The 64524-nt window shown below is 42.1% G+C and overlaps 1 protein-coding gene across 3 annotated transcripts; it reads left to right on the forward strand.

Moving 5' to 3' along the window:
* The first annotated feature begins 23234 nt into the window (after window positions 1–23234).
* SOCS2 (suppressor of cytokine signaling 2) lies at window positions 23235–48191 on the forward strand. 3 transcript variants are annotated; one of them, XM_075276324.1, is made up of 3 exons: window positions 23235–23424; window positions 24087–24376; window positions 47526–48191. In XM_075276324.1, the coding sequence occupies exons 2-3, from the start codon at window positions 24229–24231 to the stop codon at window positions 47981–47983; spliced, it is 606 nt and encodes a 201-aa protein (XP_075132425.1). In that variant the 5' UTR covers window positions 23235–23424; window positions 24087–24228; the 3' UTR covers window positions 47984–48191. The 3 variants fall into 3 exon arrangements, with proteins under 3 accessions (XP_075132425.1, XP_075132426.1, XP_075132427.1); XM_075276325.1 differs by having other exon boundaries at window positions 23235–23420; XM_075276326.1 differs by having other exon boundaries at window positions 23235–23397.
* Window positions 48192–64524: the final 16333 nt, after the last annotated feature.

A 64524-nucleotide genomic window follows, 5' to 3' on the forward strand; every position in this document is an offset into this window, starting at 1 on the left:
GGCAGCCAATGACTTTTTCCAATTTTTTTCAATGCCCCCGGTGTCGTAGTTCCTGTCCCACCTCCCCTGCGCTGTTATTGGTGCAAAAAAGGCGCCAGGGAAGGTGGGAGGGGAATCGAATTTTGGCGCACTTTACCACGCGGTGTTCGATTCGATTCGAACATGGCGAACACCCTGATATCCGATCGAACATGTGTTCGATAGAACACTGTTCGCTCATCTCTAGTAACGTTAACTTTTCCGTTCTCTTTCTCATCCTGTGTGTTCTGTCCTACATTCAAATCTTTTGTACATTTGTTATTTCCTTATATCATAATTTGCTTTCTATTGTCTTTTTTTGGTGTGGGTCTCTCCAGTGGTTTAAGGATAAATTCACACGAGGCCTCAAAATCCTGACCAAAAAGATGGCTCCCTTTGAAATCAATGGGAGCCGGTCAGTTCTTTTTTTCTGGGAGCCGTTTATTGCACTTTGCGGAAAAAAATGGCAGCATGGACACGCTGCGATTTCCAAAACCGTTGCAGTTTTGAAAATCGTAGCATGTCAATTATATCCACGGAAACGCCGGCGGCTTACCCGTACATATAACCTTTAGGCCGGGGCCCCACGGGACGTAAATTCCGCGATTTGCCTGCAGCGGAGACTCTGTGGGAAAAATCGCGGTGTTTTACAGTGCAAGCGAAGAGGATGGGATTCATGTGAATCCCATGCCCACTTTGCGGAAAAAAACGCTGCGCGAACACGCTGTGATTTGCAAAGCCGTTGCGGCTTTGCAAATCGCAGCATGTCAATTATATCTACGGAAACGCCGGCAGAAAGTCTGTGGAGGAAAACTCTGTGAACTTTCTCTTCAAAGCGCTGCGGGAAGAACCACAATGCGTTCACGCCGCGGTTTTTCCCGCAGTGCTTTAGCGCTGCAAATCGTCCTGTGGGGCCTTAGCCTAAAAGTCGCAAAGCAGAGATTTGCAACTTTTTAAGTTCATTTGCCCAAAATATGTTTGACTTTTTCATTCCTGCAGCACTCAAAAGTGGGTGAGAAAGTGGGCATAGGAGCCTGTCTAACATAAGGCCCCACGATGCAGAACCACAACTTTTTTTTTTTTTGCAGAGTTTATTGCGTTTTTTTTAAGCCAAAACCAAGTATGGCTACAAAAGTAATGGAAAATATATAGGAAGTTCTTATACTTCTATCTTCTGCTCAATCCACTTCTGGCTTTGGCTCAAAAAAAACAAAACGTGCAACAAGTAGAATGCATTTTTGCAATGCACATATCACTTTGAAAGCAATAGGTAAAAAAGCCTCTCATTGATTTCAATGGGTAGCACGCGTATGCTGGCACCCATAGAAATCAATGGGATCTGTTTTAACGCCGCTCATTCTGAACAAGTTTACGGGCTCAGAATGAGCGGAACGTAAACTCTGTGTGAAGGCTCCCTAAGACCAGGGCCCTTATTGCAAAAATGCTGAATTTTGGCCATGGCGTAAACATTGTGGCACAAAAACGATGCATTTTACAGTACCTGCAAAGTGGATGGAATTCTGACTAATCTGCAGCGGAAAATATCTCCACCAGATTGCATTACTTCCTTTGCCTATCCGGTCTACAGAATTATCATCAATCATTTATGGGACCAATTGGGATGGCAGCTTCGGTACCCTAGGAGTGTACAGGATCGACAGGCACAGCTGCGGACAAATGTGTTGCAGGATAACATACAATAGGTGAATGCCTTCATGCCCAAATGTATATCATCTTGTATCCAGGCTATGGGCTAGCCAACACAATACTAGAGCTGCTTTTCATTTGTACAGTTTTCCCACATAAACGTATCCTTTTGCACTAATATTGTAATCTATTACATATATCATCATTATATAGAAACATGTAAAGTTTAATTAGATTCTAACAACTTCTTCTTGGTGCATTACTTTATCAATGAGTGTGCTTTGTTTCTAAGACCAAAAACAGACTAAGGTTTTAGGGGTTAAAAATACAGTAGCTATCAAAATCAAAAAAAGGTTTTTCCCTAACAATCCCAAATTCGCTGAATTTCTTTGACCCAATGATTATCCCAGTTTCTTGGAATTTTTGTTGTGTTTGCCTAAAAGGTCAAACATGTTCTCAGAATTTCTACTAACACTTCTACTAGCACTCCCATTTTCTTGGAAACAACCTATTGATGTAATGGTAAAAGCGCGGCTATACAGTGCGTATCACTACCTAGAAATGCTTCACTTTATACTATATTCTCTCATCGCTGCAAGCTTTAAGTCATTCTGTTAAAATGCAGTGAAAAAACAAAGTTTCCCATACATTTTCCATTTACTGTTTTAAATTTGATGTTCGGTGATATTTCAGACTATGTAATGTATTAGTGTTAGGATACTTATTCATTTTTTAAGATGATAAATGTATACCTGGTATGTTAGTGTATACACCATTAACACAACAGTAATACATGTATTCAAAATAACATAAATGTGAATAAATATTGTTAACACGGAATAATATCAGGATGCAATCAAATGAAGAAACCAGAGAAAATCACATAGTAAAACCGGTCACATGTATTACGGAAAAGTTGACCAAACCTGCAAACTACGATGTACAGCACTCAGCTATCTATGGCACTCCTATAGAAGTGAATGGAGAGGGGATGCATCTGGTCTAGCAGAACCCTTGGTTCTCAGGATTGGTGTGTGTCTCAGTGGTCAAACCCCCACCAAAAAGCTATTTAAACTCTATCCCAAGATTCAACCACTTAAAAAAAAAAAAAGTAAAGTACTATTTGTGTCATGCAATAAGTGTAAGTGACATGAAAGTCATATAATGCAAACCAATTACTATATTCAACTTCTATTTCAATGTGATCCCTCCCTGGTGATAGGATTGGATTTTGGCTGAGCGAAGGATAAGGGAGCTTTCACACGATGTAACGCTGCGCTCATTCTGTTCGTAAAACCACGTTCAGAATGAGCACGTAAAAAGCAGCTCCGATTGACTTGAATGGGAGCCGGCATATGTGTGCTCCCCATTGAGATCAATGGGAGGCTTTTTTCCCTATGCTTTCAATGTGATACGCGTGTATCTTGTAGTGTTCAGCAGATCACATCATTCTGCCTCATCTTTTCGGTGTCCTATTGAAAGCAGAGAAAGGGGAAAGATGCAATAAAGTAAATATGATTACAGAATCAAAATACATATAAGCTTTGTTTTAGGGTTTGTTCACAACAGGTAGGATCATTCTCATTTGTATCATTTTTATTGTAAGGGCATTACAGGAATAAAAAGTGATTGCAAATGTGCCCATACCATTTAAAGAGAGTCTATCAGCAGTTTCAATCTCTTCAAACTGAACCTGATGACAAATATCCATGGCAGCATTCAAGAATTTTGACAAAATATGTTTCATTTTATTGTTCTACACAATCAGCATGATTTTACATGATCTTATCATGATGTAAGTCCAAGGGCGTAGCTAGGGGTTTAGAACAGTGCAGCAAACACATTTGTGTGGGCCCTCTACCCAGATATACCAATATTATCACTGTACAGTCAGCATATAGTGGTAGATACCGTATCTGCAATCAATTTAAGTGAATACAGCACAGGAAACATTTACAGGTAACATGTATGACTGTATTATATATGTATCATTCGCATTTCCTGCCTGTTTCATATGAACTGTGATGACCACTTCTTCCAGACATGACTTGTCTCTAAAGTTTGTAACACAGCCATCACTTTACATAAAGTCCCAATCCTGCTACCCCAATTATATAAAATTTCCTGGAAATTAATAATACCCCCATCTGCATCCTTTAATTAAAAATGCCCCTGTATGCCACCTGTCTTCTCCCTATTAATAATACGGCTATTTAAAGGGGTTTCAGTTTTTATTTATTGATGACTTATCCTCAGGAACATAAAGGATCACTGGAAGTTTGGCTCCAGGGTTGTGGCGCTCATGCAAGCACCGTGACAACTATCCTGTTTGCATTGAACATGGTCTTTTTCATAGCAGCCATACAATGTACTTACAGCCTTGCCCAATAGAAGTGAATGTGGTGAGGCTGAAATGCATAGCACGGCTACTATTAAATAAACAGTGTGCAATGTAAACAGTGAATGGGCTGCAGCCTTCACATGAGCACCACAGACCTTTTAAACAACTGATAAGTGGGGATCACAGATGCTTAATTTCCCACAGGTTAATAACCCCAATGTCACATTATATTATACCAGTGTTTCCTTACCTTTTGAAACTCAGGCCACCCCCAGTGCTCCCCAGCGGTCCCCAGTCATACAGTATAAGGCTCCGTTCCAACGGAGTAACGCGCTGCGCATTCAGACACGTATATATGTGTCAGAGTGTGAGCACTCAAAACTGATCCCATTCACTTCAATGTGTGCTGGCTTACGGGCGCTATATATGCTATATATGCCGTGTTATTTAGGGCTGCATTCTAAAAGAGGCTGTCATTTTGAGGCAACCACTTTAAGTTTTAAATATGTTGTACTGTCTTAATTTTAGTGGGGTTTTTTGTTGTTATTAAAGTGTAACTAAACTTTCACACAACTTTTGATTCTCTGGCAAATTTTTCCTCTATTCTGTGAAATCCTGTATTTTTATACTTTTTCTATTGCTTCTCTATTGAGAGCTGTTCCCTGCTTCTCACTGTGTATGGAGTAAGGACTGTGTGAAAGGGAAGGAAAATGAGGTTGAGGAGGGTCACTTCAAATGGCTAAGTCTCAGACATTATAAAACAGAGACTGAAAGAGGAGTTACTCATCCCACTAATATTAGAAATGTGAAAGTTTGTGTTTTTGTGGGTTTGTGTGTTTGTTACTCTTTCACGCAAAAACGGCTAAATGGATTTGGATGAAATTTGGCACATAGATAGTTTGTAACCTCAATTAACACAGAAGCTACTTTTTATCTTGGTAAATAACATGGCTTCATGACTGTTATGAATTTATATTCATATACTACATTAAATTGCTCTTGGCAGCAGCACTATTTCAGCTAATTGAAGGTTACAGATAAAGTCCGGTGTGTTATCTCTCTATGTAAACACACAGATAACCATGAGTCCATTCTGTACATGCATTTGCATATTATCTGTTCTGCTCCAGGCAGTGCTCACACACTGGATGGGAAAACACCTTTAATCCAAATTGGCAGTTTGCCAATTTTAAACATGCCAACAACATGCAGATGAAGTCGCGGGCAGAGGCTAGTTTTTCATATAATATATATCCTATACAAATCACAATCGTAACTGTGTTTTCAACCAGCGCTATCTCTGGAAATCGTACAAGTAGAATGTCATCCTTAGTGTTGTATGAAAGAGGAGACTATCTTTTTGAATGATTTTAGTAACACAGTCAGAAACCTCTTGTATTTATATCCTGGTAATCCGGCTAAATCAAGAAATTAGATAAAATATTAAATTGCCGTTTTAATCTTGGCTTGTATGAGAAACTGTAGCTAGAAGGTCGTTGTAATGTTACTTCCTGCTGGTTAACATTTTTGTAATGTGCTTTAGTTTAATTTCTTGAGCAGAGGCCAAATAAGACAGGGACAGCCCTGAGTGCCATGTAGCTATTTTAATACTGTACTCTGGTACAAAATAATAAAGAAGAAAGAGGGGACACACAGTGGCCACGGATGAGAAGCAAAAACAGATACATGCATCTATTCCTCTGGGCCATTTTGATACATTTGTCCTTGAAACTTCTGAAGGCTTTTTATCATGGTAATGTCCTGACATACATTTGCTGAAGGTGCTCATAGTCTATAACAAGTAAAAAATGTCAATACACATTGTTATATCTTTAAGTGTATTGAAAAGGTTAGTCAACTGTCCACTTGTTGGTTGTGTTTGACAATGGTACTTCATTGGAGGAGCCATACGACTACATGTGTCTGTGCTGTATGCTCGATGTATACAGTAAGTGGGGCGATTTTGCAATCTGTCATGTAAATATAGCCCATGATGTAAAATCTGCGCTGTTTTATGTAGCATGCTTAGAAAACAAAATATTGGTCCAAGGTGCACATACATTAATGATTTTCTGTCATTATGTTATATGATTCTACAGCCTGTATCACATAAATATTATATATATATATATATATATATATATATATATATATATATATATATATATGTGTGTGTGTGTGTGTGTGTGTGTGTGTATAGGCCATGTGGATTTTGCTGTGCTGTGTTTTTGGAGTCAAAGCCAGGAATGAATTTAGCAGGGAGAAGTGTAAGTACTTGCCATATAGTTCCCATTATTGGCCATTCACATCATGTTTTTTCTTTCAGTTGAGAAGACTCGTTTTGATACAGAAAATGCTCCATAGACTTCAGTTGGTAAAACATATATCAAAGTGTATACTTTTGACTTCTTGAGTTTTACTTCTACTACATTATAATCCATTGTGGTTAACAGACAGAAAATTGTGCCATCATCCTGGGACTGAAAGAGACCGCAAGGAACAGGGAATTGCCAGACACCCAGGGGAGGTGAGGCAAGGTGAGTATAGCTGTTTATTATTATTACTCATCTCTCCTGTGCCTATCCGTATTATACTCTGGGGTCTGAGGACAGAATATAATAATAACCCTCCTGGAAACTAACCTTGTGAGGTTCGCCCATCTCTACATACCAGTATTCATGGCCCAGTACAACCATAGGATCTGTTTTTTATGTAAAACAGATGCATATTTGCATTTATTTTTACTATTAAAGAAACAGATCCGCTAAATGGATCTGCTGAACACACAGCAGAACTTTGATATGATAATATTATATTATATATAATAAGAAAGGTGTATGTAACCACATTGTAGAATATGACATGGTCCTTGTTTTGCTGGGATTAAAAATATAATAGCAGCTCCTACAAGAACAGTCATATACACATGTGCTGTCATCCATTGCCAGGGAGCTTTGTATCGATGATATGACATCAGTATGACAGTCTTGCGTAACTATTAAGCTCTATGACTTATATAATGCCCATTAGAATGCATAGTGAGCGATTTCTGAATTTCCATTGGAAATAATGATCAGCTTAAAACATAGCAAATAAAAGTATTGGAGGGTATGAAGCGCCTTTTTCTATTTATTAGTGATAATTACAAAGAACGGAAGCAAAATCAATATTCCTGCTAAGTTCCAAGTACTAGAATGCAGTACAAAAGGTTCTATTTATGTTTTCCTTTAAAGATTTACACAATGTTGACCTTGCTAATTCTGTTTCACGTTGTTATGAGCCTAGTGCCAAACACACGTCTGTTAACCGTTTACAAGATAAAATCTGATGATGCGAGTGAAAGGGAAAGACACTAAATAAACATGTGAGCAGGATACATATTGAATAAGATGATTGTCCATACACAATGGATTGCTGTAGTAGTTACCTCTTGACTCTTCGCAATGCTGGACCTGTTATTAACACTATAATATAAGTGTGTTTGTATTCACTTAGAGCAAGAATAAGGATATGAGCAATTCTAAGAAGGGCCACATTGGGGCCAGTGGATGATTTGGTCACATCATCTCCAAACCAGCAATTTTTGTTCAGTGTTCTTATTTTTCTCATTCAGGGTTTGGTAATTACCAAAAGTGGTCCAAGGACTTACAAGTATTAAACTGGTGGCTTGGATGCCCAAGACTCATATATGTGTACTATATCTGTACCAAAGTAGTACTATAGTACAGATGACTGAAAAAGTTTCTATCACAGAGAAGTATCAGAATATACGATGCATTGTAATTTGCTGCCTATTGAGAAGCATAGCTGCAGACCAGTCAGAGTGCTTATGCTGCAGGTGACGGCTCATACAGCTTTATTTATGTGTGTAATTAAAGTAACCGTTATTATAAAAACTGTTTCTCCACTGTATAAGCAAAGCTACCTCTGATGCCGCCCCCGCAACCTCCTGTGTCACCCCCTCTACCTCATAGATTGTAGGTTCTTGCAAGAGAGGCCACACTCCTATTGTGTGAATTAATACTCTGTATTGTTTTGTTGTACTTTAACTCTATGATTTGTGAAGCACTGCTGAACGTTGGCGCTATGTAAATAAAATGTATTATTCAGTGGTATAACTAGGAATGCCCGGGCCCCGAGGTGAACATTTGTCTTGGGCCCCCTCCCCTGACCACCCCAGCCCACCCACACACACACACAAACCACATTCCTGCATGCACTATTATGCGCCAAAGTGGCCCCTGCACACAGTATTATGCCCAATAGTGGCCCCTTCACACAGTATTATGTCCCATTGTGGAGCACCCATGAACAATTATTATACTCTGGGGTCTTTAGAGACACCAGAGTATAATGACCAGAAACCCAGGATAAGATATAAACATGAAAAACAATGCTACTTACCTCTCCCTGGCTCCGGCACACTCCCTGCAACTTTTGGTCATCTTCAATGTTGGACCAGATGTCACGTGAGCCAGGCCGGCATCTGGGACGTCACCAAACAGGCCCGCAGACTGCCGGAGCAAAGGAGAGGTAAGTAACAGTGTTTTTTATGTTCACTCATCTACCCTGGGAATCAGATAGCAGTGTTGATTGGGGTTCACAGGCCCTCAGGGACCACAGCCTTGCTTACAAATCCCTGCTCCTGATCACAGCCCTTCCACTTCCGCAGAAGGAAAAGTACAGGCGTCTGCAAGCAGGAACAGGGATCTGTAAGTAAATAGGGCCCGTTATCTTCTGAAGTTACTCCACGGTCCAGGTACCCTAAGGCCCCGGGCCCTGTGGCAGCTGCTACCACTGCTACCCTGTTATTTATGCCATTGTTATTATTATTATAAAACTCCTTGCACCTCTTTAAATACCCATTTTTTAAATATTAAAGTGGATGGCCTTCAAACAACATTTATCATGTATTTGCAGTATAAGTGATAAATGTATGGTCACCGAGAGTCAATCTGCTGTGACAAGAGTGGGTGGATTTGACTTAATATGCATACAATTACTGAAATAGTAAATTTTAATGAAGCTCAGACAGTCTTTCTGGTATAAGGATATAGGAAAACACATTCAGCATGATGCCTGTTTCTTTGTTGTCCTTTTGCTATTTTAGTTCCTTGATAATAGATGCCTGGCTCTGTTTGGTGCCTCCTACTGAGATTTATCCCTTCTAAATTTCTTCCTAGAACTGATTAATGCAGCATGGATTTCACAGAGTCTACTGTTCTGGGGTTACTAATGATAGCTGCTTAATGAGACCAAATCCTTCAGAAAGAGAATAAATCTCAGCCAATCTTTTCCTAGAAATATAAAAGATATAAGAATCCATGGGAAATTACTGTACGGAATGTCTAAGTACACTTTAGTACAACTGATGTACGTGTATGCTTTATACACACAACTAGACAATACAGGCATGGGTGCACAGAAAAATATATATGTACTATATATATATAATCATACAAATCTCTTCCATTACACACATAAGTTGTACTGGTAAAGGTGCATTAATGGATCTGTTAAAACCAGATGCAAAGGGATGCCAATGGAAGGGCATCTCTTTTCATAGGATTCAAGTTCAGTATATATGTTAGGGAATTGCCAGTTGAACAGTTCCCCAGTGCTGCTGCTGAAACACGGAAGAAGGGAAAGACAGAGACAGTGAGTCCTAAACTCGACCCAGCCACTGTCCCTACCTACTTGCCTCACTGTCCTAATGACAGGGACAACTGGGCAACAGTCCCTTCTCTAGATAAGTGTACACTTAAAACGCAGACAAGACAATAAATCACAGAAGAGAAGTCAGCAAACCAAGGGTCAAATCCAGAGAGACAGAGCAGTACCAAATCATAATCCAAAAGAGTAGTCACAAGAAAAGCCAAAGGTCAGAAGTCAGTAAATACAAAACAATAGCAAAAACAACCGCTAAGCAAGGACAGAGTCACAATAGCCAGCAAACAAGTGTGGGTTGATGATCTGTATATAGGAAGTCCAGAACCTGCCCCAGGCTTGATTGGCAGATAGGCGCTCAATCACAAAGGTAAGGCTAGGATTAACTATTTGAGGAACAGAGGGAAACATAGGTGTAAGAGATTGGTGAGGTGGAAAATAAATTACAGAGATGAGGGAATAGAGCAGTGTTCAGACAGAGCAACAAGAACCTAAAGCAAAGAATCATAACTGAACCTGCCATCTGCGCTGGAGCGTGCGAGAAGAGGGTGGCGCAGAGACCCAAACAGGCAATAGATGTCTGTGAAAAACTTAATTTGCCAAGTTGGATTTTTTTGATAGCTATACTGTGCCATCACTTAAAAGTAGTTCATGACAGACAACAGATCTACATTCTATAAACGGAAGCCCAGACCAGTGACTTGTCAAGGCAAAAATCCATTTTAACAACTGGCAAAGCAAAAACAACAACCTTCATAGACTAATTATGAATGCTAAGATTATCAAATCAATCGAAATCTTAATGTATGGCTTTCTCTAGTCTTGATAGCAATGCTATCCAAAATGAACTGTGATACTGGAGTTACTTGCAGTCAAATACATAATTTAATTTGTTCATCTACCGGAGGCATTGTGACATCCCAACATGATGTAACACTGTCTTCATATATGAAATGGAAAAAAATTTCATGCCAAGGTAAGAATGATATAGACTTTAGGAAAAGGATAAAGGTAACAATTTTTCAATCCCAGCCCTGTCTATATCCCAATCCAATCATTTAACAGAGCTGTGCTCAAGCAATGGGAGAAAGACATAACAGCTTTCCTGGGGAAGACACTTATGATGAAAAAAATAAATAAATAAAAAAAGAAACTGAATGGTAAGAAAAGAAGAAGGATATCAAGGAAGGAAGTTATTAAGCCATCCTTTTGTTTAATTCCCAAATATCTGTTTAATATACGAACCATTCTAATTTTCTGGTAAAAAAAGAGGTCTTTATAAAATAGCAGATGTTGACTTTTGTAGGTTCTGCCTCATTGTAAAATCTAAGAAAAAGAACCAGGAACACATAATATACAGGCTGTATAAATCTGCCAAATATAATGTCCTTTAATGATTATATAAAACTGGCAATTATCCAGCCTCAGCATATGAGTAGAAGTGTTTCCAGGAAATTAACGCCTTCATATTTCTATAAAAATCCGAACAAGGCATATGTTATAATACAATTCACGTAAGCAAAGCTTGCTAAAAAATGAGCTGTTCTTATCATGCCAGAAATATGTTTTGTTAATCTATTATGTCTTAACAATAAGTAAAGACATACATTGAACTACACTGTGATCCCAGGAATCTCCTCATAGGTTATTCAAAGAAATTCTCAAAGTATTCCCTGAATTCTGTCCGGTTGTCTTGATAAAGTCAAGGGTTGATTTTTTATCATTTGGTTTACCGTGCCCTGTTGCATGAATTACGTGCAGTTCAATAATGATAGCAATCATATTAAAGAGGACCTTTCATGGTTTGGGGCACAGGTAGTTCTATATACTGCTGGAAAGCTGACAGTGCGCCGAACTCAGCACACTGTCGGCTTTCGCAATCTGTGCCCCAGGTGAAGAGATATCGGTCCCGGTACCATAGCTCTTTACAGTCAGAAGGGCGTTTCTGACACTCTGTCAGGACCGTCCTTCTGTACAAGCAGCTCCTATAGCGCTGTGCTCTGAGACCGGGGAGGAACGTCCCCACCCCTCCTCATAATACTCGTCTATGGATAAGCACTGTGAGCAGAGGGAGGGGGTGTTCTTCCCCGCTCACACAGTACAGCGCTATTGGCACTACTTGTACAGAAGAACGTTCCTGACAGAGTTATAGAAACGCCCTTCTGACTGTAAAGAGCTGCGGTACCGGGACCGTTAGCTCATTATCCAGGGCACAGATCGGGAAAGCCGACAGTGCACTGAATTCAGCGCACTGTTGGCGTTCCAGCAGTATATAGAACTGCCTGTGCCCAAACCATGAAAGGTTCTCTTTAAAGGAGTTGTGTAGGGAGGAAAAATGTCTGGTTTTGTACATACTGCACCAGAAGTGGCAATTTACTAATACAGATCTGACCGCCTGGATCTTTTGGTGCATAAGCAGTGGGGTACAGCAGATTTATATAATGTTAAATGGTGGTGTAAACCAGTTGGCAAGAAACCCAGTTTCACTGATCACCAGTATAAGAACATATAACAATCTACTGAAAAATGCTAGATCATAATTTCAATAGCCCTTTTAATATCAAATAAGCCATTTGTTGAACCTGTCCTATGATTGTTGTGTTATTTGCTGAACAGAGAAATGACAGTGAATTTAGAGGAATTATTCATCTGTCCAATACTTTAGCTTTGGATTTGTGTGTCCTATTACCAACTAGGGCAATATTTAGAAGAGCTTTGCATGCCTCTTTTAATCCTAGTGAAGTCATTCTAGTTTGCTGTCCAGCTAGAGGTGCCCATTTTCCTATGTAATGGGGGCTACTGTGTTTGTGTGCACACTTGTATGTGATATAAAATGGAGGTTTTAATCTCAACATGGACAATGGTAGTTGCAGAATGAATACATTCTCGGTATAGTGCCAAAGAAAATAATGTACAAATGAACCCATGTAAACCACAGGAAAGGGATCTTGTGATGCTACAAATATATATAGATGGCCATGGAGACATTTTTAGTCCTTGATACAAATGATAGATTGTTCACAGGAAATAAGGAGGGGACATTCCCTGAATCAACACAGGCTGCATTTACAATAAGCTATATTTGTATATGTTTCTGCTTGACTAGCTGTGCCATTGAAAATTGTTACTGAAATATAAAATGAGGAGGTCACATGATAAGTATAACTCTAAAATATGGCGCAATTTACTTCATGCCAATGTGATGAATTGATGAGTCTTTTTGTACCGTTATTCATATGTCTTCTGGGAACTTAAGTGGAAAAAATATTCCATGCCCTCTTACTACTACTTATTACTGTTTTCATTTATCTACATTTTTGACATGTCATCTAAAGATAACAAGAAATAGCATTGATGAGGAGGATCTGTGTGCAGAAGGGTTGGTGGCTGTGCACTATGCAGACCACTTTAATCTTTGATAAGTCTATATGTGCTAGACACTTTGAAATATAAACACTCTTCTAAATATAATCAACTGACTAAGCCCAAATGCACATAGCCATACTCTATTTTGCATGGAGCCATAACAGAGTCTTTACTTACTAGAGATGAGCAAATCTTCTAAGATTTGTTGCAATTCACTCGATGTGGGTGTCTTATTGATTTGCACCAAATAAGTTCAGGCCAGTTGGAGGTGCTCTAGTTATCCTGAAAAGTAGTCCGTGGCAGAGTTACCTAAACCACATGGTCTAAAGTTTATAAATGAACGTAAAGCAACAATAGCCAATGATAGCTGTTGGTAGCTCAATGAACTTGAGTAACCCAGACCACATTAAGCGATAACCAATGACATATGGAAGTAGGTCAATGATGATGTGCAGTGATGACCATAGCTGACTGAATCTGGACCACAGTTCTGGTTTGTCACTGACTGGTTTAGAATATATATGGCCCTATGTATGGAAATAAATAGCTTCCTACATAGAGCACCTGACAGAACACGTACTGTACGTAAAACTCAGTTTTCATTTTCTTCACAATAACTTATCACTTCTACACTGTTGTGTTGGCAAAAATGAATTATAAACACTGTCAAAATGAAAAGGAGTAAACCATAACTGTGCAACGTCCAGAAACATATTCTAACAATCTGGAGACATTTCAATCCTGTTCAGAAAGTAGTAACACTAATCTCTTGGCAGCCATACTAATATCATCCCTAGAAAGAAGCTTCAGAGTGTCTTATTGCAAGCACTAAGAATTGTAATGAACTCAGATTCAAGAATTAGAATTTATTAGTTCACTTGTACATGGCCATATGGTACAGCCAAGGTCTTCAAAACAATCTGAGCCTTTCTCTTTGTCCTTGAAAAGATGCTTAATGCTTTCATTTGCACGCTCGTTTGATTTTCTTCCAACATAAACACCATCCCCTTTAACATGGGGAATGTGAGAATTGTGGATTTGAACAATATTTACAATGGCATTCAATGAGAAGATGGAAAGCTTGTTTCTAATTTAGCCATGTGTATTTGTCTCCTGTACATCATTTTTATTTACTAAAGCAACAATTATAGGAGAATCTTCTCAAGAATCAGTCTGCTAAGTATTTTTGTAAGTCAGGAGAAAGGGACTCGTTGCATCATTGTGATTTATGATGCTGGGAGTCCCTGCCTACTGTATATCCTGTGTATAGACAGTACTAGAGATTTGGGAATCTTTCACTATTTGTTTTGAGTTCAGGTGGCTCTGGTCCAAGATTTGTTTCGGGTTGAACAAGTTCGGTACAACCAACTTCAAACATAGCGTAGAACACTCTCAGGTCTTCTAGAAATCTACCTATCCAATTTCTAGCTCTCTAAGGCAAACACAACTGAAATTATGTCAAAGTGAAAGTAACATTATTATAATCTGGGGTCTCTTGAGACCAAAGGAAAGTTCTAAACAATAAAAACACAATTCATACTCACAATCCGTTACCTTTTGAGCTTCCTCATGGCATCTGTCGCTCTCTCTCTGCCTCCTTGATAACATCTTTGCCTGGGGTCACATCTGAGGGCTGTGATTGGGCATCACCAGTGACAGGGACATACTGAATGCTATCACATCATTACTGGTGGCCCATTCACAGGCCTCAACAGTGACCCCGAGTGCATTACATCACCAGGAGAGCATCGGATGCCACAAGGAGGCCCAAAGGAGGTAACGGAAGGGGAGTATGAATTTGTTTTTTCATTTTTGTCACCTCCTTTGGGCCTCCACTGATTATACTCTAGAGTCTAAAGAGACCCTAAAGTATAATGATGGAGCTATTTTTGTTCACCTGAGACAAATCTCCATTGGATCAGTTTTGTAAAACCATTAAAAAAAACCATACATGCTCAGCCAAATGTTATCTAAGGTTTATGGGCAGCTAATGCCTCCACAACTATGGTAGTAAGTTAGCAGAAACCAGGGCATCAGGCTATAATACTGGGTTTGCTTCTAGTCAGTATCCATGGTGTAGCTGCCTCACATAGATCTGCATGGGGGCTGCATACACAAAACGGTGGAATATTTTTAATCCAGATTAATTTAAACTGCAAGTCCATTGGGATAAAAATAAAAACGCTTAGTGTAATGCGCTAATTATCTTCCAGGGTTTTGTGAATGTTCATCAAATTACACGTACATACAATCTGCTTACGTAACATTCCATTTCTCTCATCCTATAATTTCTACCACAGTGCCTACAGTATATCTTAGAAGTACGTTTATGCTTTTCGTTTATTTCAGACTTTTCTGTTCGATCAATAGTCAAATATATTGCCAATATGACTCTAGTAAAAGTGCCAGTCTCCCCTTTAAAGAAAATAAAGTAAATTCATTACAATTTTTTATTCTAAAGGTCTACCCACTCATTTTATGATGAAATTCCAATTTCATGTTTACATGGTAGTGTGTATCATTATTACACCTGACCAAAAGAAGAGTCTCTTACTTAAACAGGACTATGACTCCAGACGTCATTCTTGTATGATAAAAATCAACTGAGCATTCCAAAAGGGAACAATCTGCTAATCTATATCTCAGGCTTCCATACCTGAACAGAACAAGTTCTTTCCAAGAACAAAACATTCTACTGCGCTGGTTATAAATGGCCACGTATTCCATTGCTATACAGTGACAAAAGTCTAGATAAAAATAAATGGTAAACATTTGGTCAGCTATTTAGCGTACTATACCCTGGCATGGGTAGCTAGAACTGCTTTGTCGCTTGATCTTGAGTGCAAATGTGTTATTATATCAAAAATACCTATTCACACAATCCATCTGATAGTCTTAAACAATAAAGGCAAGTATGAATAAATCAAAACCTGGATGTTACCCCTCCCATTTGTCAATACAGGGCCTACTTAGCCTGACAATTCCATCTTTTTTTAGACAGTGTTAGCACTCATGTACACGACTGTGGGCATTTTCACAGCTAGCACACAGATCTATTTATATCTATGGCCCCATATGCCCAAACATGTATTTTCTGAATGTATTTATGGTCTGATGTAAGTGGCCATGAGTAAAGTTCAGGACAGGACAGGTTCAGGACAGTGAGGAATACCTCACTGACTTCAGTGAATGGGGCCAGAGGAACACGCACGTCTTGGTCATGTGCATGTCATCTTAGATTGTGTAAGGACGTTTTCCATTGATGAGAGAAATAGTAGTGCCAAGTTCTCAATATATTAATACATTTCCACATGGTTTGTCACAGGAATACAAGTACTAAAACAGATATACATTGTAACTGGTAATTCCCCAAGATGGTGACATTTAGGCCGGGGCCCCACGGGAAGGAAATGCCACAATTTGCTTGCGGCGGAAACACCGCAGGAAGAATCGCAACATTTTACAGTTAGTGCAAAGTGGATGGGATTCTAGAGAATCCCATGCCCACTTTGCGGTAAAAACCATGGTGCGGACATACTGCGATTTCCAAAACCGGCGTGGTTGTGGAAATCGCAGTATGTCAGTTATATCTACAGAAATGCAGGCGGTTTCTCCATAGATATAATTGTAACAGGAAGTCTGCAAAATTTCTGTTTAGAGCGCTGCAGGAAGAACCGCGATACATTGCCACCATGGTTTTTCCCGCAGCACTTTTTGGCTACGGGACATCTTGTGGGGCCTTACTCTTAAAAGGGGTTGTCCAGGAAAAAATGTTTTTTTTTCTTTGGAGGCTGGAGAAGGTAAAAAAAAAAACATACTCACCTGTCCCCGCTGTCCAAGGCCTCAGGGACCTAAGGAAAGGACCAGGATCGTCACCTGTGATCTTTCCTTAGGCCACTGAGTCCAATCTCTTGCAGTGAGGACTTCCGCCAGAACACACCACTGGGTTCCGTGTAAGGGGGAATTCACACGGAGTAAAGTGGAGCGCAATCTGGCACGTATACGGCATGTCAGAGTTTGCGCGCTCAAAAATATCCCATTGATTTTAATGGGAGTTATGAGCGTATACGCCGAGTAATTTTGCGGCCGCAAAATTACGGGCGCAAAATTACGCGGTGTATACGCTCATAACTCCCATTGAAATCAATGGGATCTTTTTGAGCGCGCAAACTGTTGACACGCGTATACGTGCCAGATTGCGCTCCACTTTACTACGTGTGAATCCCCCCTAACTGGACAGCAGCCTGGGACACCGGACAGCCAGGGATAGGTACATTTTTTTTAACCTTCCCTAGCCTTCAGAGAAATAAACATTTTTTTGCCTGGACAACGCCTTTACGTTTTCCCCTCCCCCAGGGGGATGTGGGGTTTGAAATGTGGGGAGTCAAAAACAAAAATCAAAAAATTCCTCCGGTGGGCAGGGGTTAAATGATGAGACAAATTAAATATCATAAGAACAGCAAGCGGAGCGAGGAACAAAATCAGGGGTTAATACTTGCTAAGTAACACAAAAGTGAAAAAAAAAAATAGGGGAAAAAAATCAACAGTCCAAAATACTCAGTGATCAATGTTTATTACTTAGTATTTGCCTAGGTTAAGCTAAGGTTTCTAGGATTGTACCAAAATTACACGAAAAACTGAAAATAGGTAAAAAAAACCAAAACCTTTTACTTTTAACCTAATTTAAACGGGTTGTCCACTTTGATGTGTTTTCACTCTGCTACTCTATGCTCTTTTAACATTGTATACTTATAGATAACAGACTACCAGTAACCAGTACACAGAAAGAGGCAATATACAAGCAGTCCTACTGAAGATAAGGAGAACAACTTAATAAGTGGTGAAGGAAACAGAGCTCTTTAATAAAATATATTCCAAAGTTTCTTATATTCACTTATATTTTATTATTTATAATTTTGGTGCATGTTGTACATAATAACCCCCAATAGTTCTCACTAACTACCCTACCTGTTTTCATTGATGCGATATATGCTATAATAATAATAATATATGCTATTTATATGTGAGCCACTGTGCATGGATAGCTGACTTCACATACCTTGATGTAATGTAATGTGATCATTTGCTCACAGCATATCAGTCTCATAGGTGCCATTTTTATGGTTTTCACCTTGTTAAATAAAGCATCACCTTTTTCAAAGCTATATTTACCAGTAAAGAACATTTTTGTATCACAAGCACTGCAAACAGCATGACTGTGCTTACGCCCAGAGATTATAAAAAGACAGACGTTAAACCAGCAGTCAATTCAATGACATCAGGAGAGACGGATACTATTTTTATAAGCAATAACACAGTTCTGAAGCAGAGGACAGACTTACAGTCAGCAACGCAGTAAAACAATCTGTCACTTACAAAGAGAAAGTGGAAAGGATTTGGATTCTGCAGAAAATAGATATGAAAGAAGCAAAGGATTTACCCATTGAAGCATTACAAAATCTATATTGTAGTGCACGACACCCCAGTCAATCATTCTGGAATTCTAGTTCTGATTTAGTGGCAATTTCAAAGGTAAGTTTAAGGCTAAAGCCCCACAGGCCGTAATTGCAGCACTAAAGCTCTGCGGAAAGAACCACTGCGTGAACGCATTGCGGTTCTTTCCGCAGTACTTTTAAGAGAAAGTTCACAGAGTTTTCCTCTGCGGACTTTCTCTTAACAATATATCTAAGAGAAAGGCGTTGGTGTTTCCGTAGATATAATTGACACGCTGCGATTTGCAAAGCCGCAACGGCTTTTCAAATCGCAGTGTGTTCGCGCAGCGTTTTTTTCCTCATGAATCCCATCCCCTTTGCTTGCACTGTAAAACACCGCAATTTTTCCGACAGCGTCTCAGTTGCGGGCAAATCGCGGCGTTTACGTCCCGTGGGGCCCCGGCCTAAAGGTTATCCTTTCACCAGAGGGAGGGGTGGACCATAATCTGGGCTTTCAGGCATTGTCAGAAGGTCTTCAGGCAAATTCTGCAAACATTAAAGGGGTTGTGCCATTAAGGACTATTATCACCTATCTGGACTATTAAGGACTATTATCTACCCTATCCCCTCCTGGCCTTGGCTCAAAAAACCGCAACAAAATCTGCTACAAAATCTGCATGGGACTTTAGCCTAAAATACACTGGTTTTGAAGAATCCCCCCTATTATCTACTACATGTATAACTTGCTGTGTTGTGCCAAACTAGCATTTGTTTTAGTGTAAGCTATAATAAACAAACACTTTTTTGTCTAAATATTTATAAAAAAATTTACCAAAACTATTTGTATCTGACTATGGACTCCTGAAGCGTGTTAAAATAGAAATTCTGATAAAATTAACAAAAAAAAACCCATACAGAAATCCAATAATATATAATACACATTAAACAGTGCGTATTCCAAGCAATGAGCCCTTAATACGTGCACAGGGTCTTCTTCCAATGATTATGGAAATTACTAATGAAAAACAGCTCATCACTTTGGCAACTATTGGGCTCTACTTATGGCTTTGTTTACATGGCACAGTTTTTAATTGCAGTAATGAGTAGCATATGTTACTTTACATATGGACTAGGTTCAAAACTGGGTCTAAAATCGTTGAAGAAAAGAGTCCCGCATGGAAGACTTTTCTCTCCGCTGGATTTATACTGAAATCCGACGGACTTCAAGTGGACCCCATTATAGTCTATGGGTCTGTGGGAAACCACTTATTTAGCATGTGGACCTGAATGATGGATAGAAAAAAAGCTATTGTGAACCTAACGTTACTTTGGGTCCATTCACACAGAGAAAAATGGTGAGGAATTTGGTGTGGAATTTCATTGCTGAAAAAAAAAAGCCTCCCCATTGACTTTCAAACCCATTGAAGTCAATGGGAGGCTTTTTTTTCAGCGCTGAAATTCCACACCAAATTCCTCACCATTTTCCTCCAAGTAAATGCACCTATACAGAGTTTTTTGACAAGGATTTTGGCAAGGAAAAAATCCGCTTCAGGAATTAGGAAATGTTTTTTTCCTCCATCACCAGTGTATGGACCTTGAAAAAACCGCTAGCGGCTTTTCCACGTGGTTTTTGCCAATTCCATGTGGATTTTCCACCTCCCATTGTCTGTGTTAGTTTTTTGCAGGCAAAATCCACCTGAAGGAAGTTTTTTTTCCGCCAGTAGAAAAAAAATCCACTTGCAGAAAAAAAAAGCTAGCAGAACCCATAGAACTCTATAGGGAGGCTTTTTTCCACGTGGATTTTGACATGGATTCAGTGCCAAAATCCTCGCCAAAAACTCAGTGTGAATGGACCCTGAGGGTCTATTCACATAGAGGAAAATGGTGAGGAATTTGGTGTGGAATTTCAGCGCTGAAAAAATAATCTCCCATTTTTCGGCGGTGAATTTGGTGTTGAGTCGGCCTCAGATTTAGCGCTGAAAAAAAGGCCTCCCTTTGACTTCAATGGGTTCCTTCTTCTGCTAGCGGAAAAAGGAACCCATTGAAGTCAATGGCAGGCTTTTTTTCCACATGGATTTTCAGCTCCAAAATCCTCACCAAAAAAACTCAGTGTGAATGGACCCTGAGCTGAGTTCACGCGGAGTTTTTTGGTCAGGAAAAATCCGCTAAGTAAAATTCCTGTGGCGTTGTTTGACACGTTTTTTCAGGCATTTTTTGAATGTGGCCATGAATTAGTTTTGAAAAACTCCTCGTGGTTTCTGAGGCGTTTTTTGTCAATGCCGCGTTGAAAACCACGTCGAAAAAATACACAAGGCGGATTTTCTACCTCCTATTGACTTGCATTGATTTTTTCAGGCAGAATTCGCCTGAAGAATGGACATGTCGCGTCTTTTTTCTGCTAGTGGAAAAAAATTACAAGCGGATTACATAGGACTGAATGGTAAGGCGTTTTTGGAAGAGGATTCTGAGGCTGTTTCCGCCTCAAAATCCTGACCAAAAGACTCCGCATGAACTCAGCCTTTGGGTGCATTCATACGGAGGAAAAATGGTGCTGAATTTGGTGTGGAATCCACATCAGATTTAGCGCTGAAAAAAAAGCCTCCCATTGTGAATCTGACGCGGATTCCACACCAAATTCAGTGCCATTTTCCTCTGTGAGAAAGCACCCTAAGGGTGCATTCACACTACGTAACGGCAGCGTGTATCACAGCCGTACACGCCGGCGCTACAGCAGGGCTGCCGAACACTTCCCATTCATTTCTATGGGAGCCGGCATGCGAGCGCTCCCCATAGAAATGAATGGACTGCTTTTTTCCATTCATTTCTATGGAGCGCTCGCATGCCGGCTCCAATAGAAATGAATGGGAAGTGTTCGGCAGCCCTGCTGTAGCGCCAGCGTGTACGGCTGTGATACACGCTGCCGTTACGTAGTGTGAATGCACCCTTAGGGTGACCTGGCACGTATACGGCGTGTGAGACTTTGGCTACCAAAAATTTAAAAAAAACGCAGTAAAATCTGCAACAGAAAAGAACAGCTTTTCCACAACATGGGGCCTTAGGGGGAGTTCGCACGGAGTAACGGGCCGTGTGACCTGGCACGTATACGGCGTGTGAGACTTTGAGCGCCGTAAAAGCTCCCATTGATTTCAATGAGAGCCTGGATCGTATGCGCCGCGTTATTTTGCGGCCGTGATTTTGTCAATGTCAGTTCGCAAGTTAGACGGGATCCGAGGACATCGCTGGAAGAGGAGGCGTGGCTGAAGAAGACGGCGGACCCTGAATGCCTGCCTACCATGCACGATGGGTAAGTTGATCATATTCTGTTTTAGGGTTTTATTTTAAAACTGGGGGGTAGTTTAATATAACTTTAGCGGTGCCTGAATAGCCTTTTTAAAGGCTATTCACGCATATATGGGACTCTATCAGCATAATTTTGCTGATAGAGCCCCTTTAAGTCTCCTCCTTCTCCTCTTCTCCTCACACTTAGATTCTTTGTGAGGAGAAGAGAAGAAGAAGAGAGATCTTAGAGCAGCAGCTGTCACAAACCACTAATACATTGTTTCAACTGCCCAAAAACCCATCGATTATCCCATCCACTGCCCAAAAACCCCTAATTCCCACCCCAAGTATATCATCTTATACATAGATCATATATCATATATATATCTGTATATCAGATAGGGAGTTATATATATACCTGCCATAAAGGTGTATATATATATATATATATATATATATATATATATATATATATAATATATATATATATCTGTCACTTGTATAGCGCTAACATATTCTGCGGCGCTTTACAGACATTGTCAGCCACTGTACCAAAGAGGCCTCGCAATAATCAGCTCTCTAGCTAAATATATATATATATATATATATATATATATCTACCGTATAAGATATAGATACGGTAGAGCGACCGTCGTGTTCAGGAGAAATTGTGTAACAAAATGTGGGGTGCATTTCCTCTTTTAACCCTTAATAAATGTGTAAATTCTAGGACTAAATGAATATATTAGTGATAGAAATTGAAAAATGGAAATTTGACCTCCATGTGGTTTTAATTGCTGTGAAATGCTGAAAGGGTTAAGAAACTTTCTAACTGCTGTTTTGGATTCTTTCAGGAGTGCAGTTTTTAGAATGGGGTGACTTATGGGGGGTTTATTAGAGAGGCCTTTCAAGTTCCCTTCAGAACTGAACTGGTCCCTTGAAAAATGTGTTTTGGAAATATTCTTGAAAATTTGGAAAATTACTACTTGACTTGTAATTCTTATAATATCTGAACAAAATGAAAGGGTGATTAAAATTTGATTGCTACATAAATCAGAGACATGGCTAATTATATTTATGAAAAAATTTGGGTAGTATGACTTTTTATTTGAAAGGGCCCGGTCCTTAACCAGTTAATGGCCACTAGCATACAGGTGACATGTAGAGAAACATGTGCTGCTTATTACTGCAATTACACTGCAAGCAGTTGTCCCATAAGAAATCGCCATATAAACCCTGCAAGTACTCTGCTGGTGCAGCTGCTTATAAAGGGCAGATCGGTACAGGACTGCTGTCTGCACGGCACAGGTATGCATGCCAGTCCTGCAGCAGCTGTACAGTACAGCCACACTACTGTACTGCAGCCACAGGAAACACTCGCTGGGGGCAGCAGAGAGCAGCGCTCGGAGACACGGGTCACGTGGGCCAATTCCTGGAAAGTTCCTGGAAAGCAGCCTTTGCATTTACCAGATATGGGGAGGGAGAGACAGTGGAGATCACAGACGGGGGAGGGAGGGAGGGTTGCGCACAAACTGGGACTGGCAATAAGGAGGTGGAATCACAACTAGCACACAAACAAAGCCACGTTACTGCTGCACAGATCAGCGAGCGGATGGACGTGCTTGTGCGGTGGAGCCCGGGCAGTGAGTGACGAGTGGCCCGCGTGCTGTGTATGTCTATATGTATGTATATACATGTCTAGTGCTGTGACCTCAGCCGCACTGTGCTGGGGGCGCCCTTGTCCACACGTCTAACCTGTGCTGGGGGGTAGTGAGGGCTGGAGACAGCTGGGGTTGTGTGAGGACTCAGCCGCCGCCTGCTTCCTAGACAGCCCGAGGATGCTGCTCCTGCCGGGCTCTGTCACATGTCCTGGGCTCACTAGATACAGTCCTGAGCAGACGTGCAGCGTTTCCTCACCTGCAGGCGCGGTTATTACCTTGTGAATGCTATAAACCGCACCATGTGACTTTGCGCCATTATGCAGGGTTTTAGGGCGACCTGTGCAAGAATTCGGCTAAATGACTTGTGGATTAACAAGAACTGGAAATCCTTCAGGTATCTGTATTGGGGCTGAGACAGTAAATGGTGTTTCTAATACATATTAGTGACTGAGCTGTCTCCACACACCTGTCTATGTAAGGATTGGGAGGGGGCTGATATTGGGGACCCCCGCCCTATGGGTAGGTGCAGAGTCTCGTCTATGACGGCTCTATATATTCTGGCTGCTGGAGATGTATGTATTATATATATGTAATAGGACATGGAGGATGTGCACGTCTAGTCATAAATCACATGGCAATGTAATGGGGTTTCTCACAATAATCCCTCATTTTTAGGATTAGGCTGCTGCCGAGAAGACGCAGTTCCCGATCTTCCAGCTGCCACTCTATAGGGGGCCACAACAGACAGTGACATGCGGTGTAACACTCTGGGATAAAACTGCGGCACAGGACCGGGAAAAAAGCGGAGCTACTGCGAATGACTCTGAGGTCGCCTGACACGGCTGACAGCACCGGTACCATAGATAACGGAGCCGGGCACCCGAGTACCCCGCCTGGGGACACTCAGCGGAGCACGGACAGGGACGAGCACATCGCCATGTCTATGAGAGAGCTGCGCCGGTCAGGTAAGTGTATGGTGTGTGGCTACCTGCTGAAGCTCGTAATGGATTGTTAGAACATATACAGCACTTTGTCATATGGGATGCAAAAAATCATCCGGCAGTGTCAGCGAGTGAAGGGTATACAGTATATACTGGGTGCTTACTTACTGGTGTGAGGTCGGTCAGGTTGTGCGGAGAAGTGACCCTGTCAGCGCGCGGGAAAGTGATAGGTTTACCTCACAAACTTGTGTGCAGATGTGAGGAGCTCTGTGCAGAAACTGTATTGTAATGGCGCTCTTGTTTATCACACAAGTAACTGTTTTATTAACACTGGCACTGAGCACAATATTAAAGTGTCACCTGGCCCTCCATTAATGTCTCCTATGATACATTTAGTGTCACATGCATTACCATGGACATGCTACTATAATACAGAACAGGCTGGACTAAAGGGGGGGGGGGAACCCTTAGCAGGGAGACCTACATGACTGGGCTATGCAGGAGAGGGGATAGGAATGGGTTAACTTGGCCATTGGGATGCAGCAGTGTTGCTAAGGGGAGGGGGGGAAGGAGGGGGAAAAGTGGGGGGAGGATATATATAGTAAAGGCTTGGCACCAGTCCAGAGGGAGATAAGAAAGTGTCACAGCCTGTCACTCTACTGTCTTACCTGTCTCCCAGGATGGCCGACATTGAGGCTATGATTTCTCAGCTCCGTGCTGAGGCTGCCTCCCGTATGGCTTCAGCAGCAGCTGTCTGGTGTGCTGCAGGCAGTGGCGGATCCGGGCTTTGCGGGGCCCTGGGCAATTGACTTTGGTGGGGCCCCACCTACCTGGGGTCCCCCCCCCAGGATTTAAAAAAAAAAAAAAAAAGCCCTAAAAATGTTTTTGAGGGTTTAACTAGTTAGCGGTGTTTGACCAACTTATAAAACTGATCTTATTTGTGTACTATTATAGTAGTTTCTAATGTACTAAATTAGCAGCCTGAAAATTTGATGCGTTGGCACTATAGGTAGTACGCATTGACTGAATTTTTTTATTAAACAAAATAATGCGTTTTCTGTGTATATCTTCATGTTTTAGCTGCCTGCTCTCAGGGGGGAGGGAGGCAGGGCTAAGTACACGGGAGCGATCCTGTCTGTAGCTGTTCCTGTGTTTGCACCACACACGTGACCTAGCTTCCTGAATGTCCCCTGTATTCTGTGTTTCATTACGATTCTGGGGATACCAAATTTATATGGTTTTATTTACATTTTTAACCCCTTAAAAAAATCCAAAACTGTGTTAAAAAATGTTACTTCTAAAAGTCGCCATATTCTGACAGCCGTAACTTTTTTTTTTTTTTTTTTATACGTCTGTGTACGGGGATGCATGGGGCGTCTTTTTGTGGGGTTGAGTGTACTTTTTTGTTCTACCATTTTTTGGGAAATGCTATTTCTTTGATCACTTTTTATTCAAATTTTTATCAGACTCAACAGTGAAAAACCGGCGGTTTGGCGCTTTTGACTATTTTTCCCGCTATGGCATTTACCGTATAGGAAAAAATATTTTTATAGATTTGTAGAGCGGTCGATTTCGAACAAAGGGATACCTAACATATGTATTTCACAGTATTTAACTATTTTTGTGTTCTAGGGAAAAGGGGTGATTTGAATTTTTAATACAGTACTTTTTAAAAATTTATCTTTTTTTTTTTGCATTTATTAGACCTCCTAGGGGTCTTGAACCCCAGGGGGTCTGATCACTAATGCAATGCATTACAATGCTAATGCTTTGCAATGCATTGCAAAAAATCATTTCTTTTGCAGGCTGCATAGACCAGCCTGCAAAAAGAGGCTGCAGACCGGCTGTCATAGAAACGTGACATCGGCCCTGGAGATTGCTCCAGGCGCCGGCGATCACCAGCAAAATGGTGGCGCCCATGCACCGCTGGAAAAATGGCGCCCGTGGCACGGGAGGAGTTAATGCCTTCGATCGGTCCGGGGACCGATTGGAGACACTAGAGCCGGTTTTCTAGTGCGTAAAGCAGTAGACACCCGGCGGCTATGGCGGGCTCCCGGGTGGTCGCCATAGTTACACACCCGGCATGCGCCATACTATTACGGTGGATGTCGGGAAAGGGTTAATAGCGCTGCTGACCGTCAGTCAAGGGCTGGGAGGAATCCGTGAGTGCAGCGGGGCCTACAGCAAGGGAGGAGAGCCCCTCCTCCCTCTTCAGTGGAGTCAGGAATGTGACGGCCGGCGGCCGTTTGGCTCCAGCTGGAGCTCAGCGCGGATTGGAGGAGAGGGATGCCGGCATCGATTGGTGAATGGTTTGGTATGGGGTTTTAAAAGGGGGGGGATTGAGCAGCAAGGAACCCTAAGAACCTGCTGCCCCTGAGCTTTTATAGCGGCTGGGGGCAATTGTCCTGGTGCTAAAAGGGATTTAAGGATTTTGGTTATGTTAGTGGATTTTGGGCTTCGAGGACCTCCTACATCATTTATCTGGTGGTTAGCGGATAGGCAAGTTTTAGTGCCTATGGGCTTAATGTTAGGGCTATTGATGTCTGGCACTTTAAGGGGTAAATTCATGTTAATGTATGTTTACATAATAAAATGGCGGCTGTGGCCAATTAAATCCACTTCTGTCTCCTGTGATTATTAAAAGGGAGCAACTTGCGTATGCCCAAGTCAAGTACTATCCAATTGTCCAACAGAATTGGGGGCTTTGTTATTGGTCATAAAGACGGCAGTACATGGACGGCATCTTGTTTGGGTAGCTGTACTTTGACTAGACTTCTCTATTTTTGGTGAAGGTAATAGATTTATATTTTTAGGAACTGTGCATTTGGTTTTAATGGGAATTAATAGCATACCTTATGTTCACACATTAAGGATTTACCTGTGGACTTGCCCAGGTAAAATCAATTACAGTACAACAAAGTGGATGGGACTTCAGTGGAAAAGTGACCCTGGTGTAGGTAGTAAATGTTGCAGAAGTGTAATGGATTTTACCACTGTGGCCCTGCATATAACACATAGGGACAGATAAATTAACAAATACGCACCAGAACTGCGCCGGAACAGCAGGGTGGGCCTTGTATGTGGGTGGGGCTTGCTATGCTAAACTGAGTCAGAAATTGCAGCAAAATTGTCAAACTATAGCAACTGAAGTAGTCTAAAAATACAGCAGATTACAGACTGCATTAGACTTGCTGGGAAATGTGACGCAGTTGAAGACCTGTTGGACAGTTTTGCTTATTTGCCCCATAACTTACTGTGAATCTGCATTGGACAAACAAGGAACATCATTGTGGACTACAATGTTCTGCCTCTCATTTGCCAATCAAACCATTTTCAGTTTATCTTTTTTATAACCACATATGAGATGTTTTGTAAAAATTATTGGCAATGTTAACGTGCCAATATGAACATAAGCTTACACTAAAGTAATGCTAGGAAGAATAAGGCTGGTTTTATCTTCTTATTAATCTTCATGGGGGGGGAAAATAAGACTATATTGCTTAATGTCAAAACCTACAGCAGTTGTGTGTACTACATATAATGCATGTGTTGTCATAGTGTACTGTACTACACATATACTGGCAACATACTATTGCTGCAAGTCAATAACTATGTAAGTTGACACAAACTGGATGGAAATCCTTATCTCTAATCACTCACAAAACAAGATAAATGCCCAAGTCTTTAACAAACATAGCTCCATGCCAACTCAATGCAATTTAAGGATGAGATTTGATAAATAGTTTTGTGAATTGTAGCTGGCAATAAGATTATAAAATGCTTGTGATCTAGGTATTTCATCTTGGTATAAAGATGGCTGTCATATGTCATATAAAATGGTTCCTGTATCCCACAATACTGAGTTTGGTAGTAGCATGAAAAAAAAAAAAAATTGCTAACGTTGTCCCTTAATATTGAGTTTGTTAAAAGTAAGAACATGGGGTCGGGCCCCGAATTAATCTGCTACAGTCCATAACTGGTGTAGGTTTCAGGTATAACACAAGCCAGATTTCTGGTGTAATGCTGGGTCTGCGTCTCTGCCCAAAATCCGTTTTTTAAACTCAAAAGCTGATTTCAAACGGTTTGTTTTAAAACCCATTGATTTGAATGTGTTGTAAAACCCATCCGCATGTCTGTTTGGAGAGTTCAGTTTGGTATCTACTCTTTTGAACGGAAAGTCTGACTTGCAGTATATTTCTCCCCCCCCCTTTCAAAACTTAAGGATTCCAGATGGACAGCAACCAATCATGTGTTTTGGGTTTTTATAATATTGAGGTCTATGGAAAGCAGATTACAAACAGATGGTAGTCATATATATATATATATATATATATATATATATATATATATATATATATATATATATATATATATATATATATTTTCTTTGTAATCAGTGTATATAGACTGATTTGGGTATCCACTGTGTATCAGTTTGGAATCCTTTGTGCCAAACAGTCTTTCTCTTAAAACTGTTTACAAGCAGACTGATACCAGGTGCAGGTGTGGACCCAACATAAGTTACAATAACTCTCTAGGGCAGTGGTGTGCCCACCTAGGTAAACAAACCTACACCAGAAAACATATGGATGGGTTAGTGACTTTCCTCATTCTATAATGAGCTGGCAGGTGGAAGTAGCACGGTTCTAACTTCCTCCTAGAATTTTGAGGGTGTGAGTACATAACTGTAGGAGCAGTCTAGGTTTGTATAGTTGTTTCCTGGCTGATATCACCAGTAATATTTTTTTATTTTTTTGTGACTTAACAAATGTTGCGTGTCTGCTGTGTTATGCTGTTTTACAAACTCTTTATGCAAACTAAAAGATCATTGATGGAATGAAGTCAAAATTAAGGGGTTTATGTAACTAGTTGGCACAAAAAGACCAAATGTTAATGGCTATTGGTATGTGTATAGTCTGATCCATGACATTGAGCTTGCCTTTATTAAAGGGAGTGTCCTTAGAATCCAGCATACCAACCCAGCCCTGCAGAAAGGTTTTGGGTTATCTAAATAACTGTTTTGGTGGTGGTGGGGGGGGGGGGTTTGTCCCCCCACCCCCACCCCCCCTTATGAAACCTGTGCCAATGTTTAGAAATAAATAAAAATTACTGCTAATTTTGTCAGAGCTCTCTGAAGCAATAAAGGTGTTGCCACTGCTCCACAGGTGACAGCGCTGCTGCTGCTCCAAAGAGCTAATTTGCATATTGGCAAAATCTGGAAATGCAACCTACAGTTTCTGCTTTTAAATATATATGTTGTGTTTAAAAATAGTTTTTGGTTAGTACTTGAAATTTTATATAGGGACAGTGCAAAACAAATTTGTTTCAATCTTTGAGATTTAGCAATTGATAGAAACTTATGGATGACACATTACAAGTAGAATGAATATTGCACAACAGAAATGTTACAATTTCTTCACCTTAATAACAAAAACCTTAGGTATAAAAGTGAGTTAAGTACTCTTGTCATAAAAATACATTCCAAGCTATCCATTGTCAAGCACATGCCCTTTGTAAATTGGAAAAGGTGTATGTACTGCAAAACAATGACCACTTGATTCATATACAGTAGATTAACATCCAGCTACAGTTAAACATTAGAGATGAGCGAACACTAAAATGTTCGAGGTTCGAAATTCGATTCGAACAGCCGCTCAATGTTCGTGTGTTCGAACGGGTTTCGAACCCCATTATAGTCTATGGGGAACAGATACTCGTTAAGGGGGAAACCCAAATCCGTGTCTGGAGGGTCACCAAGTCCACTATGACACCCCAGGAAATGATGCCAACACCTCTGGAATGACACTGGGACAGCAGGGGAAGCATGTCTGGGGGCATCTAACACACCAAAGACCCTCTATTACCCCAACATCACAGCCTAACAACTACACACTTTACACACTCAATACCACCTCTCTGACAGTAGGAAAACACCTTGAAACATGTGTATTTGGCACTTGGAGTGAGGAGAGCTTGTCACCAGCAGTGAATTTGGCCCTTGTAGTAAGTTGAGGTTGGCACCAACATTTGTTTTGAAAATCAGGGTGGATTGAGCCTCTAACCAGCAGAGTTTGGGCAAATTCATGGTGGAGGGAGCCTCTAAAAACCCCAGTTTGGACCAATTCATGGTGGAGGGAGCCTCTAACCAGCCCAGTTTGGGCAAATTCATGGTGGAGGGAGCCTCTAAAAAACCCAGTTTGGACCAATTCATGGTGGAGGGAGCCTCTAACCAGCCCAGTTTGGGCAAATTCATGGTGGAGGGAGCCTCTAACCAGCCCAGTTTGGACCAATTAATGGTGGAGGGAGCCTCTAACCAGCCCAGTTTGGACCAATTAATGGTGGAGGGAGCCTCTAACCAGCCCAGTTTGAACCAATTCATGGTGGAGGGAGCCTCTAAACAGCCCAGTTTGGGCAAATTCATGGTGGAGGGAGCCTCTAAAAAACCCAGTTTGGACCAATTCATGGTGGAGGGAGCCTCTAACCAACCCAGTTTGGACCAATTAATGGTGGAGGGAGCCTCTAACCAGCCCAGTTTGGACCAATTCATGGTGGAGGGAGCCTCTAACCAGCCCAGTTTGGACCAATTCATGGTGGAGGGAGCCTCTAACCAGCCCAGTTTGGACCAATTCATGGTGGAGGGAGCCTCTAACCAGCCCAGTTTGGACCAATTAATGGTGGAGGGAGCCTCTAATTAGCCCAGTTTGGACCAATTAATTGTGGAGGGAGCCTCTAACCAGCCCAGTTTGGACCAATTAATGGTGGAGGGAGCCTCTAAACAGCCCAGTTTGGGCAAATTCATGGTGGAGGGAGCCTCTAACCAGCCCAGTTTGGACCAATTAATGGTGGAGGGAGCCTCTAACCAGCCCAGTTTGGACCAATTAATGGTGGAGGGAGCCTCTAACCACCCCAGTTTGGACCAATTCATGGTGGAGGGAGCCTCTAACCAGCCCAGTTTGGACCAATTCATGGTGGAGGGAGCCTCTGAAAAACCCAGTTTGGACCAATTCATGGTGGAGGGAGCCTCTAAACAGCCCAGTTTGGGCAAATTCATGGTGGAGGGAGCCTCTAAAAAACCCAGTTTGGACCAATTAATGGTGGAGGGAGCCTCTAACCAGCCCAGTTTGGACCAATTAATGGTGGAGGGAGCCTCTAAACAGCCAAGTTTGGACCAATTCATGGTGGAGGGAGCCTCTAAAAACCCCAGTTTGGACCAATTCATGGTGGAGGGAGCCTCTAACCAGCCCAGTTTGGACCAATTAATGGTGGAGGGAGCCTCTAACCACCCCAGTTTGGACCAATTCATGGTGGAGGGAGCCTCTAAAAACCCGTTTGGACCAATTCATGGTGGAGGGAGCCTCTAACCAGCCCAGTTTGGGCAAATTCATGGTGGAGGGAGCCTCTAAACAGCCCAGTTTGGGCAAATTCATGGTGGAGGGAGCCTCTAACCAGCCCAGTTTGGACCAATTAATGGTGGAGGGAGCCTCTAACCACCCCAGTTTGGACCAATTCATGGTGAAGGGAGCCTCTAAAAACCCGTTTGGACCAATTCATGGTGGAGGGAGCCTCTAACCAGCCCAATTTGGGCAAATTCATGGTGGAGGGAGCCTCTAAACAGCCCAGTTTGGGCAAATTCATGGTGGAGGGAGCCTCTAACCAGCCCAGTTTGGACCAATTAATGGTGGAGGGAGCCTCTAACCAGCCCAGTTTGGACCAATTAATGGTGGAGGGAGCCTCTAAACAGCCAAGTTTGGACCAATTCATGGTGGAGGGAGCCTCTAAAAACCCCAGTTTGGACCAATTCATGGTGGAGGGAGCCTCTAACCAGCCCAGTTTGGACCAATTAATGGTGGAGGGAGCCTCTAACCAGCCCAGTTTGGGCAAATTCATGGTGGAGGGAGCCTCTAACCAGCCCAGTTTGGGCAAATTCATGGTGGAGGGAGCCTCTAAAAAACCCAGTTTGGACCAATTAATGGTGGAGGGAGCCTCTAACCAGCCCAGTTTGGACCAATTCATGGTGGAGGGAGCCTCTAAAAAACCCAGTTTGGACCAATTCATGGTGGAGGGAGCCTCTAACCAGCCCAGTTTGGACCAATTAATGGTGGAGGGAGCCTCTAACCAGCCAAGTTTTGGGAAATTCATGGTGGAGGGAGCCTCTAACCAGCCCAGTTTGGGCAAATTCATGGTGGAGGGAGCCTCTAAAAAACCCAGTTTGGACCAATTCATGGTGGAGGGAGCCTCTAACCAGCCCAGTTTGGGCAAATTCATGGTGGAGGGAGCCTCTAACCAGCCCAGTTTGGACCAATTAATGGTGGAGGGAGCCTCTAACCAGCCCAGTTTGGACCAATTAATGGTGGAGGGAGCCTCTAACCAGCCCAGTTTGGACCAATTCATGGTGGAGGGAGCCTCTAACCAGCCCAGTTTGGACCAATTCATGGTGGAGGGAGCCTCTAACCAGCCCAGTTTGGACCAATTCATGGTGGAGGGAGCCTCTAACCAGCCCAGTTTGGACCAATTAATGGTGGAGGGAGCCTCTAAAAAACCCAGTTTGGACCAATTCATGGTGGAGGGAGCCTCTAATTAGCCCAGTTTGGGCAAATTCATGGTGGAGGGAGCCTCTAACCAGCCCAGTTTGGACCAATTAATGGTGGAGGGAGCCTCTAACCACCCCAGTTTGGACCAATTCATGGTGGAGGGAGCCTCTAACCAGCCCAGTTTGGACCAATTAATGGTGGAGGGAGCCTCTAACCAGCCCAGTTTGGACCAATTCATGGTGGAGGGAGCCTCTAACCAGCCCAGTTTGGACCAATTAATGGTGGAGGGAGCCTCTAACCACCCCAGTTTGGACCAATTCATGGTGGAGGGAGCCTCTAACCAGCCCAGTTTGGACCAATTCATGGTGGAGGGAGCCTCTAAAAAACCCAGTTTGGACCAATTCATGGTGGAGGGAGCCTCTAAACAGCCCAGTTTGGGCAAATTCATGGTGGAGGGAGCCTCTAAAAAACCCAGTTTGGACCAATTCATGGTGGAGGGAGCCTCTAACCAGCCCAGTTTGGACCAATTAATGGTGGAGGGAGCCTCTAAAAACCCCAGTTTGGACCAATTAATGGTGGAGGGAGCCTCTAACCAGCCCAGTTTGGGCAAATTCATGGTGGAAGGAGCCTCTAACCAGCAGAGTTGTGGGAAAGCAGGGTGGAGGGAGCCTCTAACCAGCAGAGTTGGTGGAAATCGGGGTGGAGGGAGCCTCTAACCAGCAGAGTTGGGGGAAATCATGTTGGAGGGAGCCTAGTATTAGCAGAATTGTGCAACGCTTATGGTGGATGAGTGAGGATGCGGAGGAATTGGAGAGGTTGAGTACAGACATGGAGTTTCATGTTGGGGTGCTTTACACAGGTGGGCACAAAAATGAAGGCTCTATCCAGTGGTGGTTCATTTTTATCAAAGTGAGCCGGTCGGCACTCTCAGCTGACAGACGGGTGCGCTTGTCAGTGATGATGCCACCGGCTGCACTGAACACCCTCTCAGATAGGACGCTGGCGGCAGGACAGGACAGCACCTCCAAGGCATATAGGGCAAGTTCAAGCCACAGGTCCAACTTCGACACCCAATACGTGTAGGGCGCAGAGGGGTCGGCGAGGACAGGGCTGTGGTCGGAAAGGTATTCCCGCAACATGCGCCTATACTTCTCACGCCTGGTGACACTAGGACCCTCCGTGGCGGCACTTTGGCGAGGGGGTGCCATCAAGGTGTCCCAGACCTTAGACAGTGTGCCCCTCGTTTGTGTGGACCGGTGAGAACTTGGTTGCCTACTGGAGGAACTGCCCTCCCTGCCGCCACTGTCACATGCTGGAAACATCTCCATCATATTCTGCACCAATTGCCTGTGGCAAGCATTGATGCGATTGGCCCTCCCCTCTACCGGAATAAAAGACGAGATGTTGTTTTTTATACCGGGGGTCAAGGATAGCAAAGATCCAGTACTGGTTGTCCTCCATGATTTTGACAATACGCTTGTCGGTTGTAAAGCACCCCAACATGAACTCAGCCATGTCTGCCACAGTGTTAGTTGGCATGACTCCTCTGGCCCCACCGGAAAGTTCAATCTCCATTTCCTCCTCATCCTCCATGTCTACCCATCCGCGCTGCAACAATGGGACGATTCGAAGTTGCCCGGAAGCCTCCTGTATCACCATCACATCATCGGACAACTCTTCTTCCTCCTCCTCCTCCTCCTCCTCCTCCTCCTCCTCCTCCATTAAACGCAGTGAAGCGGACAGATGTGTGGACCTACTCTCCAGCTGTGACGGATCGGATGCTATCCCTAACTCCTCTGTGTGATCTGAGTTATCCCTGATGTCAATCAGGGATTCTCTCAGAACACACAAGAGCGGGATTGTAAGGCTCACCATCGCATCCTCAGAGCTCACCCTCCTTGTGGACTCCTCAAAGACCCGTAGGATGTCACAAAGGTCTCTCATCCATGGCCACTCATGGATGTGAAACTGAGGCAGCTGACTTTGTGGCACCCTAGGGTTTTGTAGCTGGTATTCCATCAAAGGTCTCTGCTGCTCAACCACTCTATTCAACATCTGAAACGTTGAGTTCCAGCGTGTGGGGACGTCGCACAAAAGCCGGTGTTGTGGCACATGCAGGCGTTGCTGGAGAGATTTTAAGCTAGCAGCGGCTACTGTCGACTTGCGAAAGTGGGCGCACATGCGCCGCACTTTCACCAGTAGCTCTGGAACATTGGGGTAGCTCTTTAGGAAACGTTGCACCACTAGGTTGAAGACGTGGGCCAGGCATGGAACATGTTGGAGTCCGGCAAGCTCCAGAGCTGCTACCAGGTTCCGGCCGTTATCACAAACGACCATGCCTGGGCCCAGGTGCAGCGGCTCAAACCATATTGCCGTCTCATCGAGGAGGGCATCCCTCACCTCGGAGGCAGTGTGCTGTCTGTCCCCCAAGCTGATCAGCTTCAGCACAGCCTGCTGACGTCTACCAACGCCAGTGCTGCAACGTTTCCAACTCGTAGCTGGGGTCAATCTAACAGCGGAGGAGGAGGCGGTGGCGGAGGAGGAGGCGGTGGCGGAGGAGGAGGCGGTGGCGGAGGAGGAGGCGGTAGAGGAGGAGGAGGAGGGGGGTGTTCTTCTCGTGTCCCTGCCAGGAATGTTAGGCGGGGAGACGAGGTACACCGGGCCAGTTTGGGAAGCAGTCCCAGCCTCAACTACATTCACCCAGTGTGCCGTCAGTGAAATGTAGCGTCCCTGTCCGCATGCACTTGTCCACGCGTCGGTGGTCAAGTGGACCTTTGTGCAAAGCGCGGAACTAAGGGCCCGCCTGATGTTGAGTGACACGTGCTGGTGCAAGGCGGGGACGGCACACCGGGAGAAGTAGTGACGGCTAGGGACGGCATAGCGAGGTGCCGCAGTTGCCATCAGGTCCAGGAAGGCGGGAGTTTCAACAAGCCGGAACGCCAACATCTCCTGGGCCAGCAGTTTAGCGATGTTGGCGTTCAAGGCTTGCGCGTGTGGGTGGTTAGCAGTGTATTTCTGCCGCCGCTCCAATGTCTGAGAGATGGTGGGTTGTTGTAAAGAAACGCTTGATGGTGCAGGAGAAGGAGATAAGACAGGACCAGGGGAGGATGAGGTAGAAGTCAACAAAGTGGCGGAGGCAGATGAAGTGGTGTCCTGGCTCGTCCTCTGGAGTGCATCGCCAGCACAGTCAGCAGTGGCAGTGGCAGAGGCAGAGGCAGTGGCAGTGGCGTGAACGGCAGGCGGCCTTTGTCCTGCCGTTGCTGCCTGCCACTGATTCCAGTGCTTGGATTCCAAATGACGGCGCATTGAAGTGGTGGACAGGTTGCTCTTCTCAGAGCCCCTAATCAATTTCGAGAGGCAAATTGTGCAGACAACACTATATCTGTCCTCGGCGCATTCCTTGAAAAAACTCCACACCTTCGAGAAACGTGCCCTCGAGGTGGGAGTTTTTCGGGGCTGGGTACGAACTGGAACATCTTGGGAGATTCCGGGTGTGGCCTGGCTTCGCCTAAGCTGCTGACCTCTGCCTCTAGCTACCCTTTTTGGTGCTGCACCTGCCTCAACATCCACACTACTTTCCCCGCTTGACATCCCCCCTGTCCAGGTCGGGTCAGTGTCCTCATCATCCACCACTTCCTCTTCCAACTCCTGTCTCATCTCCTCCTCCCGCACAATGCGCCAGTCAACTGGATGCCCTGACGGCAACTGCGTCACATCATCGTCGATGAGGGTGGGTTGCTGGTCATCCACCACCAAATCGAACGGAGATGGAGGAGACTCTAGTGTTTGAGCATCTGGACACAGATGCTCCTCTGTTAGGTTCGTGGAATCGTGACGTGGAGAGGCAGGTTGAGGGACAATGAAAGGAGCGGAGAACAGCTCTGGGGAGCAGGGACAGTTTGGGTTATTGTTCTGTAAAGCTTCGGAATTTTGGGAGGAAGGAAGACAAGACTGTTGGGTAATAGGAGGAGAGGAGGCAGAGTCTGACTGGCTGCTGGACAATGTGCTGTAAGCGTTCTCTGACAGCCATTGCAAGACCTGTTCCTGGTTCTCGGGCCTACTAAGGTTTGTACCCTGCAGTTTAGTTAATGTGGCAAGCAACCCTGGCACTGTGGAGTGGCGCAATGCTTGCTGCCCCACAGGAGTAGGCACGGGACGCCCTGTGGCTTCACTGCTACCTTGCTCCCCAGAACCATTCCCCCGACCTCGCCCACGGCCTCGTCCACGTCCCTTTCCGGGAGCCTTGCGCATTTTGAATTCCTAGTTAGAAATTGGCACTGTATACCAGTAGTAAAAATTGTGGGTGCACGTAACCCCAATATATTCTTTGAATTCCCAGTCAGACACTGGCACTATATGGCAGTAGCAAGAAATGAGGGTATTTGTATTCCCAATATACTCTTTGAATTCCCAGTCAGACAATGGCACTGTATACCAGTAGTAAAAATTGTGGGTGCACGTAACCCCAATATATTCTTTGAATTCCCAGTCAGACACTGGCACTATATGGCAGTAGCAAGAAATGAGGGTATTTGTATTCCCAATATACTCTTTGAATTCCCAGTCAGACAATGGCACTGTATACCAGTAGTAAAAATTGTGGGTGCACGTAACCCCAATATATTCTTTGAATTACCAGTCAGAAACTGGCACTATATGGCAGTAGCAAGAAATGAGGGTATTTATAACCCCAATATATTCTTTGAATTCCCAGTCAGACAATGGCACTGTATACCAGTAGTAAAAATTGTGGGTGCACGTAACCCCAATATATTCTTTGAATTACCAGTCAGAAACTGGCACTATATGGCAGTAGCAAGAAATGAGGGTATTTGTATTCCCAATATACTCTTTGAATTCCCAGTCAGACAATGGCACTGTATACCAGTAGTAAAAATTGTGGGTGCACGTAACCCCAATATATTCTTTGAATTACCAGTCAGAAACTGGCACTATATGGCAGTAGCAAGAAATGAGGGTATTTATAACCCCAATATATTCTTTGAATTCCCAGTCAGACAATGGCACTGTATACCAGTAGTAAAAATTGTGGGTGCACGTAACCCCAATATATTCTTTGAATTCCCAGTCAGACACTGGCACTATATGGCAGTAGCAAGAAATGAGGGTATTTGTATTCCCAATATACTCTTTGAATTCCCAGTCAGACAATGGCACTGTATACCAGTAGTAAAAATTGTGGGTGCACGTAACCCCAATATATTCTTTGAATTCCCAGTCAGAAACTGGCACTATATGGCAGTAGCAAGAAATGAGGGTATTTATAACCCCAATATATTCTTTGAATTCCCAGTCAGACAATGGCACTGTATACCAGTAGTAAAAATTGTGGGTGCACGTAACCCCAATATATTCTTTGAATTCCCAGTCAGACACTGGCACTATATGGCAGTAGCAAGAAATGAGGGTATTTGTATTCCCAATATACTCTTTGAATTCCCAGTCAGACAATGGCACTGTATACCAGTAGTAAAAATTGTGGGTGCACGTAACCCCAATATATTCTTTGAATTACCAGTCAGAAACTGGCACTATATGGCAGTAGCAAGAAATGAGGGTATTTATAACCCCAATATATTCTTTGAATTCCCAGTCAGACAATGGCACTGTATACCAGTAGTAAAAATTGTGGGTGCACGTAACCCCAATATATTCTTTGAATTACCAGTCAGAAACTGGCACTATATGGCAGTAGCAAGAAATGAGGGTATTTGTATTCCCAATATACTCTTTGAATTCCCAGTCAGACAATGGCACTGTATACCAGTAGTAAAAATTGTGGGTGCACGTAACCCCAATATATTCTTTGAATTACCAGTCAGAAACTGGCACTATATGGCAGTAGCAAGAAATGAGGGTATTTATAACCCCAATATATTCTTTGAATTCCCAGTCAGACAATGGCACTGTATACCAGTAGTAAAAATTGTGGGTGCACGTAACCCCAATATATTCTTTGAATTACCAGTCAGAAACTGGCACTATATGGCAGTAGCAAGAAATGAGGGTATTTATAACCCCAATATATTCTTTGAATTCCCAGTCAGACAATGGCACTGTATACCAGTAGTAAAAATTGTGGGTGCACGTAACCCCAATATATTCTTTGAATTCCCAGTCAGAAACTGGCACTATATGGCAGTAGCAAGAAATGAGGGTATTTGTATTCCCAATATATTCTTTGAATTCCCAGTCAGACAATGGCACTGTATACCAGTAGTAAAAATTGTGGGTGCACGTAACCCCAATATATTCTTTGAATTACCAGTCAGAAACTGGCACTATATGGCAGTAGCAAGAAATGAGGGTATTTGTATTCCCAATATATTCTTTGAATTCCCAGTCAGACAATGGCACTGTATACCAGTAGTAAAAATTGTGGGTGCACGTAACCCCAATATATTCTTTGAATTCCCAGTCAGACACTGGCACTATATGGCAGTAGCAAGAAATGAGGGTATTTGTATTCCCAATATATTCTTTGAATTCCCAGTCAGACAATGGCACTGTATACCAGTAGTAAAAATTGTGGGTGCACGTAACCCCAATATATTCTTTGAATTACCAGTCAGAAACTGGCACTATATGGCAGTAGCAAGAAATGAGGGTATTTATAACCCCAATATATTCTTTGAATTCCCAGTCAGACAATGGCACTGTATACCAGTAGTAAAAATTGTGGGTGCACGTAACCCCAATATATTCTTTGAATTCCCAGTCAGAAACTGGCACTATATGGCAGTAGCAAGAAATGAGGGTATTTGTATTCCCAATATACTCTTTGAATTCCCAGTCAGACAATGGCACTGTATACCAGTAGTAAAAATTGTGGGTGCACGTAACCCCAATATATTCTTTGAATTACCAGTCAGAAACTGGCACTATATGGCAGTAGCAAGAAATGAGGGTATTTATAACCCCAATATATTCTTTGAATTCCCAGTCAGACAATGGCACTGTATACCAGTAGTAAAAATTGTGGGTGCACGTAACCCCAATATATTCTTTGAATTCCCAGTCAGACACTGGCACTATATGGCAGTAGCAAGAAATGAGGGTATTTGTATTCCCAATATATTCTTTGAATTCCCAGTCAGACAATGGCACTGTATACCAGTAGTAAAAATTGTGGGTGCACGTAACCCCAATATATTCTTTGAATTCCCAGTCAGACACTGGCACTATATGGCAGTAGCAAGAAATGAGGGTATTTGTATTCCCAATATATTCTTTGAATTCCCAGTCAGACAATGGCACTGTATACCAGTAGTAAAAATTGTGGGTGCACGTAACCCCAATATATTCTTTGAATTCCCAGTCAGACACTGGCACTATATGGCAGTAGCAAGAAATGAGGGTATTTGTATTCCCAATATATTCTTTGAATTCCCAGTCAGACAATGGCACTGTATACCAGTAGTAAAAATTGTGGGTGTATATAGCCCCAATTCTATTGCTAGGGGACTTGCAGGGTATTTCTGGGGTGAAGGTGGGGGGGCACACCGTTGGAACGGGTATCGGGGTATATATCGGGTATACGGGAATACACTGACAGTGTATTCCATTCAGGATCCTGGGAAAGCTGGGTTGCGGCGATTGAGCCCGTCAGTGCCACGTTACACTGACAAGCTTCTCCCTGGAATTTAGCTCTTACAAGAGCTGTTGGTTGTCTTCTCCTTCCTATCCTAGCCTGTCCCTGCCTACCCAGAATCTAAGCCCTAGCTAGCTGGACGGAAACCTCCGTCCTCGGTGAATTGCAAGCTCAGAATGACGCGAAGCTGGGCGGCGCTGTTCTTTTAAATTAGAGGTCACATGTTTTCGGCAGCCAATGGGTTTTGCCTACTTTTTTCAACGTCACCGGTGTCGTAGTTCCTGTCCCACCTACCCTGCGCTGTTATTGGAGCAAAAAAGGCGCCAGGGAAGGTGGGAGGGGAATCGAGTAATGGCGCACTTTACCACGCGGTGTTCGATTCGAACATGCCGAACAGCCTAATATCCGATCGAACATGAGTTCGATAGAACACTGTTCGCTCATCTCTATTAAACATGTCAACAGAAATTAAATACAATTTGTGGGGAAAGCCTTTTAATCTCCTGATACTAGAGTAGGGGTCTCAAGTAGGTACATATAATCTATATCAACATTCCATTTAATGCTTCCTATTTTAGGGTATCTCCCATTTCTTGCCATGCCACTCCATTTTTGGTAATTCACATCTGCAATATTTACTGATGGCTTATTGTCGGTTAAGTCCTTCAGCTAATGGCATGGATGCAAAAATCACTGAAACGGCTATGGGAAAGCACGTTGCTTGAGCTGGCTGTAATTTTGTGATTACAATGCCCTTGTCTTAAAGATGACCTTTCACCACCTCGAAGTCCAGCTCTCTACATAAAGTCACTGATTCTGACACAACAGTTTGTGGGGTTTTTTTTGTTTTGTTTTTTTTTTTCATGTACATCCATCAAAGTTTCTATTCCAGAATAGATACATTTTGGGTGATTTACATAACAGTGTATGCATAATGATACAGAAATGTGAACATCAGGGGTTTATATTTTAAGCGTTGTTTATTGCTAAATATGACTTTAATCACGGCAACTAGCATTTCAACATGCCACAAAACGAAATCCAAACACGCATGTTCATTTTATGGACTCTGAGTTGACGCCTGAAGCAAAACATGAAATGCTAGTGTAAGTGAGGACTTAAAAGGTTTGGCTAGGTTTGAAATAAAAATAGATTTTTATATTTCCTAGAATAACATCTGTCCATGAGTTGTACATTGCGTTGTAGTTCAGTTCTAATCCCTAGAATAGGAATGATCTGAGATGCCATGTAAAACCCATAAACTGACATGGCACTCTGACGAGAACGTTTGTCGTTGTATTTTATAACTGTACAGGTCTGCCTGAAACTTTATATAGGTATATTAAGGTTATGCAATATAATCTAAACTAATAGAAGAAATGGCTGCACTGAATTATTAAAAATCATGTATTTCACTAATGTACAGCCAGCATCAGATCGGAGTAACACAAGACCTGTCAAGCACTTGAAAATGAAAGTAAGCTGTCAAACTCCCAGGGAGGGTAGCAAACACAACAAATGTTAGAATAGTGTGTACATAGACTCATTAAAAAATTATATATATATATTTATTTAAATTTGTGTGTGTGTGGGGGGGGGTAGTTTTGTAAAGCTTTGCAGCAGTTAGTCATACATTAGAACGAATCACCTCAGTTTATAGCCTGATTGTATTGACATAAATGATATTGTCAGACATGCCTTGTATAGGTCCAGTTGAGTGTTATAGTATTCATACTGGGAGTGGTGTAGAATCTATTGTAACGTTGTTGCTATCGGCTTTAATATATTATGAGGCTGAGGTCATGTTTGCCCTTGGGAGAATTAAATGCTTGGAATTGGCTCAAAATACTCAGCACTGAGAGAACATTTTATTTAAGGTGATCTTTCTCTGTTTTCCAAGTAATGCTTTATATTAAAGAGCCTTAGACCATTTCCAGGAAGTCTAGCGTGTCTTTATTGACTGATTCTTGTCTTGTGTTTAACTGTTTGTCTTTTATAGGCAATGTGAAAGACCTGGCATTCTGCATGTGTGTTGTTGAATAGGAAAGAGGGAAGTGCAGCTCTGGAGAGCAAATTTGTTACATCAGGAGTAAGAGCACTGTAGGCGTAACTCTGCTTGCTTACGCAATAGCTGTTTACAACCCTGCCGCACGACATATAACGTATTTTCTAGCAAACTTTATATGGATTTAGTGTTTATATAACTTTTTTTTTTTTTTATATATACACTCTATGCTGGCATTTGGAACTAGTCTTGATTCACTGTCATGGGACATGCAGATGTTTGGTCACATGTCTGGTTTGTGTTGCCTCCTTAAATATGCTGTCTGGTTACTTTTGTGTACTCTTGGCTACCTTGCATATGTAGGTGGCACTGAAGTGAGAATATGTAATGGCTATGCTGTGTAGAGATGTATAATTTTTTTTTTTTTTTTTTTTTTTTTTTTGGGGGGGGGGGGGGGAGAGTTGTGTTGGATAACCCCTTTAACTATATTAAACTAGCTGGTGCCCGCGACTTCGTCTGCGGTGATTGTAGAAGTGGGTAATGTTTTCGTAGTGTGTGTGTATAAGGTATGGGATATGAAATGTAACTTTTGTATCTTGTTTTTTCTGTAATTCAGAGAATACGTGAGACTTTTGTGTTGAAGTTAATTTGTATTTGAGCTGCTATACGGTGTTGTGAGAAACTTTACATAGTGTCTTTGGGACAGCAGTATTTGAAGTTAACCCTTTCCCGCCGATGGCATTTTTTTTGATTGACTCCCCTCCTTCTAAACCCCATAATTTTTTTTATTTCCCCGCTCCCAGAGCCATATGAGGTCTTAATTTTTCCTGGGACAAATTTTTCTTCATGATGCCACCATTATTTATTCTATATAATGTACTGGGAAGCAGGGAAAAAATTCAGAATGGGGTGGATTTGAAGAAAAAATGCATGTCTGCGACTGTCTTACGGGCTTTGGTTTTACGGCGTTCACTGTGCAACCAAAATGACATGTCCCCTGTATTCTGTGTTTCGTTACGATTTCGGGGATACCAAATGTATATGGTTTTATTTACATTTTGACCCCTTAAAAAAAATCCAAAACTGTTAAAATTATTTTTTTTTTTTTTGAAAAGTCGCCATATTCTGACAGCTGTAACTTTTTTTTTTTTTTGCGGGACTGGGTGTACTTTAGTTCTACCATTTTCGGGAAATGTTATTGCTTTGATCACTTTTTATTCAAATTTTTATCAGAATCAAAACAGTGAAAAAACGGCGGTTTGGCACTTTTGACCATTTTTCCCGCTACGGCGTTTACCGAACAGGAAAAATATTTGTATAGCTTTGTAGAGCAGGCGATTTCGGATGCGGGGATACCTAACATGTATGTGTTTCAGTTTTTAACTACTTTTATATGTGTTCTAGGGAAAGGGGGGGGGGGGGGGTGGTTTCAATTTTTAATCTTTTTTTTTTTTTTTTTTTTTGCATTTATTAGACCGCCTAGGGGTATTGACATGGGTGGGCGGTGTCGCAGATTGTCAGAGCGGTGGGGGTCGGCAAACATGGCTGCTCCGGAGCGTTAAAGAGAGCCTCCTGGAGTATCGTTAAGGTGAGGGGTAAAGTATATGTGATTGTGTGGGGTTAGGGGCTAGGCTGTAGAGGGCAATATGGACCATAGCAAGCCACAAAATTCAAAGTGTGTGAGATTGCAGAGATGGTGGTGTGAGTCTGGGTTTTGTGGGGGTCCTGGCACAAACGTATGTGCGCTATTGTGACAAAAAGTAGCCTATTGCGCAATCGGGTGTATTAACTATGTTTGTGGAAACTTTCAGCCAAATTGTTCGAGCGGGTTTTGAGTGATTGACTAACAAACATCCAAACCCATAAACTTTCACATTTATAATATTAATAGGATACATAACCACCCACCCACACTCTTCCAATAAAACCAGTTTTGTGGATTGGTGATTCTCAGATTTAACATTGTTAAATGTATCTATATATGATGAAAGTGTGGGAGAACGAAAAATTAAATGACTTATTGTGACCCTAACCCCATGTATTTTATAGATGTATTCAAATTAGTTTACAGATTTAATCATCCTGTGATGTAACCCTATGTGTATTGTTGACTCCTAGGACTTAATCCTTATAACTCATGGTATAATACAATAGTTCAAAAATAAATAAAACAAAAAACCTACTAGTTGGTGTATGGGCAGCAAGGTTCTCCCTGATACCTGGGTCATGGCTTGGTTTGCTTAGTGGGTAACTCTGCCCCTGCTATCAGGTACTTGGATATAGCTATGAATATGCTAATACCACATTTTTTTTTTTTTTTTTCTTCTGAGAAGGGGGTAGCTAATGTAGAAAAGTACAAAATATGCAATCAATGTTTGGCAGATCTTAAAGGGGGTTGTCCAGTATAAACTGATTAACTCCTAAACTCCCCCCCCCCCCACACCCCCCGCCATTTCTAATTTACTTCAATTAAAAAAAAAAAAAAAAATGCCCATATCCCTGGAGCGGTCATGTGACCACCCCAGGAACACCTTCTGATCCGGTGACGTTCCATTTCACCGCTTTCAAAAACAGAACATTACCATTACTCTTAGCTCCCTCCCCTCAATCCCATCAATACTTGCCAAGCCTTTGTGTTTGGGGATGGCTCCTCCCTCGCCTAGTAGTGGGTGGACTAGCTTAGCTAGGGAGATGTGGGAGGGGCTAGTAAAGGGCTGGATCCCTACAGTGGGAGGAGCCTAGCTTAGTGGGTGGGGGGTTGGGCTTAGTGAGATGGGGAGTTTTGTAACCGAATAAGAGGGGGGGAGGAGCTAGTGTAGCAGCTGAGGGCTCGTTCACATCTGCGTTCTCCTCTCCGTACTTGAGGTTTCCGTTTCCTGCCTAAAACAGAGGCAGGAGACGGAAACCTGCAGGAGACTTTCTCACCCATTCATTTGAATGGGTGAGAAAGCTGTCCGGCCGTGAGCGGCGGTGAGCGTTTTGCGCTCTCCGCCGCAAAACCGGGTTTTATAATCCGGACAGAGTCGGACATGCAGTACTGTGTCCGGATAAAAAAAAAATCCGGTTTCGCGGCGGAGAGCCTAAAACGCTCACCGCCGCTCACGGCAGGACCCGGTCTATGGTTTCCGTCTTCTGGCATGCAGAAGACGGAAACCATAGAACGGAGACCCTGAACGCAGGTGTGAACCTAGCGTCAACATGAAGTTACACCAGGTAAACAAGGGGAGAGAATTCCAGCAGCAACTGGAGACACCCAGAAATCACTCGAAACACTGGTAAAGGTATATGGGTGTATTAACCTATTAAGAGCACTAACTTTTCTTACAAATTCTGCCTGGAAAACCACTTTGTGGCATGGGACTCTTCTTCAGCTATGTTCATAGTCTACAAAAATATCTTACTAAGATTCAACCATGTTGCTAAACCTGTGAAAGGCTGAAACCACACGTTGCAGAAATGCATTTTTTTTTTTGTAGTTTTTTTTGAGCCTAAGCCCAGGAGTGGAATGAAGAATATAAAGGAAGCTCTTAGACATTTCTTTCTGTTAAATCCACTTTGAGGTTATCTAAAAAAAAAAAAAAAAAAAAAAAGCAACAAAAGCTGCATTTCTGCAGTGTGGGACCTCAGCCGAAAGGATATGCTTCAAGGGGTTTTGGGTTTTTTTTGGTTTTTTTTTTGTGGGGGACAGTCTTGGATCTCTATACTCTAGTCTATTGCAGTTAAAAAATGCTGCATTTTACAATCACTTTCAAGTGTATGGGATTCTAGAAAATCCATCCACACACTGCAGAAAAATACACAATATAAATGCAGCGATTTCCAAACCTTCACATTTTTGGAAATCGCAGCATGTAAATTATACCAACAGACGCAGTGGCTTCCCTATAGGCATAATTGACTTTCTGTGAAAGGCACTGCAGGAAAAACTACGTTTCTACAGCACATTTTTGCTGTAACCTGCTAAGTGATCCTTTAGCCTTAGACAATCCCCCCCCACCCCCCCCCCCCCCCTATGCAGCGGTTGCTGTTCATGTGAATAGAGCCATTGCTGTCTTTCCACTGGTGCTTGAATTTTATTTTTTTTTGTACTGGCATTTAATTTGCTTCATCTGAAACAGATCTGTCTGTTCAGGTAATAATTTAATTGTGTATCTCTATAAGCTATCATGTTGTGAAGTCAATTTTCCTCTAAACCTGGTTTAATAATAAACTTGCATGATGGTGACCTTTAACTTTCAGAACAAGATCTAAGATGTAATTGAGGTTCATTAGTCATAAGTGATGTATGGCAATCTCTGGACTGCTGGCCAGTCTTGTATATGTAGCAGTGCCATGGAAGATCAGGGCAAGAGTGGTGATCATTTTGGGTTTCTCTACACTAAGGGGCATTCCCACTACCGTTGGATGGCTATCCTGATGGGATCTGTTTAAAGAAAAGGAATTTTTTTTTTTTTTTAACAGATTCTATCAGAATCTGTAATGGATTATTAAAAGCTGATTTAACATTAAGTGTGTATAACCTGCTATATATATTTTTTCTGCTTTGAGCATGCACAGAAAAAGGACAGTAATGCGAAGTACAAACTAGAGTTTGGGTTCACTTGGGGCCCAAAAAACACAGGCTAACCTGCTTAAAAAGCAGTTACCTGTGGACCTACAGACTATAATGGGATCTGTTGGGTTAATGGCCTTAATGGGGAGAAAAAAACAAAACCTGACACTTCCATCATATGCCAATGTTTTGAATTGACTGAAGTCCCAATCTGTCAAAATAATGGATCTGTGACTGATTTGGTGAAAACTGACCCTAGCAGTCAGCAGATCAAAACTCCTATTGATTTTAATGGATTTGATCTATTTTTGGTGTCAACACTTTCTGATGGATGTTGGCAACAGACACTAACTGTAGTGTCAACACCTCTGAAGTTAATGACTGTTAACACAGCAATGGAAATGTCTTCATTTAACTGTGCATGCTTTGTGTGTGTATAAAGCAAACAAACTAACCATATGTTTGTTTCACAGGGTGGTATTGGGGCCACATGACGGTGAACGAGGCCAAGGAAAAACTGCAGGATGCTCCTGAAGGAACTTTTCTTGTTAGAGACAGTTCACATACAGATTACCTCTTGACTATATCTGTGAAGACCTCAGCAGGACCAACTAACCTGCGCATTGAGTATAGGGAAGGGAAGTTCAGGTTGGACTCTGTTGTATGTGTGCGTTCAAGACTGAAGCAATTTGACAGTGTCGTCCATCTTATTGAGTATTATGTTCTACTATCCAAAAACAAGAAAATAGAGACTGAGTCTCTTCCCAACAGGACAGTGCACCTTTGGCTGGTTAAGCCACTTTACACTTCTACGCCAACTCTGCAACATCTCTGTAGAATGGCTGTCAACAAATGCACAAACAAGATCCATGAACTCCCTCTACCCATGAGATTGAAGGATTACATAACAGAATACCGTTATCATGTGTAGCTGCTGCTGGGATCAGTTCATGCCAGTAAAACTTCCAAATCCAGCCAAAAGTGAAAATCTGGTCAATTCCAAGTAGTTTATGTTGCGTCATTTCATTTCAGAGTGATTGTCCTAGGGGTATAGTTGGGTTGTAGAGAGCAGATCAAGGTTGGTACAGCATCTGTTTTCTCCATACTTAAATGATGTGGAACAAGAATGTGATTCCTTAAATTCAAAGATATTTTTTTTTTCTAACTTTATTCGCTAAATCTTTTTAAAAAAGTGGTTTGAGGCCTGATAAAGCCACATTGCATTTCCTGTCTGCAGTTATGAGCTTAGAGGACCTTTTACCCCCTCCAACTCCTTGCATCATTAAGGGTTCCACTAAATTGAATCCAGCACAACTGGATTTTTTTTACTTTTTTTTTTTCCCGTTACCACCCCATTCCCAAGCCACTGTAGGTTTATGCTAATTGGATTCAGATGTAGAGTCCCTTTACTTGCTTGCATAAACCAAGGATCACCCACTTAAACCTAACTACATATTGGGTGCTGAAATTAGTAGCGCCAATTGCTCCTGAATCGTGAGACTAGTAAAATTCCAACTGCACTAGATTTGACTTAGGAGAGGCACCTATTAATGGTTGCAAGTGTTAGTAATCTGCTTTAATATAAAAGTTGTCTGACAACTCTTAGCAACCACTGTTTCAATTGGATTGTCCATAGTGTGCCTCTAAAACAAGATTCGGACATTACTTCTCTCAAAGCTGTTGGGGGGGGGGGGGGGTGAGAGAAGGGCTGTTAGACAAATGTTAAGTAGGCTTTCCTTTAAATTGACTTGTGCAACTGTAGACTTCACATTTGAAACTTGGCAGTCTAAGCAAGCATTATGTATTAACTTCAGAGGGTTGTAGAGTCTTATTTGGCAATATTAAACTTAGTGTAGCCCTATGAGTGCACAGAAGGGCTCTGGCTGACTTTTGGAGTCAGGCTGACTCTTTGTACCACTTTTGTTAATACATTGTATAATGGTAACCCATATAAAATAGTATATAGTTATACATTGCTTTATAGCAATTGGTACATTTTTTTTTTTTTCTTTTTTACTAAATGTTGAACTATGAGATCAGGAAAATTTGTGAAAGATCAGCCTTATCCACATAGGATGCAGGAACAGTGGCTGCATTCCTAGCATGTTTAGGTAAGTGACACCTTTTGATGGAGGCTTGGCATTTATATATTGGTTGCACTGTTTTACTACCTGACTACATAAGGTGCTTCTCGATCTTCTAATGTGGAGTCTTAAAGGGTTTGCCCAACTCAAACTTGCTTAATGACTGCAAGTGGTATAAATATTAAAGTACCACTTCAGCAGCAGCGCCTTGGTCAGTGTGGTAGATCCTTGGTTACATCTTGTGGTGGTCCCTGCTATGACCTGTACATATCTCACATGACTTTAACCAGTCTGCAAACAAAAGCCTCAAGATGTTACCAACGAACTTCAACACTGAACTCACTGCCAGTGGACTTGAGATATAGATATATATTTATATTTTTTGGTTTTTTTTGACTGCAGCATCTAGGTAAAATTGAGTCACGCAGGCTCCCCCTGTGTCTGAGCAAACTTTGTGGTAAATGCACTCCTACAGTAAGACCACTGTAAAATAATGCAGCTTGTAGTATAATTTGGTCCAGTCTTGCCCACAGTTGGAGACTACCCCCCCTCCCCCTTCCAGTAATGGGTGCTGATGCTAACTTCCAATCTGTTCTTGGGGAAAATAACTGAGCCATTGTCCACCTTGCTTTATATAAAAATACAGGATAATGGCTGAAAGAATACAGGCAGCTTGATCAGTTTTCAGAATAGTTAAGTCCTGTCCACAGATCAGGTCTTCTCTTTGGACTGTGCCACTCGTGTCCTGCAAATGGAGGGGCGCTTGTGGCCTGGCTGTCTGGAGGGAACTTCAGATTCAAAGAGTCCTATGGCGGCAAAGAAAATGGTGCCAAACTTTTCAATACCATATGTTTAAGTTATGTAGGTTCCTCCTTCCCTATATTACTACTGTATTGACTATATATATACAGTGGCCAGCCCCTTCTAAAGCAGTTAACTGCTATAAATTTCCTCTTCCAGTATTGTACTATATAAAGTCCCAGCGTCTGCCATGTGGTAAATGTTGCCTAAGGAACAATGATTGGCAAGGGTTTTACATGACTGCTCACAGTAACTTTAACATGGCCAAAGTTAGCGTGCCAAAGACTGCAAATCTCCATCTTGGAATAAAGTTTATGGGATCAAATTGAAATAAAGGGATCAAGACTAATGCCACGTTTGTCTTCTATACTTGTGTAGATTTGCATGAAGAGATGCAATAAGTGACTAGCAATGTTGTGTTGCTGCTGAGTTTCTTTGAGGGTGTTTTTTTAATTTTTTTTGCACCCCCCCATTTCCTTTCCCTCCCTTTCTGAAATTAACAAATGGCCCACTCTAGAGTTCAGGTTTCAATGGAAGTCTCTGAAAAAGCTGCATACCCATCTCATGCCACCATTATAGCTCCAGATACATGGAAAACATGCTGAATAATCCAAATGAACGTGGCTAAACAGCATGCCAACCTGCAGCAGTTCTAAACTTCTCATTGTAGCAAGAATTTGAGGCGTCGCCTTGAATTATTGTTGTAGACTCCATGGTGAAATGCATTTGATGGTAGACTTGCTATGTGAAGTTGCCCTGCAGGAAGAGTAGTCAACCTACACTGGGATATCTTAAGAAATTATAGACTACAAATGGTACTGTTCTTTCTGAACTCAACAACACACTGTATGGGCTCATACACAAATCAAACAGATACAGGTAAAAGATTGTGGGTTGAAAAGTGCCCCAATGGGTACACTAGTGGGCTAACGTCTTAAACCTATCCCACAGGGTGTAGTAATGCATTACTGTAACTCTACTGTTTGGAAAATGGATTGCTATGTGCAAGTGACTCAAGCATTCACTAACTTAAGCCTGGCTACAAGAAATGGCTGACGGCTGTACACTGCTAGAATGTTTTGCATTTTCATTAAAATGAATGCACTTGTATCTTGCTATTCTGTTATGAAGGCAAACTAATGCACATAAAATATGGAGGCTTTTTGTTTAGACTTCAGACCTTCTTCCCAAACTGTTTTGGCTTGTACAGGTTTTCAAGTGCCATAGTGGTACCCTGTGGTATTTTACAGTCAAAATTGGGGCAGAACAAGAGATAATCTTATCAGTCTCCCCCCCCCCCCCCCCTTCCCTCAGAGTAATGTTTGACATGTGACAAGTTTCCTCTATCCCTTTAGCTTGACTAGTAGTGCTCCTCCATGCACTGATCTCAGGGAGGGGTGCACAGTGACTATAGCAGTGTTATAGATGGTAAATATGACAGCGCTTACAATGCTATGTCAAGCAGGGATTTTATACCTTAAGCCTTAAGTATGCCTAGTCTTTGGAAATGACACTGGCACACTTCTCAGTTATGCACTATGTGGAGGAGCAGCTCTGGTGACCTACAGTATGGGACTTATGGGATAAGGATATACAGGAATGGTACCATATGGTCATGGCTGATTTGCACTTGCATGACTTTCATACTGTTTGCTGAATAATTGGTGGTCTCCATTGTTCTTGGGTATGCAAGTTACTTTACAAAACATATATGGGCTCTTCAAAGAAAAATGCACTCCTTATGTGGGTTACACTGATTCATTCTAATATGTGACTGGATTATCAGGATTTGATGTCCTATAAAGGGTATTGAGCATCGGGATGTAAAGTACAGAATACTTTGTGTATTAATTGTCAAGTCTGTTGTGCAACAATGTATTGTCATAGCAGCTAAAGATGGGTTTATTTTCTCAATAAGGGGCTGGGTATTTGAGACACAACAGTCTGTAAGTAAACACTAAATACAAGATGTTTATGAGCAGTTAGTGGGTGCAAAGCAGCAATAAATCACAATTTACCAGTACTGAGCACTTCAACACAAAGTAGCTGACAAGGCTCTTAAAACATTGCCCTGCATGTACATATTTTATGGTGAACTGCACCTGAAAAACTTTTTCAGTGGAACCATAAGGCAAGTGTTATGCCTGCTGATCCAACTGGATTTTATAGGTTCCTGTATTGGTTATTGCATTTCTATAAAGTGGTGGCTATGGTATGATATCACTTTATGATCAGTGGAGGTGGCTAGGATCTATGCTGTGCAAGGGACAGTTAAGGATGCAGTGATGCATCAGCTCTGCATGGCCGCCACTTGTTTAGTTATATGCTTGATGTCATTCATAATCTTCCAGTGGATAGGTAGTCCATGGTCATGTGATGGACAGAAGTTCAGTCATGGCACAAGAAATGGAGCTCTGTCTTGTAACCCATGAACCTGTCAATCACATAGTCGGTGACTGATTTTCTCCCCCTTCCCCCACAGGAAGTATGAATAACAGCAAGAGATCGAGAAAATGCAGAACTGCATTCAGCATACAAAAGTCATATTTGTTGAAACAGGAATGCCATTTTAAAATGACTCTTGTGAAGTTCTGCTACTTGTAACATGTAGGTTCACTTTAAAGGTAAGACCACTTTGTGTACCTCATGTCGGCACAAAATCCAGCACAGTTTATAAAGGAGTGCCTGCCATATATAGAATATAGCATTATCTTCTGGTCTGTACTACAAGGGTTCACTGTTTGGATAAGATGATATGGCTTGCTTTTAAACCCCTACTAACCTTGTGTTATAAAGCAATTTGTCATGGTTGAGTACTGAGAAGGCAACCATAACTGGGATCAAGGGCTGCAGCTTAATTCATATATTGCCAAGTGGCACAGAATGGTGAAGTATACTGCAGGTTCTCAATGTGGAGACTTTGTACAATAATTCCTTCATATATGAAGTATATAAATCCTCTGAGGGCACTGATGTAAATCTGTAGTCTAGATTTCAAAATTCCTAAAAGTGAACTTCTGTCTGCATTTTTGCCAATTTATACTTTTGTTTCTCATAGAAACGGGTCCATAACACAGATGTGAACAGAGCCTTAAGGACCTATTACACTTGCTGCAGGCTGAGAATGAACAGCAGTTGACAAAACACGCCAGTTGGCATTTGCATTGGCCTATTACACTGGCAGATGCAAAGTACTCTTGTCTGCTGGAAGCAGTCTCATGTATCAGTTATCAGGAACCAGTGTTCCTAGGAATGCTTGCTCTATGTAACTGAGAATCTGTCAATGTAATAGGCCCTTTACTCTTAAACAATTGTAACCAAATCAAACTGGAGGTAACCTTCACATTGTAGTATAGACCCTGATGCACCTCTCTAAACGCATTTACTGAATCATTAATCTTTGAGTCCGAAGGGTGTTTTTTGACTGCATCTGCAAATGTTTAATGTTGGCATCTGCTGGAACAGCAGTTGCTCTTACTGTCTACAATGTAGGACATCTTTTTATATGTAAAACAGATTATTTAACAAGTGTGTACTATCTAATGTAACAATAAAATGAAAATTTGAATAAAAACTATGTATGCAACAATATCAATGTTTTTCATTTGTGTGGGTTTTTTTTATTTTTATTTCCCCCACCAATCAATAACTTTATTACATCCCCCATGGCAGCACTGGAGAGATTGACCCCCACCTCCCCAAATAAGAACAAATACAAAGCTCCTCCCCCAGTGATTAATTCGTCACAGATCATACACTGGGTATCTCCTAATTGTGCACTAAAAGTGTGATGAGAGTATCTATGGGTAGGAGAGCTGCCAGGGGAAAGCGGAACCAACCAAATCCCATAGAGGAGCTATGTCACCAATCGGTCACGCGGCAAAGCAATCAAAAAGTTAAGGCTGAACTTGAATGGTAATTCTGGGGAGAAAACCGAATTGGCAAGACACAACAGTAAGGAAACATTCCAGTGGGTCCCAAACAGTGCAGCGGATGGCACAACTGTTCTCCAGCAGGACACCTAGTGAATCAATGCGGCAGACCCCTAAGACTGGGGGTGGAACCAAGAGGAGGTTTTGTGTTAGTGAGGGTAGTCTGTTTCTTCTATGTAATATTGTATCCAAATCTGAGGAGGTTGAGGGATTCCTTGGAAGTAACAGAAGGTAGGTAAAGCCATAAGTTCAGAGTGGCAGACCGACCATTCCTTCTGGCAATTAGGTTGTAAGAAGCCCATCAGCATGGGAGATGATCCAGAAAGATAACCAACAGGGGTGCAGATGTTCTCTTTTCTGGAGGGTCATCCACGGAAGGTCAGGTTATAGCTGAATAGTGGTGCCGGCAAAGTCTCTTTTAGAGTGCGCTTGAGCCATGATCTCCTTGAGTTCAAAGTCCTGAACACAACAAATAGCATCCCTCCAGGGTAGTAGTCGGTCTTTTTTGGGTGAAGCACTCTGTGTACCTTGTCAAGCATATGGTAACCAGACTGTTTTCCCAGGAACCCATTAAAGATAGCTTCCAGGGTGACCTTAAGGGGGTATTTGCATGAACATAACCATTTTTAAATTTGGAGATAACTTAAAGTTAAATATTTTTGCAAATATAAGTAAACATTTTGCAGAGTTTTAAATATTTTCTCTAAATACCTAGAGACAAGTTGACTTGATTGCCAGTGGATACGACCATAATGCTGGAACCTTCTAAGGTCAGAAAACCAGCTATGATTTCCTTATTGTGGCCGGGATATATTCTGATATATGTAGTGTCCCTGCCTGATAAACAACCTAGAGTAAGAAAATTACAGTTGGGTTCCTGACAAGTCCCAGACCATAGAAAGTTTCTGCATTTGTGGTCATATCCATTGGCAACCTATCAAGACAGCAACTTGTAACCAAGATATTTAGAGAAAATCTTCTGGACTCTGCAGAATCTTTAATTATATTTGCAAAAATGTTTATCTACAAATGTAGATATGATTGTTTGTTGAAATAACCCCTCACCAGTAGCATCCAGCAGGCCACGCATTCTGATATGTCTGTGACCCAGTTAACCAGGTCCCCTAGGTGGTGAGTAGTGTCTATAAGAGCTGAAGCTTAAGAAGAAACTATATCTTGCATAGTATTGTCCTGAGTTTTCAAGGGTGTCTGTGCTCGGGGGTGAAATCTTGTTTAGTGAGAAGTTGTGACAACAGGTGCTGCTTGTGAGGCAGGAGCTGAGAGCTGGCATGGGACCTGATGTATGTGTATCCCATGGGTTTTCCCCGCCAGTGACACCAGGCCAGAGATTGATGCTCCAGTTGGCTCGTAGGACATGGTTGCAGCAGAAGTTAGGGCTTGCTGAGAGAGCGGTGAAATCGATGTTCCCTCTGAGGAGTGTAAATGAGGGCTAGAGGGGAGGCAAGTAAAAGGCTGACCAAATGTGAATGGGTTGAGAAGGATCGGCAGTGGGAGGGTGAATTCATTGTTCCACAGGTCAGAGGGAGTACCAGGAGAGAGGCCGCATTGGGGGACTGTTTCAGGTGAGGAAGGCAGGCTCACCTGTGGGTCCGGGCTGGAAGACCAGGAAGTTGGCACTGGCCATGTGGGTGATGGCTGGAACTCCATGGATGCAGAAGAGAACTGCACATACAGCACAGAGTTCTGTTCTTGACATCTCGACATGGAAGGGAATGCTGGGAGGGACGCCATAGTGTCCCGAGAAGGCAGCAGCACACACGCTGGCTGGGAGAGGATGCCAGGTGGGTGGCTGGGCCATGAGAGTCAAGTCGGCAATGATGGAGCGTGGGTGTTACTGAAAGTACAGGTGCAGACATGCGGTCTTGCAAGCTTCTTAAGTGGGAGTTTTCTCTCCATTTTAGATAGTCTTTCAGTCAGTGTAGTGACTTAGAATATGGAGAGGATGGGAACTGCACGATTAAGCGGCCATTAGCTTCGCCGTTCAAGCCCTCATTTTGTCTTTACTTCACACATTGTTTACATGGTACGGGGCTGAGAGGCAGGGGACAGCTTTCAATAGAAGAGCATGGGTAAGTGAAAAAGTACATGATTTCACAGAAAGGAGCCAAAATTTGTTAATGAAGTATTTTATAAAATTGCAAAATACAGTGGCTCTCTTCAAATTCTGCTTGAAAATCTGTGTTTATCAAAAGTAAATAAGTAAAAATTTTCTGCCTGATAAATTCAGCATCAACCTTCTATATGTAAACACATCCTAAGTGTAAGTTCACATGGAGAAATTTGTTGCAGATTTCACCTTTAAATCAGTGGCCGATCCTGCCCAGATTCTGCCTCCCATTGAAAACCTTGGGAGGCAGATATCACAGCAACATGCTGAAAAAGTGTCCTTGATCTTGCCATGGATGCCGCGGCTCAAGACTCCCTGCCATTTGGGCCTAATCAGCAGCAGAAAGCACTACTGAATACCAATGGCCTGAATTCCTCTTCATTTTCCACCATGTGAACTTACCCTAAGACTCCCCCTCAATAAAACAGAGGCCTAGACCAAACCATTATCCCTCTGAAAGTTTAGTTATGCCTTAATGCTTCAGCATTCTAAGACATTTGGGACAATTGTATTCTTCCAATTTTGTGGGAACAGTTTGGGAAGTCTTATTTCTGTGTGAGTGTGCACCAGTGCACAAAGTAAGATCCATATTATGCCCCACAGTGGCCCTTGCAGCCTATATTGTTCCCCACACAAGCACAATAGACTGTGGGGCATAATAGAGGTTGCAGGGGGCCGCTGTGGGGCGTAATAGAGGTTGCAAGGGCCACAGTGGACCCTGCAACCTCTATTATGCCCCACAGTTGCCCACCCTGGAGTATAATAATCAGAGCTCCAGGGGAGGTGAGGGAACTTAATAAACAGTTTTACTCTCGGGGTCCGATGTTACTCCTAGTAGGCTTCGGGCTTGTATGGTAATGTCCCCATTTTTTTTTTATATAAGGTGAATAGATTGTAGAGCTTTGTGTAAGTATGGTAGAGGAGCATGAGGAATTGGGCTGAAATCACTAGATGTTTTTGATTTTTTTTTTTTTTTTTAAAGTAAAACCAGGAATGAATTAAAAAAACAAAACAACAAAAAACAACTATAAATATAGACTTTTCTGTGTGACACACTTCTGGCTTTACTCAACTTAAAACTTAAAAATAAATTCAAATTCAAAATCAATGAACAGATTTTTTTTTATTTGTAATTATTATTGATATTTCTTTTTACCTATATAGCACCAACATATTCTGCAGCACTTGATAGCCATTGTTAGTGCTGTCCCCAGTAGGACACACAAGCTAAATTTTCTATCTGAATGTCTTTTGATGCAGGCTAGCGGAGTTGACATTTAGTGCAAAAAAAAGAAAAAAATCAATATGGTAAGTATAAAAGCAAACCAGGTTAACAAAAGCAAAATAAAGTCAGTGAGGTATAAATGAAAGATGGGGAAAAAAGAGAACAATACAGTACTTGAGTCCCAGGAAGAACAATGTATTTGTAGGAGCCTTAATAAATGGCTGTCATTGTAGAATGCACACTATGACTCCAACTATACTGAAGATGCCAAGTATAATATTGCAGCTTTTTCTGCCAAATACAATTGCTGTAATTCCGAGAATAACTCCTTTACCTCCGATACCAAGTTGTATGAAAAACAAAAATTACTAAAATGTCAACTTCTTGCTCTTCACATAAGTGACAACCAATATCCACATATTTGGTATAATTTAAAGACTATAGATACCTTTTGTTTTTTTTTGTTTGTTTTGCTCATTGCATATTTGTGTTATTAAACACTTTTCAAATCGGTTTGCAGTAAAAATTTCTTACAATTTGTCTCCTGAACCTCCATGTGTTGCTGTACACTGCAAACTACACAGTCCTATTCTCAGCAAAATCCATCAGAGAAGATGTCATAGATGGGACCTTCCCCCTACCCTTTTGTAAGCAAGCCTTTAGTAGGCATGCTGTGCTTTGTGCAGCTCAGCATGCCATCACTATGCAGAAACACATACAGTATCATGGATACAGTCCTGTAATGGAAAATCATATGTACAGCACAGCTATCAATTTCCCTCCATCGTGGTGCAGCGTTTTTCCTTCCAGGTAGAGCTAGATGCACACTGAGTACTACCTGAAGATGGAGGTGGGAGCACTTAGCGTTTTGCGCCGTCTATGTACAGTAGTGAAGCCAGCAATTGTTCCTGGGCTTAGCAGCTCCTCCTGTAGGTACTGTGGCCCAAACACCCTCTCATCTAGTAGTGAAGCCAGCAATTGTAGGCTTCACTACTGTACTACAGTAAGCGGCTGCCTGCTGTCTGGAGATGATGTACAAAGAGGAGTGGACCAAAATTCCTCCTGATGTGTTCAAACCTCATCATCAACTACAAAAAACTTAATACTTGGTTTTGCCACCAAGTATTAAGTCTTGTTTGCCAGAGGGATCAAATATTTATTTCTCTATGCAAAATGCAAATAAATTTATAAAATTTATACAATGGGATTTTCTGGATTTTATTTTTTATATTCTATCTCTCACTGTTAAAATTACCTACCCTTAAAATTTATAGACTGTTCATGTCTTTGTAAATGGGCAAACTTACAAAATCAGCAAAGGAATCAAATAATTATTTCCTTCACTGTAGGTGCTGAAATTAATGGTACCGATCTCGCACATTGATGAGGACATGAAAGGTCCTCTTTAACCCTTTCCCGCCGATGGCATTTTTGATTTTTGTTTTTCGTTTTTGACTCCCCTCCTTCTAAACCCCATAACTTTTTTATTTCTCTGCTCCCAGAGCCATATGAGGTCTTAATTTTTGTGGGACAAATTTTTCTTCATGATGCCACCATTAATTATTCTATATAATGTACTGGGAAGCAGGAAAAAAATTCAGAATGGGGTGGATTTGAAGAAAAAATGCATTTCTGCGACTTTCTTATGGGCTTTGGTTTTACGGCGTTCACTGTGCAACCAAAATGACATGTCCCCTGTATTCTGTGTTTCGGTACGGTTCCAGGGATACCAAATTTATATGGTTTTATTAACATTTTGACCCCTTAAAAAAAATCCAAAACTGTGTTAAAAATTTTTTTTTCTAAAAGTCGCCATATTCTCACAGGTGTAACTTTTTTATACGTCAGTGTACAGGGATGCATAGGGCGTCTTTTTTTGCGGGGCCGGGTGTACTTTTTAGTTCTACCATTTTCGGGAAATGTTATTGCTTTGATCACTTTTTATTCAAATTTTTATCAGAATCAAAACAGTGAAAAAACGGCGGTTTGGCACTTTTGACTATTTTTCCCGCTACGGTGTTTACCGAACAGGAAAAATATTTCTATAGATTTGTAGAGCGGGCGATTTCGGACACGGGGATATCTAACATGTATGTGTTTCACAGTTTTTAACTACTTTTATATGTGTTCTAGGGAAAGGGGGGTGATTTGAATTTTTAATACTTTTTATATTTTTTTTATATATATGTATTTTTTCGCATTTATTAGACCCCCTAGGGGTGTTGAACCCCAGGGGGTCTGATTACTAATGCAATGCATTACAATGCTAATGCATTGCAAAAAATCATCCTTTCTTTTGCAGGCTGCATAGACCAGCCTGCAAAAGAAAGAGATTGCTGACCGGCCGGGGAGCCTTGTAAAGGCTCCCGGCTGTCATGCCAATGTGACATCGGCCCTGGAGCATGCTCCAGGAGCCGGCGATCACTGGCAAAATGGTGGCGCCCATGCGCCACCGGGAAAATAGCGCCTCCGGTGCCTTTGACCATGGCGCCGGAGGGTTAATGCCTCCAATCGGTCCGGGGACCGATCGGAGGCATTAGAGCCGGTTGTCTACTGCTTAAAGCTCCCGGGCGGTCGCCATAGTTACACACCCGACATGCGCCGTACTATTACGGCGGATGTCGAGAAGGGGTTAATGTTATGTATTGTAACTTTTCAAGTATGTTTCTCTCTGTTCTCTATGACAACAATTTTTTTTTCCCATTTTGACAACAATGGAAGAGCAACTGTATGACCAAATTTTGAGATTCTATGCTGCAACACGATCTACCTGCAGAAACACGTGTAAATACCAAGTCCCAGTTCAGACAAACAGCTAAGGGGGAGTTCACATTACCATTGCTAAAGTCCATTGCTGTCTTCCGTCATAGGATGATAGCAATGGACTTTAGCTGACACAGACTGAGTCTGTGTCCGTTCCCATTGACACCAATGTAAACAATATGATGGAAGCAATCTTCTGTCATGTTTTTTTTACTATTGTAACATGCCCTACTTTATCTTCTGTTACAAAAGTTAATTTGGATTTGAGTTTATTAAGAGGGTGGTGCCTCAGGCGGTACATTGCCAAGTCCCTGATGGGGCGGCACTGAGTCCAAAACAGCTGCTATGGGACACTGCTGTATGAAGGGGCCACTATGGGGCATTATTCTTTAAGAGGTTGTCCAGGAATTGGACAACCCTGCCTGAGGGGCCTGGGACAGGTGTAACATAAATAAAAACATATTTATCTGTACCCTGTGCTCCGTTGTCTGCCACCGCAGCGTGTTCAGTCATGGGGTATACCTCTGTCCCCAGAAACCCTGCACCCTACTTGACTGCTGATCATTCCCATACGTCATCAATCACATAATAGGCCTCAGCGATCACGTGGGGCACAGGCCCTTTTGGAATTCATTCAGTTCCTGGACAACCTCTTTAAGCTGAGCACTGTAACTGGGTATACATCCCTAGCTTCATTTAATCACTGTGCGTACATCGTGGCTTCATAATGTATCTCAGTCAGGTGCTGAGTAGTGCACATATGCAGTGGTGGACTAGCCTAATTTTCTAATTTTGTGGGCGGAGAGGATGGGTTGGCGCCATTTAAATTTTGCCACCTCAGGCAGCTGAAAAACTAGTATCAGCCCTGCTTGTGCCAATCAAGGCCTTTATTAAAACTGGCGTCGGAAAATCCAGTCCAGGCTAAAGTCCCACGTAGTGAACCACAGCGAAAAAGCACTGCAGGAAAACCTGTGTCAGAAACGCATCCTCTGCAAATTTTCTGCTTCAATTATACCTATAGGGAAAACGCCAGCATCTCCGTAGGTATAACTGACATGCTACGATTTACAAAAAAAGCAACGATTTTTGAAATCACAGCATGTCCGCTGCTGATATTTTTCTGCAATGTGTGGATGGGATTAGCCAGAATCCCATCCGTTTTGCAGTGCCTGTAAAACGCAGCGATTTTTGTTGCTGCATTTCTGCCACGGCAAAATCCCGGCCTTAATAAGTAACCACAGTGTATCTCTCCACTTTAGGTGCTATTACACATCTACATTTTTACTCAAGTTAGCACACGCCTTTCTTGAAATCCCGTTTCGCATCTATGATCAGGGTTAGGCATTGTCATTGGTGCAGAAACAGCACATGCGTTAACGTGAGTAAGAAGCTGCTGTGTAATAGCACACTTTATGTAACCGGGGTCAGCTGCTGTGTTGTTGCCACGTCTGAAGTGAACATTTCATAAGGAATCTCATCATCTCAACAAAAAAGAATGTGTTTATTTTAAATGATTTCAATGATTTCAGGCTGTCACATCAGCTGCGCAAAATGTGCTGTGAACAGAATTCTGTGATCTTTCACGCCCTCCTCTTGTCTACTGAATTCCTAGAAAGAGTTATTTTAGGATTTGCATCAAGTCAATAAAGAGGCCTCTTATAAATATTGCACTGTCTGTTAAAGTGAACTTCGTAGCATAACTTCTTACTGACGTTACTAATGTCCATTCCTCCTCTCTGTCATATGATTAGAGCAATGGACATTAATTGTAGAAAACAGGTGGAGCGCCCTCCGTCTGGTGCCCATCTGCATTCACTCTCATGTTAAAATATGACAGAAGCTTTCTTCCATCATGTTTTTACCTTTTCTGATTGTTACATAAAAAAGTAACTAACCTGATGGCAGAAAGTTTCCGTCATATTGCTTATATTACAGACAGAGGGGGCTATGATGGAAGGGACCAATGGATGTTCACAACAATAGTGTGAACGCCCCCTTAATCTGTGGTCTACTGACATGCATGACAAATCTACTTCCGCTTACTTTTAATTACTTTTTTCTGCCACTTTTGGATTTGTGACTGTGCCTCCATTATATATGTGTATTTTTATTTCTTTTTTTCCCCTACAGATTTTTAATCAATATTGATATCCATGACATAGTGTACACTGATACAAAGTTGACAGCGCACTCTCAGTTTTGTAGGTATGTGCCCCAGTGTCAGAGATATGAGGGCCATTAGTTTCGGCTACCGGTATCACTGCACTGTCAGAAGGGCTGGCCTCACAGTTCGTCATCGCAATGACGCTGAGCTTTGAGGCTGGCCCCTTTAAGATAATATGTTAACTCATAGAGAAGGTGAAAGGTCTTCTTTTAGTAATTGAAAGTTAGAAATTAAAAAGTAAAAAAAAAAAACTAAAGTATTTTTTTGTATATACTGCTTTGAAAAACAGTGGGGTTCTGGATTTAACATTGACATGTACGACCAAGAACATCCCTTGAAGGCAATAGCATTCCCCAATGGTTATGGCGTCTTTCAGAAGGATAATAATAATACATTTTATTTATATAGCGCCAACATATTCTGCAGCGCTGTAATGCCCTTTGACACACTGCAGACATTGTTCATTCAATGTTTTGCCGAATTTGAAAATTGAAGTTGCTGACTTGGCCTCAAAATTCGCTATATCTCAACTGATCAACCATGTGCTGCAAACAGGAGTTCGATGTTTGGAGGCCTCTCCTTGCAACTTACACTGTGAAGGATCTGCTGCTAATGTCCTGATGCCAGACACCACACCTTTAGGCTAATGCCCCACATAGCAGGCCGTAGCAAAAAAAAAAAAAAGGGCTGTGGGAAAAACCACGATGGCAACGCATCACGGTTTTTCCCACAATGCTTTTCACAGAAAGTCTGCGTGCATTCTTCTTCAATTATACCTATAGGGAAACTGCAGGTCTTTCCTTAGGTATAATGACATGTTGCGGTTTCTAAAATCCCAACAGTTTTGGAAATCACAGTGTGTCCGCTGTGCATATTTTCCGGCAATGTGCGGATGGGATTCGCTAGAACTGCAGCATTTACACCACACGGAGCCCCAGCCTTAAGCATGGCAGGTGGTTTCAATGTTATAATAGATATTTCTGTTCCAGCAAAGTGGCTGCTTTGAATCAGCGTTTCTGTCACTCTCAGTGCTAAATATGAGCACAGTAATTGTGTATGCATTGCTTGCATACTTCTACAAATGGGCTGTCATAGTATCCAATGACGTCATTGATCTCAAAAAGGAATGATCCACAATATTTTGGCAGGAGCGTTATGATTTGTGTCTTCCTTGCCACTGTGCAGAAATGAATGACTGTTAATAACTTGACAACTGGAGTTAGACCACTTCTCTTATTTTCTGTACTGACCAACAGGTCACACACTCCTCAGCATAACCTTATGTCTGCTCAACAGAGAAGTGATCTAATAGGGGCTGTAGGAAATTGGTGTGGAAATTAAATTGTGCTAATATATGTGAGCTAGTGAAGGTTCCACTTTTTGGAATTTTTTTAACTTAGTTTTTAATTTTTTTTTGCTGGATACAAAACAAATCAATTAATCTTAGCATGCATTTTTTTTTTTTTTTTTTTTTGCTGAATGGAATAGAGGTTTAAAGGGGTTCTATCTGAGGCAATTTACATACTAAAGGTAGGTGTGGAATAGCCTTTCTAAAGGCTATGCAAGGATGTGATTAGTTAAAAATTACTTTTGCCAATGATAGAGCCCCTTTAAGTCTCTCCATCCTAGATTCCACTTAGAATCAGCAGAAAGAAAAGTCCTTGTGCCATAAGTAAGCAATGAACACTTGATTCATCAGAGCAGGCCACTGTCTTCTTTTGCATTAGGATCCAGCTATGACGTGCATGTTTTTGGCAGTGGACTGGATTGGCAAGGGAACTTTATGAAGTACACTCTGAACTCTCTTGCCAGATCATTGTAAATAACAGGTTGAAAAAATGTCTGCACTACCATGGCTCTTTCTGCCAGAACGGCAGATTCCTTTGTTTATTTGATGTGATAATGTAGGGTAGAGTTTGTTAGGTAGATGGCAAGAGTCAGTGACCAGAATGGGGAAGTCGTCAGAGTCAGTCCCGAATTGAATTTGGAGCTTGTGTGAAAGTAGAATGAGCTTGCCAAGCATGGATCTTTTTCCAAAGGATTCTACTGTAAGTAATCATGTGCACAGGGGGCACTGATACTGGAGACATGAGGAAGCTCTGATAGAGATGGGAAGAGAATGGGAGGCTCTAATAGAAGAACATAGGAGATGTTTATAGAAGGAGACAGTAAGGCAAAGGGGGAGAAAGGAAGGAGGATCAAAGAGAAGCAGGGAAGGTAACCGGGTGCATAGGACTGTAGTTCACCCGTAAGTCAGGAAATTATTTACGGTAAACACAGTATAATTTCGTGCAGCTGCTTAAAACTGCAAGGACGTACATATCTATCCGGTTTGTGATTTCCATAATACATTAGACTTTACCCTCTTGGTATTG

Source organism: Leptodactylus fuscus, chromosome 5 (assembly GCF_031893055.1).
Source record: "Leptodactylus fuscus isolate aLepFus1 chromosome 5, aLepFus1.hap2, whole genome shotgun sequence".
NCBI lineage: Eukaryota > Metazoa > Chordata > Amphibia > Anura > Leptodactylidae > Leptodactylus > Leptodactylus fuscus.

Bases quoted from the DNA above. Each gene is read 5' to 3' on its own strand.
- SOCS2 (XM_075276324.1), top strand. From the start codon at position 24,229: ATGACTCTGAGGTCGCCTGACACGGCTGACAGCACCGGTACCATAGAT. The intron at 24,377-47,525 runs GTAAGTGTATGG...TTTGTTTCACAG, and splicing joins GAGAGAGCTGCGCCGGTCAG to GGTGGTATTGGGGCCACATG.